Source organism: Helicoverpa armigera, chromosome 20, assembly GCF_030705265.1.
Source record: "Helicoverpa armigera isolate CAAS_96S chromosome 20, ASM3070526v1, whole genome shotgun sequence".
NCBI lineage: Eukaryota > Metazoa > Arthropoda > Insecta > Lepidoptera > Noctuidae > Helicoverpa > Helicoverpa armigera.
In genome coordinates, this window is record NC_087139.1 from 5,371,143 (window position 1) to 5,440,392 (window position 69,250).

The window sequence follows — 69,250 nt, forward strand, 5'->3', positions numbered from 1 at the left end:
TTCCGGTGAGCTTTGATAATGGCGTGCGTAGTAGATCATTATAATGTGCAGTAAAATAAGTATAACGCTAATAAACATTCTGTCTGAATTATTGGGGCTTTCATTTAATCAACATTTCTAATACCGGTCAATTTGATTGTTTGAATAATTATTATCAAATTGCACTCTAATATTGAGCATTATTCATAATGACCGGGCATTATGTATACTGCCCAATTTATCACTTGGTCCATAACAACTATACCAGAGCCTTGGAAGACACAATGTGTCATTCCAATTTTAAAACCGAATAAACCTTTAAACGATGCATCTTCTTATAGACCTATTTCTTTATCATCTTGTTTAGGTAAGCTTTTTGAAAATATGTTAAAGACAAGACTAGATTATTTTGTTGAATCACAAAATTTAATCCCTTCTATTCAGTTTGGCTTCAGAAAAGGTAAAAGTTGCTCTGAAAGCTTTGTTTCTTTATTATCAGATATAGGTCAGGTTAAATTAAGTCACTCCAATGCAATTTGTGTATTTTTAGACATAAAAGGGGCTTTTGACAATGTAAATATAGAGGAACTTATTCAAATATCCCATGATATTGGTATCCCAGGTCATATACTTAAATGGCTTTACAACTTTTTGAACAATAGAACTGTGTTTGTAAAATACAACAATAAATTACATGGCCCTAAGACTGTTAATAAGGGCACAATGCAAGGAGCCACTCTGTCTCCTTTACTTTATAATTTATACACCTCTGAAATATTAAAATTTGTAAATGTACCAGATGTTAAAATATTACAATTTGCAGATGACTTACTTTTGTATAGCATACATCAAAATATAGAAATAGCTAAGGTCAAAATAAATACTGCTTTGAATCAATTGTATTACTATTACCACAATAAACTTAAGTTAGAAATAAGTCCTGGAAAAAGTTCAGTTCTAATTGTTAGTAAAAATCGAAACACTAATTTTAATGTGAAAATTTTGTACAACAATGTAGAAATTCCTATTGTTAAACAACATAAATTCCTAGGGATTATTATTGATGATCAATTAAAGTTTGATGATCATATCAAACATATATGCAGCAAAGCACTGAATGGCATAAACATATTGCGCTATTTAGCAGGTAGTTTTTGGGGATCTGACCCCAAAGTTATGAGTATGTTATACAAAAGTATAGTAAGAAGTCATTTTGATTACAGCAGTTTAGCTTATATGAATGCCAGTACCACCTTACTAAGAAAATTGGATGTAATCCAAAATATGGGACTGAGACTTATTTGTGGAGCCATGCGTTCCACACCAATTAACTCATTGGAAGTTGAGACATGTATACCACCCTTGATGTTACGTAGGTTGATGTTGGCTGAGAGATTTTTCTTGAAGATCATTTCATCAAATAGTCATTTACATAAGAAACTGGTAGTAGATCACAGGGTCTCTCAGTCAATTTCATGTAATATTTCTGCTTCTTCCTTGATAGGTGGAAGTCTACCTGGAATTACAACAATATTTTACTATGTAAATAAGAATTCAAAAGATATTGCTGTTCATGATATTTGGCCTATGTATAAAATTCCTTTTCCTAGTTTAATTAACAATTTTACAGTTCATTTAGATGTAGTGCACAATAAATTTGATTTCTCAATGTTTATTGATAATAAACCAGATAATTATATTATATACACAGATGGCTCTAAAACAGATCATAATGTAAGAGCAGCATTTTATGATCCACAACTGGACTTTACTAAATGTATAAAATTAAATGCAGCATGTAGCGTTTTCACTGCAGAAAGCTATGCTATTTATTGTGCATTACAACATGCAATTTCTGTAAATAATGTACATACAATTCTCATAGTTTCGGATTCTAAGAGTGTACTATCTGCTTTAAACAATGTAAATATGTCTTTTAAGCTTAATTATATATTATATGAAATTAGAGTTAAGACCAAACAGTTACTGGATAAGTTTATTAATGTAGAGTTCGTATGGGTGCCTTCGCACAGTGGCATAACCGGAAATGAAATTGCTGACGCTGCAACACATTGGGAACATTATGATGACCAGACAGAGCTTGTGAAGGTTCCATTTTCAGATTACCACAGCCACATCAAAGAGATCAACCGTAAATTGTGGAATGACTACTGGACACTAACCCTAGAAAATAAAGGCAAGTGGTATGCAGATATCCAAAAAGAATTACGAAGAAAACCATGGTTTAATAATTGTGAATATATTAATAGAAGATTTATAACAACTATAACTCGCATGCGATTAGGACACTGCTTAACGCCAGCTCACTTGAACAGAATAAATATATATAACGATAGCCGATGTAAATACTGTGATGCTGAAGTTGCTGATCTGGATCATATTGTTCTGAAATGTGCAAATTTTAATATCCAACGTTTAATTTTAGTAACTGAAATATGTGAATGTGAAGAAATTCAACAAAGTGTTCCCCGCCAAGTTCAGGAACTACTTGCCAACAAGAAGTTTTATAAGACATTGTATAAATATATATGTAACACGGTAGAAAAAATATAAAAAGGTGTTAAGTTAAGAGTATTGTATTGCAAATAAGTAGATTATTATTTTTAATTTAATTTAAGAAGATTATTTTTTCTTTGTAATTTAGAAATATTTTAAAAATTATCCATGTTTTCGGCTGAAAGACTTGTATCTATGGCCAAGAATAAATTATAAAAAAAAAAAAACTGACTTTGACAAGGTCATGACTCGCGTCAGTCAGAGGTCAGAGAGAGGCATGCACACATAGATTTAAGGTAGAAACACATTATTGAAACGCCACGCCACACAACGTGTCGCCACCCCATGAGCACTGTGCACATTACCAACACGTGATGCCACGACACGCTTGCAATTTTTTAATTCAGTCTATGTGCGGCGGTGAACATGTATAGTCGTGTACTATGGATCTTCTAAATAACGAGTCAGATGAAGATTTTGAAGATGGATTGATGCAAATTTTGGGTACATATATGTTACTGAAACGACTCAAGAATAAGAAACAAACTAGACGTTACTGGGTGCATGAAATAAATGAAAATAAGTTCATACGAGATATATGTATATTTAGTTAACATAGGTATATATATTCAAGTAACAAATAAGTATATTCTATTTTGTAATAAATAATATTCGTAATAAAAATTTCCTGGTGTATCCATTACCCCTGCAATTTCTTACCAAGCATTATTTCGTACAGTATGGTCCCTGTACTGAGCTAAATTAGTATTATATAGAATAGGATATCGTTTCACTAATTCTATTAATTGTTCGTCCCTCATTTCCAAAAGATGCAAATAAAAAAAATTGGTTGCCTGTAAAGTCGGTATACGGGCGAAAGTTTTACGTGACAACGACTTTGAGTGGTAAAATAATTTTAATGTGAATATTCATTCGTATAGTAGGAAGAAGGATGAAATAATAGTAACAATTTAAAACATTTATTTATACAAAGAATTATATTTAAAACATTAATTTATACAAAGAATCTCGCACTGAATTTCATATTAACAAAATTTATACAAATATACATACAATAACTTGCAATACATTTGCGTACAATGAAACAGCATTTACTTTTCACTTTTTATGTCTGTCTCTCTCGCTCTTAGGCGGGCTAACCATGCCCGAGTGGAAGGGACGCGTGCCTCTCACTCGCTCTCATTGTGAGCGCATAACGTGAGCGGAGCGTAACGCAGTTTCTTGAAGTGTCACCCGGCAAACCAATTTATAAGACGTTGTCACGTCAAAATCCGCGCGCAAAATCAAAGAAAGTTCTCGAACAAATGACGCGTGGCGTCGGGTCTGCACTAGAAACACACTGCGAGCGGTGCGTGTTTATCCCACCACCGGCGACACGTTGATCTGGCAGTCAGGGATCGGGTGGCGTGTGCGCGCATGTTGTTGCGTCGGGTGTTTATAATGTGATTCTAGGCATAGAAAATAGTACGAATTGATTCCACTCAACACGCATCACGTTTTGTCGGGTGGCGTGGCGTTTCAATAATGTGTTTCTACCTTTAATCATTAATATACACATGCACATCGCTTTATTTGCGAAAGGGACAGAGATAGTATTTGAAAGAGTAGATACAATTAAGCGCGCGAACTTTTAAATAGTTCGCGTTCGATATTGATTCTTTATTGAGTCAATTGAGCATTTTAGCAAGGCAAGCCGGGCTTTTGAGCTTGTATGATAATACCACCACTGACACCGCGTGAAACGCTTTAAAATTAAGTAGGACGTAACTCATATCATCATATGTTGTTTGTGTCTCTAGTATAGTCATATTATCATTTTGTTCACACCAACCCACAAAAACCGATAACAAAGCATACTGTGTGTACACATTATCAGGGGCCCGATTCTCCTAATTTTACTTAAGCGCCATTCGATTGACGTTCGACTCGATTCGACTGAGATCCAATCCCGACTCGATTACGATTGAAGCGTATGTGGCATTCCGCTATTTTTTCTTTGAAATAAACGTTTTTATCCTTTTCTGTCATTGAATAATGAATCATTTTGTCTGCAAATGATTTACGATTGCAAAATGATTGTACAGCAAACTACCGTATAGACCAAAATCATCAAAATAGCAGACCAATCGCACACCAATCAAATGTCAATCGAATACGATTGGTCTTTTATTAGTAGCAGAATGCCCGATATGGTTAAAACTGCTATTACGATCATATTGCGATTCGATTTTGACATTATTAACTTAGGAGAATCGGGGCCCAGGACTGTTACTGACATTCTTATTATCAGTAGACTGTTTGTTCCATCGAGCTTATAAGTCTATGGTTTGTTCCAAGAATCATCGTCAAAATGGTTGCGTACATGGTGTTTTTAAAACAAGAGTACGGTAGACCGCACATCAGTGGTAACTGTCATGCACCTTAACTCAATAGTAATAAGTGCGATTTTCCTATAAAACTGTTACCACTGACCTGAAGTTGACTGTACCAACCAATATTTATTTATAGCGACGCCAATATGACCGGCTGCGTCGCCTAACATTAATTTCTCAAAGGAATTCCCGGTAGCAAAAGACTAACCAGTGAACTTGTTTATAAACAGATAAGATAGAGATTTCATATCTTCTTCGACTTTCAATCTGCGCAATAGTTGAAATGCGCAGAATTGTTATCGTGCTGACAAATCTTTTATCGTGTCTACGCATTTAAATAACAAATTACTTACAAACACTTTACTTAAAATATTAGATAGCCATTTGTTTTTATTTTCGTATAGAAATGTTTTTCCGTGGAAACCGTTAATCATTCTCGTTAATTGTCTCATTGTATTACCAGAGAGAGGTATTAGATTGAGAGGTATTAGGGTATTTAACATAATCCGATTACTTTAACGGAGTGCCCACTATTTGATGAGCTCAATTATTATTTTTCGTGGAATCAAGTATTATTTGCTCAGCTTTTGTTCCTACATTCCTGTTAAATACTTATTTCCTAGACCCGGGTTTCTGGGAATCTACGTTTTATCCGTATAAACAAAGTATTTTACTGAGAACACAAATGGAACCGCCTTTTTCTAGAATGGTGGTGGTAGATGATATAATGTAAAACAATTTGTAGTAACATAATTTAAAGTTTATTTAACTAAATAATACATCAAACAGTTTTCCTTGACCACGCCGTTGAGGCTGCCGATAAGCTTTCTGTGAATTGTGTGACCTCGATGCGATTGCCATTCCAACGTGGGGACTAATAACATTTTATGTTGTTGCATGGGACATTATCATTTTCTGAAACAAATAAGGAATACTGTATTTTACTATTCTAACGACATGTACTTACTAGTTAACAAAAATTTAATTCTAAACTTGTAATCATTGTAAAACTCTTAGGAACTAATTATAAACATACTTCTTGGTACTACTCATTAGTGCGAAGGGTTTGAAAATAAATTACAGAACCGTAATGTAAAGGGATCATTTAAGCGATTTTAAATGATTAGTTAGGTAATTGATGTTGTTGAGTTGTAGTAATTAGCAAATTACGTGCAATTTAGGCGAGATAGGTAGTTGTAAAAAGATGCAAGCGGCATTCAGGGTTTTAAATCTGATAAAATGCTAATAGTCATCATATGCCATGCATGTATATTTATAAATAACATAAACTCCTATAAATTTTACTTATTATCTGTCGGTTTCTTTTGTTTTCGTAGACGGAGTGACCTTTACGTCACTAAAGTGACCTAACAATGACGACATTGCCTTAAAAAGGGCAGTGTTCTTGACGTCTACGCAAAGTTCATTGATATTAAGGTATGGTAGATCTATCTATATAGTGAAATTTAGTAAATCTTAAAACTGTAACTGTCTTTTCAATAGTCTGGAATTAAACCAGGAATAAATATTAAATACAACCATGGTAATTTATTATTTATATTTTACAGAAATATGCCTGTTGATAAAGTTCGTCAGCTCATTAATGAAATTTCATTAATATATGTAGGTACTTATCACGACAATATAATGAAATGTTGGTTTGATTGCGTTACTTGCTATTGTGAATAATGGTTTGAAATGCATAAACAAATAACTGTTACGCATTCTGCGGTTTCGTTAAGGTAATCAATGTTATGAAAGTGCTGGTGCAATACGGAACGATAGCTAGTTAAGCAAAACATTGTGTCATACGTAGCGCACGTACACACGTTTTGTAATATCATAACATCACGCTTGCAACCGCTCAAGAGTTAAGATAGGATATCAGAATCATTACCGTGAACTTTACCTATGTTTGCAGGCTTTTTAAGGGTTAACAAATAATAAAAGTAACAATATTTTCCAAAATGCAAGAAGACATGCAATAATTAGTTACCATGAAATTATTCAGGAACATTCAAATGTTTCCCATTAGACGATGGATGCAGACAAGCTAGCGTAAATAACTTGCGTGTGAAAGGCGATCATTCATTAAAATTATTAGTCCACAAATAATTATAAAGCATTAGATTGATCAAACGAATCAGTTATTTTTTTAGTGAAAGTAGAATTTACATTGTCCCTTTGGCGTGATTAATTTTTCGACACCAAATATCTGTTTTTCTTCTAAGCAAGTCGATGCACCGCATTGTCAGAGGCAGCATGGATCTTATCTTATCACATATGTCTCCTATCATAAATAAATCATGTAAAAAGCAGGTTAACGAACTCGCATATACTATACTATACAGTGATGGGAATGAGAATTAATGAAAATACGCATTTTACCATATTTTAAGAGTTAAATTGACAAGGTACCTTCAAAGGTTGTAACGCGTTAGTGATCTGCAGGCCGACGCTTCGCGCCAACACTACAGGCATCAGGTCCACAGTATAAATGCGGTGCAACATCTCTATCATGAGCTGGGTAGGCACGTTATGCCTCTGGCGTACACTCTCGTATTTTCCCATCCAATCTGGGTGAGCTGAAATAAAAACTCACAATCAATATTAAAGTATCTAAAATTTTTTAGTTTGGATTCAAAAACTCTGATTCAAAAATAACATACATATAATAACATAATATTGATGATAGATAACTGAGAATAATAATGATCAATTAATCTAGCATTTTCAGAGGTCATGGAGGTGTTTGTAAGTATACTTTAGCCGGGCCACTTTCAAGTTGTGGGTTTTCCTGTAACTTTAGGTGGGTAAGTTACCATAGGGACACATATTTGAAAATAGTTTAATAGTTTATTGCGGTTCCAAAAGACACTACACTTATTGAGATATTTCTACTTCAGTCTTTCTGAATGAACCATACTTATTTCTAGTCCGCTGTACATAGCTTCCGATAGTAAATGTGTGAGATCTTTGACGTCACCAAAACCAAGATTGACACCTTGTCCAGCCAAAGGGTGAACGCGGTGAGCTGCATCGCTGAAAAAAAAAAAACATAATTATTAGTTTAATTCTTAACTGCATTACTTTTACGGCCAGTTTCTTCATCAAAAGTTAAAGTTAAAGTAATGTCTAAAGTCAAAGTTACGGCTAAAGTGACAGCAGAACTAATAGAAACATTGAATTTGACCATTACTTTTACTTTAGACATTACTTTGACTTTTACTTTGGCTTTAACTTTTGATGAAGAAACTGGCTGTTAGAGTAGGTTTCTTGTTAATGTGGGTCTATGGCAGTGGCGCCATCTACAACGCGAAGGTAGAATATAATAGTTCTAGCTTCTGCTTATCATGTACAGTTCTAAAGTAGCAAGATAGATGTCGCTACTATTACAAAGTCAGAATTCCACAAGAGACAAATTATTTTTCGGATTGTAAAGAAATAAAAAGACCTTTCACATCATAGTTAAGAAACTATGATTGCAGCTAAATACAATAAAATCAGCGACAGTCTTTAGCTACCTGGCGTATACCTAGCGGACTGGGTTTATTTGGCACGACCATAGTCACAATTTGTTTAATTTCTAATTCATGTTTATTGCCTTTCTTAGTACTACGTTAACCACATTACCCAATAAGCGCGACTCCAGGTCCAATATACCGCGTGCTATGCCCGAACCCTAGCGGGAAAGCCGCCCGAGAGTTAGGAGCCACATTGGAGATGGAAGGCGGCAGTTGGCGCGCAGTTCCGTCGGGCAGACCCACTCGCTTTAGCCACGAACTCGTCCAAGACGTCACGGTTTCGATCCCAGTGTTGCGGGGGTATTGTTTCCACTGGAATGTGAGATACGTTGCTTAGTATGTTATTGCTGTTTTTGAAAGTGTTATCTCAAGTTGAGGCGTGCAAAAGGATAAGGCTGCGGGATTGTTCGAAAGAGTTACCGCAGCCCTGGTACATGAAAGGCCTGCGAAGGAACATGTTGGGTTTTAGACAGTAGGAGTCTGCTGCTAACCTACAGAGGGAGGGGTCATTCGATGATCAAATGTGTGCAAAAGTATACATATACATACCTACCATGAGAGTACATATTCATACCTACTTAAAAATGAATAACCGATGCTTGAATGGTATTTGATAGTGATATTTTAAAAATAATGTGATGATACAGTCAATTTCCCATGACTGAGCGTGGGAATAGAGTTCTTTATATAATTTTATTGCAATTTTGTTTGTGTTTGCGGTTTGGAAAACCAGATATGGAAATGTTATTTAGTAGTTAATAAAATGTAAAACACCTAAAACAAATTCATTCATGTTTTCCCCCGAATGTTTAAGCGGAGATTTACTAACACACCTACATCAAGTCAGGTACCTACGCAGTATAAACTATATTGATTGCTATGCTATATATCATTAATGGCATAGTAGTCATTATACCTAGGTAATCTAATTACAGAATAAAAATATATTTTACCAGAGCATCATTCAATGCGTCCACAAACTGGTCTTCAGGTAATTTCAGTAGCTCCTTAGCGTCGTCCTGCCAAGTGGACCATACCAACGAGCTTCGTTTGGAGTCTAGAGGAAGAATTGCAACCGGACCCGTGGGCAACCAGCGTTGCCAGGCTGTTGTGTTCTCGCACTCCTGGAATTGATAAAAAGGCTTTTTAATTCTTGTAAGTACATTGTTTACAAGGTATATATTTTGCTAATGTAATAAATACATTGTGGTAAACCACTGAATTTCAATGTAATATGGTAAGAAGGTTTGAAGCTGTGGCAGGTAGAAGGTTATACTATTAGGTAAGTATTAAGTAAGGTAAAGTTAAGGAGTTCCCTAAGATAGTATTTCAACCGCGGGGAAAATCCTGACAGATTGGCTTTTTAAATGTTATTAGGTCACAAAAATAATTTGCAACCGCAAATTATTTATCTAACACTATCCCTGAACCAATGACCCAATGTTTTACTTTAAAAATAAACAGGTACCTAATTATTTTGTTATAAATTTTGATATTGCCTAAAGTGGAAACCACATAATTCTACGGTTTTAGGTGTCCAAAGTATGTGACAGATAGCGACGGGTTTACCCTGATTACATCAGGCGTAAATCCATGTTTGGCCTTAGAGATCACAAATACATAATTACGTAGGTATGTGCGTGAGCTGTGTAAAGAATAGCAATTATATCTACGGTAACTTGTATATCGTTATTTATAGTAAGCGTACTTGTTACTGGACAGCCTTGGTGAAGGCATGTATTTATTTATATAGCTTGATAGTTTATCTTATAAAAATTAACACGTGCAAGTTCTAGCCTTCCAAAATTAAACCATTCCCGAAAAAAAGTACCACGTGCTGCTGCTAAATTGTGTAGTTAGCGAAATAGTTTTCTTTTCATAATGTTTTAGGGAGCTACTAGCGCTATGTGTGAGCTTTTGTTGAACTATTTTTAACGTACCTATTGTCGGCCATTTGATTACAGACGCACCAAGACTTTTAGACTATGCTAGCAAATTGTGTCAGGGTGCAAGTACCGTTGATGTCTACGCTGTCTAGACACAATCGTTCAAATGTCAGTACCTACTTGCTGAGAGCATCCAGACAGAAAATGTAGTAAATATTTAGTTTACCTTGTCATCTGATTCTTGTCAGTCAGCTGCAATAGATTCGAAGCTGATCGAGTTATACTTAGTTTAATAACGAATCCAAGATGCTTTTAGGAGGAATCAATGATGAAATTTGAGAAATGATAAGGCTGGCGTATTATGGAATTCGTGTTGCAATCTGTGTTCAAGACAGGACCAGATCTTTGCGGCCCGCCTATCATTATCATTCGATTATGATATCTGTTTATTGGTACTTACTTCAGATAAATTCAACGTAGCAACGACGCCCATTTGCTCGTAGCTCCATGACAGATATTGCACTCCCATTGCCTTTCGGACTGCTGAATTGGCTCCATCAGCACCAATCTGTAACAGATGAAATAAAATTTGATTAAAACATTACAGGCGTTTCTTTATTTTTTCCTGTATACAAGGACTATTTTCAGCCGACTATCAGCCAAAAAGTAGAGTACCTACGAAGTACGGTACAACATGACGTGACGCGACAATACAATATCAATATTGAGCCGTCTTTGGCCATTTCTCCCCAAGCAAGGCTGTTGAACCTATTTAATACATTCCAATGGAAGTAAATCGGTCAGAACCGTAATAAATATTTTGGTTCTGGCCATTACTGCTTCTATTTTTACCCTTAGGTTATAGACATAATGGGACTATAGACATAATGGGATACTATAAGATGAACACGAATATTATCTAGTGACCTGGGAATTGTCCAATTCATCAAAACTTTAACTCGGCAACCAATGTACTGATGCAGATGACTTGCATTGAAAATAGGAAAGGACAGACTTTATACAAAGATTCGAAGATCCACTTAGATGCTGAAAGTGGATAACAAGAATAGCTTTGCTTTTGTTAAAATATCATAGTAAACAGATGTTGGGACTGCGGTATGATCATTAGTTGTGTTGGTTTATTTGTGTATGGCGTGTAAGCTCGGCTGCACTGGTATAACAGTGCTGTGCGCCGATCTGAGTACCTGTACGGTACTTGCACGATATGATTCGCGATCTCGCGGAAAGTGGTGGCCAGTGAGAAAAGAAAAAGTGCAGTGCAGTTTACAAGTTCAAAAAGCATAAAAAAATACTCATGTCATTGCTATTTTTTTCTAACAAGTTCATTTGAAGGAATAATCATTTCAAATGTATTAGTAGGTACTTCAATCACGCTACGCTAAGTACACTAAGTACGCTACGCTAAGTACGCTAGGCACTCCAGGGTGCCTTAGGCAGGGTACCTCAACAACATAGAAAAGCTTGTAAGAAAACCAAACAAAGATGCTACAAATGCATATTAAGTCAACAGATCCTTCTAGAATTTATCCTAGATAGTAAGGACATTTTCTTGTCTCTGAAAAATCACGTGTAAAATCGACGGAAAAGTTCTAAAACCTCTATCTATCTATCTATTACCTGAAAGTTAGACAATGGAATAACTTGAAACATAGGGGTATATACGGACGCTAGTTGAAAACACTCTTCACGTATATTAGAAGTTTGTCATTTAACATCTGTAAAGTTTCATAACAATATATTCTTTGTTAATCATTTAAGGAAATACTAGCTCAGAGTCAAGTACATAGGTACATTTACTGATACCAAGTATACATACCTACGATTTTTACTGCAGCTATTTCTACAGATATTCACTTACTATGTGTTAAATTAGTAGGTAAGTCACATAAACAGCAACTGATTCAAGCCTTCCTAGGGAAATTTGCAATGTGTGAGCAGCTAAGATTCAGATTATCAGACAGAGATTCAGATTAGAAGTACCTACTTTTCCTTTAATTTACTTTGTATCTCTCCAGTAAATAATTTCTTTCAGTTTCCTAACAGTGAGGTAATTAAGTAGTTAGGTACTTGAAAACTATCCGGATAGATCTCGTTCTAGTCTCAAGTCCGGTTTCGGTATCATAAAATAGGTACCTACACCTACATTATTTTTCCTGTTCGTTAATTTATAACTGCCAGAGAAGAATAATTACTATGCACAGGCATATATTTTCCTATGAGTTACATAATATATTATTTTATCAATGTATGTAACGTTAATCTAATATTCTATAAAAGCTTCTAGAGTGACTCTTCATTCTATTTCAGTTTTATTTGTATGTGCCTGAAAGAATGAACTACAACAAAGAAAAATTGCATGAATGATCATACTTCAAGCGTTTGTACTAAATTCAATTCTGGCTAGAGCTAAAGTTAGCCGAAAAGTTATAACTTTTCCTGAATTTTTGCACGGTCTATTTTGCACACCTATTCAATTCAGCTATCAGAATGTTGTAAACAAATGCGGATAGATATTTATCATGTTTATTTATTTTGCGATCACTACTAAAGTGTGTGTTTACTGTTTTCAAGGTTGGTTAGACATCTCTAACAATGATGAATTAAGATTTTTATAACAGCGCTTTGTCTTTGTATTGAAAAATTGTTTGTTCTCCATCCATCCTCCGAGCCTTTTTCCCAAACTACATATGTTGGGGTCGGGTTGGGGAAAAATTGTTTGATCTATACTAAAAGAAACATTCTAAAAATTGTACAATTTAGACAGAGGATAATGTAGGTGGTGCAATCTAAAAGCAGATGTGTTGTTTCTTTGCATTCACCGAGCTGTTCATCCAAGTCATTGAACTGAGGATGCTTTGTATTTTGTACATGCACCAAAACCTGACCACTTTATAAACAAACATTTCCATAAGAAAGTCACGACTTCGGAGAATACGTTTTCCGTCGAGTAAATCAAATATGTAGTTATTTATCTTTATAAATGTCAAGTTTGAAGCAGACTTTTTCTTTGAAAATATTCCGTATGAACGTGTTGCTCCCAACAATATCCGGTCTTACACAGAAACCGGGACGTGGTGAAAAATCAATTAGGTCAGCGTGATCGATTTAGAATTAAATACGTATTGCGTATTAAGAAATAATGCCGAAGTGGTCCTCACGTGGAGTGCTCACCGGTAGATAGGACTGTGCCACCATGCTGCGCGAAACTATACAAGACAACGCCAAAACGGTAAGTCAAACTTTGTTACCCTAAACCTCCATGAATGTGCAATGTTTGAATTCAGAATTCATGAATGAGTTCTTAACTTTTAAATAACGAAAAAACATAGTAAAAACCGCATTTTCGGCCGTTGATCCAATCATGTCTGACTGAAATCTCAGCAGAGCTTTTAAATGGAATGAAAGAACTAATGTTTAGTCGTACATGCGATGACGTGGCTTTCACAGATTTGAGGTAAAGACAAAAATAGCCAATCACTCTATATTTCATTATATTAACCTTTCACGACTCCAGGAAACCTGAATCAAGCTGGCCGATTGCCGGGTTTCCGATATACATAATAAATAAACTGTTATACATTTATGAAATTAATAAACCAGTCCATAAGTAGACATTTAGTAGCGTACTTGTGAGAAATACTGCTTTGTTTGGTTTATCAGGATATAACTGTAATGTGTAATTTTAGGCACTTTTCTCGTAAAGTCTTGTGTCTTTGATAGTTACTATTAAGTAATCTGTCGTTATGGTAGATCTGTCGATGTATAGCCGCGGTTTTCAGGTGGCTAAAGGCCCGCTAGCTACAAGCATGTAGCAGGAAAAATACGTGTTTATCTAACAAAGGAGATCGCCACGTATCTACGGTATGAAGATCTTGTAAAATGTAAAGAAACAATTTACCCGAACCCCATCAGTCGGACGTATGTCTAAACAGAGATTAAAATAGATTGTAAACCTTGATGTTAACTATTACAAATATATAACTTTGGTATTTTTGTGGTACACGTGAGATATTTGGCCCCGTAAGAAATTAGTAAACGGCTTCTATCTTATATGGGCACCACGTCACGTTAACGGCCTGCTTTAACATTTTTTATCCTTTTACAAGAAAGCGTCTGAAGGAACATCCACCCTTCATTTTAATCAATCCTTTCCCCCAGGACCTCTTTATAATGGTTAGAGCTTTTCCTATTATTGAAAAATCCTATATTTTAACACAAGTAGGTAAGTGTGTGCAAAGAGCAACAATTCCGAAATCAAGTATGCCAGAATCATGCGGTTATGACGTTCTAATATTGGCTGTTTGATTTCATTGTTTGCATGTTCCACTCGCATAGCAGGTGGTTTCGGTCACTTTATGATACGATGAATTTAGCAAAGCTTACATAAAGTATTATAGTTGCGTAGGAACGCATGATGCTAATTGAGCAAAACCTTCAGATTGATATTTACAGAGCTGGGATATAAATTATGTGCACACCTCTAGAAACAGAATGCAATTAATTTCGAAGAAAATGTAAACTTATTTCATATTTAATTCAAAGAAGAAACATATTACATGTCAAAAACAACTGGAAACTGAAGCAGTCTTAATTTTGTGTTGAAAGATGTTGTAACGATGTTACATATCATTTTTTATAGAAATCAAAGGGACATTGGTTCAGTGGATATTAAAGAATCCGGACAGCATTTTAGTAGTTCTTAAAATAATTGCGTAGGCCGGCTGTCGCGACACGCGACAATCATTGGTGACGCTATCAAAACCATGAAAACACTTGCTCGATACAAGTTCAAAACGTTTGAAATGTAATATAAATAAGTGCGTCAAAATGAATAGACATGTTTCCAGAAATGATCGATTTGTATGCATTATCTGGAAAGGCGAATAGGAGGATGATGGAATGTTTTGGCAATAAATCCGATTATTTCTTGTGTTGTGGTTCCATCCATCGGCGGGGATGACAAGAACGGGAGTTGAGTAGCTTTCAGTTTTCAGTAAAGCGCGGGCGATCGCTATGATACGCTCACCCGGACACCGGCCGCGGAGAGCGAATACTCGTAGCGAACATGAAAGAAAGAGGAAAAAGGTTCATAACGATATGTTTAATAAACGTTTTATATAATTGTTTTGTTAAGAATAAAGCGCGTACATCGATTACTAAGACCGAAATAATTTATTAGAACATCTACTTGTAAGTCATAAATAATTTAACATAATATTTGTGCTACACAATGCGGTTATATCCTGTAACGAATGGTTTCATGGTCGGTTAAGCGTGTAGAGATCAAAGGAGTGTGGTGGTGTGAACTGCAAAGTAACGTTTGGTGTTTACAAGGAGTATTGTGTAGGTGTTACGCGAGGGCAGCGCGAGATGGTGCGGCGGCATGAGCCAGGTGCCCGAGGACACGGATGACGATGTGGAAGCGGCCTACATCTCCAGCGACGAATCCGCACATGGGGTCGACCTCGCGGAGCGTCTTCGCGTCAAACCCTCACCGGATATTTGGGAACTAGGTATGTGTTTATTGTTGACATGAATAGTTTCAGACAGAACAGTCACCAGTATTGGTCACTACCAGATACATATGGTGATAATTTTGATTTTTTTAACAGCTGTCGAGTAGCACTGCCTGCTATGTCTGTTAAATAAACTACGTAGTATATTATGTCACAACTTGATTTCATTCAACAATTTGGCACGCCCCGGATAAATTCTTATAATACGTTTTTCAGATGAAATTGATTACAATTTACGACATCTCCCACTTGCCGAAGAAATATCTACAACCATTGAATCTGGACACTATGATGAGACTATAGAAATCGCATCGAACACAGAAAATGGGCTGTTAACAGCTGCATTGTGGGCTTGCTGGCTCGGGCGGAGTTCATTGCTTTCCAGATTGTTAAAGCTGGGACTCGACCCGAATCGAACTGATGAAGCTGGAAGGTAACGCTAAATAATAAGTAAATGAAATATTTTATAGTTGTGTAGCTAATAAATACTCAACACTTTCAGAACATGTCTGCATTTAAGTTGTTTAGTAGGCAGCGATGAGTGTTCCAAACTGTTACTGGAGCACGGAGCAAATCCGAACATGTGGGACACATCGACAGACAAAAAAGCCACACCACTGCATTGCGCTGCGAGCGCGAAGAGCTTGGCGTGCGTCAAGGTAAACAGAATATTTTTAAAGATAAAAGATGACCCATAAAAGTCTAAGTGCTGTAATATTTAATTTATTTCGACAGGTGTTAATTGCTTACGGAGCCGACGTTAATGCCGGTCTCAGCGAGCGGTCTCCCCTACATTATGCGGTACTGAGCGACGCGCCTATAGTCGTCAAGGAGTTATTAGCAGCAGGCGCGTGTCCTGACACACCGCAGGTGCATCCTGTTTTTGATTGTATACGGCGAATTAACCAGATTATAACTCATCATTCAATATAAACACAGTATCGGAAACGCTCCAAAACAATATTAACAAGCCCCAAATCTGTTTACACAGGTATTCACTGAGACACCCTTGCATGTGGCGGCGTCTCTTGGTTCGGCATCATGCACTAAGTTATTATTGGACGCGGGAGCTGACGTTAGAGCAGCATTGGGAGCTGGTAGGGCTACGGCCTTACACCTGGCAGCTGAAGACGGTCACGCAGAGTGCGCAAGACTACTTCTCGAACACGGAGCACGCATTGATTTGCCGAACTTAAGAGGACAAACTCCGTTACATCTAGGTAAAACCCCAAAACATGATTTAACTATTACTTATTGAGTTAGCCATGCTTAGGTTTTACGTGAATTACGTAATTATATTTGATGTAATGTTACAGCCGCATTAGCACAATCACTAGAAGTTGTCGAGTTGCTAGTGATCAAACGTGCAGACGTTCGGGCTCGAGACGGAGACGGACGAACCCCCCTGCACGGAGCCATCGTCAGAGGAGCTCGTGCTTGCGATGTAGCACGGACGCTCCTGTCTGCAGGAGCCGACCCTAATGCACCTGATAATTTCGGATACACTCCTCTGCATATTGCCGCCTTAAATGAGTTCTCCGCCTGCGTATTGTTATTGTTAGGTAATGTATTATGGAAATAGATGAATTTTACAAACAATTAATTACAATGTTTCCAAAATCAACGTTTAAAGTTCAGCAATCTTGTTCCAGTGATTCACACGTGTTGTACCGTAGCACCGCATAAATTCACGTTGTTTATATTACGGCAATATCTCAAAAGTCAAATGCCTGTTATTCTAACCATTGGGAAGAAGTATTTTCTGAACACTTATGAAACTGTTTCCAGACTATGGGGGTGACGTGACTCTGCGTACGAACGGCGGTGTATCGGCGCTGTCGTTTATAGTGAGGCGGGTGCCGGACGTGATACCGCGGTATTTGTGCAAGCTAGACGATGCGGTGCATGTCAGTGAACATGAGTTGGGCGACGTTGATTGCGAGCTCGTCATAGACTTCAGGCCTTTAGTGCCCTGCCTTAGTAGAGGCGAAGCTGAGCTGTTATTAGCTTTTATTGAGGTACCTACCAACTGAATTTTCTATTCGTTTTCGATAAAAGTGTACCATCAAATATTAACAAAAGACTTAAATAATTACAGGTGGGCCGAAAAGACGTCCTGAAACATCCAGTTGCAGAAACGTTTCTTTTCCTAAAATGGCGAAGGATACGAAAGTTTTTCGTTATGAGCTTTATCTATCACGCACTGTTTATTACTTTGTACAGTCTCTATATTCTCCGTACGTATCACATTAGTTCAATCGATATTATAAGTACATATTTCGTACCTTTAAGTAAATTAGTACCTTTTGTATTTCAGAAATATTTTTATGTGAATCAAGAAGTTGTGATGTGCCAACATATCTTCGACCAGTCCAGTACCTAATACTCTTACTGAACACCTGTTTCTTGTCTAAGGAGATATTTCAATCATGCCTGGATTGGTCTGCATACATTAGGCAATGGGAAAATTGGTTGCAATGGTTGATTATTTTAGGAGTATTTTTGTGTACGGTAAGATTACTGAGCAATAAATCATTGATCATTGCAACGCTGAAGCCCGTTAATGCAATAATGTATTTTATTTTCCCAGATACCTAGGTGGGATAATGGTGAGATAAGACATAATACATCAAATTGGCAGCACGATATCGCAGCTATTACTATATTCTTTTGTTGGCTGGAGTTGATGATGATCATCGGCCGGTTTCCAACGTTCGGTTTATATGTGCAAATGTTCACGACGGGTAAGGACTTTATTCAACATGGGAATGCCACATTATGTAGAAATAATGACATGCTTTGAACTTATTTTTTCAGTAACGGTGAACTTCGCAACATTTCTGCTGGCATACAGCTGTTTGCTGATAGCCTTTGGACTGGCGTTCAGCGTGCTATTCAGCAACTATGCCGCGTTCCAGCTCCCCGCATCTCTAGTGAAGACTGTCATGATGATGTCAGGGGAACTGGAGTATGAGGACATATTCTACAGCAACAGTACCACGCAGTCTCATTACCCGGCTACTGCGCATGGAATGTTCCTGATATTCGTGGTCCTTGTCACAGTTATACTGACCAACCTTCTGGTTGGATTGGCTGTTAGCGATATTCAGGTTTGTGACATGCAGTGAAAGATAGGTACTAAATATTTACCTTTCGCATTCATGTCCATTTAATTCAGGTTCGCTATAAAATGCACCAGCGGGCGAATTATCTAAGAGATCTCATAAACTATCTAAATACCTCCACAGTTTCATAAGCGCAAGTTAGGAAATACATATCTGTATTATTTCCTTTCTATTTAATATTCATCGATATCTTTTATAATTTCCAGGCATTGCAAGAGAGCGCAGGTCTAGACAGGCTAGTTCGTCAAACACAACTAGTAGCACACCTCGAAAGCATGCTATTCAGCTCACTCCTGACGTGCGCGCCCAAGCAATTGCTCGGCGTGCTGCGCTGGGGGGCTCTGCTGACCGCCTCTCATACGCGCACGCTCACGATACGACCGAACGACCCCAGGGAGAACAGGGTAAGCTTACTTTGTCACAAGAGCAGAGTTCTACGACTCCTCAACTTAATCCATAAAAATTTCACGCTACTACCTACTCCTTCCTTTGATTTCTCATGGCACTCAAATTAACTTCATAAACACTTCATGTATCATTTCAGATCCCGAAAGATTTAATAGCATCTGTCTACAAAATGGTGGCCAGTCGGAAAAGTACACGGAAAAGCATAAAACACAACAACAACTACGTGTTTAGAATAAGGAAATGTAAGGGAGAAGAGGAGGCTCCAAAGCAAGACCTAGTCAAGAGGAAAAGTAACTTGTTTGACAGATATTCATCGGAGAGCCAACAAGTTGAGAGAAGAAAGCGGACCACATCAGCATCAAATGCGGACAGAATCAGACCACAGTCACTCAATATCAATGCCATACAAGAAATATGTATGGTGGATATAAAAACACAGTTATTAGAATTAACAAAGAGGGTAAACAAGTTAATAGATACAACAGAAACGAGGCTAAATCAGATTGAAAATAAAATCAGTCAGCCACCTTAAATAGATATGGATAAGCTAATTCTTATCTTTTATATTATGCAGTCTGGTGTTGGAGACTATATTATAATGTTATCCATATATCTTTAAGTACTGCTGTTTGAATTTACAGGTGTTGTTATACAAAATTGTTATGCCTATCTTTTTAAGAATTACAATCTCGATTATTTTCATATTGTTTTAAATTATTCTTACCTTAATGACTGATTTTAAAGAACCGATCATCATAAACTATGTGCCTACATATTTGTGAATAGATGTACTCACCAAAAGCTTACAGGAGTAAGTATCTCCATTGGCCATCTGAACAGAGCTCTTTGGCTTAAGATCCTCTTGTTTGGGCAGCTGGTAGCCAGCAATTTTAGCATCATACACTATCTGAATATTGTCCTTCGCAGCAGTAGATAGTTCTTTGTTTATAGCATGCAGCATGACATCATTCTCCACTATGTAGGCCACATCGTCATCTAACAACTCCTCGCTGTTGAAGGCTATCATAACATCTGAACATGCATCCCACACCTATAAGGGTAAAAATGATATTTAAAAATATATGTAAGGGTCTTTAATATATGAAACTGTTGTAGTTGCAACAAATAAAGTTGATAGTGTAAGTTATTCATCATTTTCTTTTCACATTAAGTGAAAAGTAGGTGAAACCGCTGGGTTTGTATGTGTAGTAGCTGGTTTTCTACAGTGAGTTAATTAAATTCAAAGTACCTTGTTTGTTTGGAAGCCATAGGAAATATATTAGTTTTTTATTTTTATTGCAAGAGACAATATTGATAGGGCTGTTTGCTTTTTTATACTTACTTGCATATGTCTGACAGGCTGTAACCTCATAGCCTCAACGTGTCTCCACACGTCTAAGGAGCTCATCAAAGCCTTGGTGTTCTGGTTGAGGGCCACAACTCGGTTGCTGTACTCCGGCTTCAGCTGGAAGCTTTTGTTAGGACTGCCTTCCAATAACAGCACTTTTAAGTTAGAGAGCAACGAATCCTTGGCTGGAAGGTAAATTAGGGCACTTCATTATTCATGACTTAAGGAGGTAGTATTTAGCAGAAGTAAAATAGCTTAATGACATCATCCTCCAAGCCTTTTTCTCAATTATGTTGGGGTTGGCTTCCAGTCTAACCGGATGTAGCTGAGTACAAGTGCTTTACAAGGAGCAACTGCCCTATCTGACCCCCTCAACCCAGTTATTTGAGCAACCCAGTAAAATAGCTTAATGTATTGTAGTGAATAATCAGTGCCTACTATCATAACAACTGGAAAGACATGAGTTCAATGAACTTTTTATAGGTAAACACCACAACATTGGGCTAAAAGATTCTAATAAGACACAATAATAAACCCCAGACTTAGCAGAGGCACTTTTTTAAATGGTGTTAAATAGAACCTGTTTATGTAACATACCTAGAGCACACGCAAGGCTGCAGCCGACCATTCCTCCACCAGCGATGATCACATCGTAGTCCCCCTTAAAATTTGTGGTCGGTTTCGAGAGAGAAGTAACATCTTCGGCAGTACTCAAACAGCGAACACTTGTAGTTCTTATACTGCATTTTGTATGCCAGACTAAAAGCCGCTTTACGTTGTTACTGAACATCTCAGCAGCGGTAAATTTAAGATAGTTAAAATGAATGGAAGGCTTATATCTGCCACTTTAACAAATGCTTCTAAGTGCTAACCATTCAGCGACCTATTTGCGCATTATTTTTGTTAATTACCGAAATATTAAACAGGTAAGTACAGAACAAAAATTACCAATTTTCTTAGGTTAGAGAGAAATATTGAGAGAATTTATTTTTGTTTGTCTTGTCATGTCAAAGTTAAATTAAATGTCAAAAACAGTGCTGCCAACTAATTTTTCGTTTCCCCGCGTTCATGTTGTATATTCACTGAAATACCCCAGATTTTTCAGAATTTCCCAAATAGATATTTTTGTAACATAACATTCAATTATACAATTGCAGGATTGCTTTCAGAGTGGTAGATCTGCAGACATCGAGGAAGTTCTACATTATTCCGAAATACCCGCCTGGCATCTGTTACTTATTTTTCGAACGAAGCAAGCAGGTATTTTTATGTTAATTTGGATTGACAAAGCTTTTTTTTTACATTTCTTCTCATATTTTTTCTTCAATCATCTTCATTCGTGATAAATTCCACGACTTTGTCATTCGCCGCGGTCTTACCGCTCAAAATTTCAGTTTCCCGCAAATCGGGGATTTTCTTCAAAGTTGGCAGCGCTGTCAAAAACAAGTAGCGTGCATTCCAATTTACGCCAAATTGTTTATATATACTTATACTTCGTTGTTTCTTTGATTATCAGTTATTACAACTATCCTTATCGAAAAATTTATTTAGTTGCAATGGTATCATATATAAATTTAAAAAATAATTATTTAAGAATGTTTTGCTTACTATACATACAAGCACTAATTTGTTGAAACGATTCCCATAGCGACTACGGTGACAACAAATACTGCAATAATATTTGTAGCATTAGAAAAATGTTAACTCTACGTTACATAACAATGAAAGAAAACTTTTAACCGGAATGACACATCACAGTAGTGTATTTAATAACTCTTGTCTAAGAGTTCCCGTGGATCCAGTTAGTAAAATGCCGAAGTCGGCTTATGAGCGGAAGGAGAAACCTACTAAACAACAGTGTTCTATTGATTCTTCTTCAACGTGTTCTGTCGCAGCTGCAGACTTAGATGCAGACAAACTGAAGGATTTTTATCGTAGCATTCCGGACTATAATGATATCAACCATTTACCCCCCGAAGAGTTTTATTCAACGTTAAAATCTTTGAGGGACAAAAAGAAAGTTATGCTGGGTCTAGCTATTGAATTTATTGATGATTCCAATGGAAATAGTGACAAAGTTTTAGATAATTCATTAGATAAAGATGAGGAAAGTAGGAAATTGCAGACAACTACTACAAAGATAAGTAAACCTAGACCAAATCGTGTAGCAAGGCGAAAATTTTCTACAGGATCGAAAGATTCAAATAACATGAAAATTAATCGAGAAATATCTACTTCAGTCGCTCCTTCGAAACCTTTATCAAATAATAATTCTCAAACTTGTTTAAAACGATCCATAAGGAAAAACGAGACATGTGATAAGAAAACTATTCACGATGACTTGAAAATAGCGCCAATGAAAAGCAATTTAGAAAAGTCTAGAAGTGAAAGGCCGAAAAGGAATCATTCAGCATGTTCCATATCATGGAATGACGCCAAGTTTGAAAATAAGAATGAAGTAGATCAGAAGTCTGATGATTTTTTTGATGGGAAAAAGTATGACAGCCCTATTAGCAAAGTAGATTTTGACGACGGTGATGAGTTCAAAACACAAAGTATGCCTTCAAGCCCTTTAAGGTCGAAGCGTTCGGGATCTCCCACTCGTCGCGGACGCAGGAAAAGTATTACAATCCCTAAACCATTTAAAATGACTGAGAGGTAAGCTTGAATAAATATGGTAGGTAAGTACCTACCTATGTGTAAAATGTTTTTGGCAACGCGTGGTACCAGTTTATACTTAACTCTACAATTTTGAAGGTCTTTTTTGGTAATCTTAAACAAAACAAACGACAGTTGACCTGCTACAGTGTAGGTCCTACTTACATGTATTACGATTAAAATGATGCGTTCCACCTAGAATCCAATAAAACGAAAGTGAAGTTCTTTAATTGTCTTTATCAGGGTCTTTCTAATTATTTTTGCAGAGACGAAGAAGAGCGCATTGTCAACGAACTTCGATGTCTTCGCAAATCATTTTCCGACGATATGCTTGATCAGAAGCGTGAACGAAAGAAGTTCAGAGCAAAGCCAGTCCCGATAGAGTCCCGTATCCCCCTTTACGACAAAATCTTAGAGGACCAAGCTATGAGGTTGCCATACGACATGAAAACTACCTGTATGCTTCTTATTAGACTTTACTTTTACTTACTTTCATTAATACACATTATATTTATCTTCTTCTTTAGCTATATTCAGCTATGTTCTTACATATTTAGCTATATTCACATCATTATTTTTTTTAATTTCGTTACTTCCATTAACATTGATGTAAATCGGCGAAATAATTTTGGACTTTTGCTGCGCATTTATCATTTATTTATAGCTAAGCGGTAACAATGCCCTTCTGTAATGTTCCTACTTAAGGGTAATGTATGTTATCATATTGTTTTATTAAATAGGTAGTTAGGTATTATTTTTGTAAAAAGCAGCATGACGCAGCTACACCTCTATCGATTATGTACCAAATATCAAGAACACATTTTAGCTAATTCACGTTTTTTTTCTTTGGCTATTTCCGATTTTTTCTTCTTATAAATGTATCTACTTACCTTATTATGTAGGTACAGGTACATTCATACTTTATACGTACCTATAGCTACTCAGGCTTGTTGGCTGATTAATGATTTTCTCATCACAGCCTGTTTTTGCGATGTTGAGTCATCATCATCAATTCATGCTTATTAGATTTAAAATTGGAATGTTCACAGACGAGCCATAACAAAGATAAATAGTGAGGCAGAATTAAGAGCTCAAATGAAACCTTTTAGTTTCACAAAAAGGGAAGAAAAGGGGCTTGGTGGAATGTGCGAACGAGCTACTCATGTTTTACCTAAGAGTAAAAAGAAGAAAAGGTTTAGAGCTCGGCCTGTGCCTAAAAACTTGTTTTCCAATTATTTTTACGACAAAATGAGAGAGGATGACTTTTTCAGGTAACTGACTGATGTAATAAACTTTCTTTGACCCTATTCTACTTATTCTGTTTCCCCTACAATTATATTCTATTTCTAGCTAGGTCCTAAAATGAATATCATTTTAGGTTTCCGCGGGGTATTCGTCATCAACGTGAGTGTTTTGGATTTTCACTGAACTATTTTTATTTTGCTAACATTTAATGTTTTTTCAGATCAATGAATAAGCGCATTAGAGCTGATGAAATGTTGCGTGCTGCAAATTACCCGGGCACTATGGCGGCTCGGGACCGGAGCCGTCTCTCCACTCCTGCGGCTCATAGCGACCTGCCCATAGACCCCTCTCCCGGTGTACCTTCAATATCATCTTCTGATAGACAAAGATGCAGCAGCCCTACTAAAGATAGAAAGAAACGCGAGAAAAGTCACAAAGATGATTTTATCACTACAAGCCCACAGCCTTTTAGATTCAACACGGCTGACAGAGCAGCTAAGAAAGTAGGTTTTCCTGTTATAATTATTCATTTTCAAACTAATTATAATAAATAGTTTGGTTTTCCGTATGCTAAATATGTATGTATGTAGCTAGGTACCGTTATCCTTAATCATCCCAATGTTTCAGTTAAGGAAAATGTGCAATAGGTATAACTACGTGTTCACTCAAATAAACAGATTTATCGAACTTATTTAACATATTTTAGATGCACGATGTTGCTATGAAGATTTATTCTGAGAACAAAAGTACCGAGAGCGGTGGGAGTGCCGCTGGTAATGGTCCCAGTGCTCGTGCATACTCGGCTCTCGATCTGCGAGCTTCAGCATCAGGCAGGTCAAACCTGGCCGCGCTGCTGAGAGCAGAGGCCGTCAGAAGAAGGTTCGAGATGGAAGCCGCGTCACGCTTGGCAGAGCAACGTCGACGCAACGAGATGAGGCTGAGAGATCGCCAGCTTCGATCCAAACCTGCTTGGCATCTTGTAAAAAACAAGTTAGTTTGCAATATCAATAAAATGTAAGAGCAAGCGGAATGCCATTTTATCCCAATTGAAATTCAAATCCCGTTTTATCGCAAAATTCTTTTTGATATTTATTGTTGTTGCACACGGCAACACGGAGACTGTTAAGGGCAATGATCCCTTAAGTTTTTTGAGTAGGTAGGTGTGAATTAGCGAATTCCAAATACCTAGGTAGCTAAGGAGGTACAGTCACAGGTTGGGTTTACCGATGATTGATCGCGTTTCATTTCGTCATGCCAAATAATTGCCCAAAATGATGTATCTAAATGCTTCCTAGAAAAGCGAACAGACCCACGAAAATATAAAGTCCCTAATTATTACGGATCCTTGGGTAGACCATGATGTAGTAGCTAAGATGTATGAACCCAATTTCGCTACATCATCGTGTCTTTACATTATAAGTTTTATTAATGAAAGCACTTGTTTAAACATAGATTCAGTTATGTATGTACATAAGTGCTTTTATTAATAAAACACACAAAATACTTAATTTGGGTTTGTTTGTTGACAACGGTAATATTAATTAATTTCAGTCATGAAGAGGACATCGCAATGAGGCTTCAAACTCGGCGCGATGAAGAGAGGATGAGACGAGAGGAGTTCCTTCACGAGATGGAGTTGATGTACGGAAGAGTTCAGCAGCAGCCGATGCTCTTCGAGAGATACTACGCACCACGTTCGCTATCCGCTCCACTAGATACTTTACAACTCTCACCCAGGAAATCAACGAAGAAGCGCAGTTCGAGGAACAAATCCTACCATTACAACAGCCCAAGTCGATCCCGCAAAGTATCGATTAACGATACAGCCGAGACGTACACAGGAGATGTTGCGGAGTTCCTCAATAGAATCGATATTGATGACAAATACTCCGACTCGGAAATTGTAACCGATAGACCATAGATAGGGGAAAATTTGAAATTTTATTTCACTTGTGCACTGTAGATCTTGTTGAGTTTGTTTCATTAAAACGTTCAATTAATTCACATTACAAATTAAGTATTTATTCAATATTTTTCAAAAATAAATTACCAATGACATGAAACTTTTTTTGTACAAATTATTTACTTAATAACATAAATAGAACGACTACGAATAAGTATAAGTAATATCACTATAGAACGTTAGAATCAGTCTAAATTATCTAGGATCCATTTAAGGAAGTGTGACACGGATGAGTAGACACCCGGCTTTTTGATGCCACAGATTGTTGGGCCGAAGGACACTACTCCAACTAAGTAGTTTTTAGGACCATCAGGTGTGTCAAAAACCTGCAAAGTGAAAAATAAATATTTTAATTTCAAAGTAGGCTATCAAATACCTCGTGGAATCTAATCATTTATATTTAAATATTCGATTATATTATAATTTAAGGAAATGATTGTTTAATCACGCCGAGATTGGCGTGCTTATTTGGCATAAATTGAACTATAATACCTCATTTACGGTATTGCTTCGATGTGTGACCAATTCGTCCAGTCAACCATTTGCCACAGTATCAAGGCTATATTTATTTACATTGTTTTTTTTAATGCCTAATGAGATCGTTATACCATCGTAGAAAAAATTTGGTATTTAAAAACATATGAAATATTTCATAATGAGTGAAAATAAATGCGAATTATGCACCTATGTACCTACTACCTATATTTTTTTAGTTTTTTTCGCCGAGCCGACGAAAAACCAGCCAGTAACTATTTCATAGCACCAAACAATCATAGTACTACATAAGATATGTTACCTTCATGAGTGGGCCTCCTGAATCGCCTCCACACGCGTCCTTATTAAAATCTGCTCCCGCGCAGATCTCTGCCTCTGTTAGTTTGAACCCTTTGCCGAAGGAATCGCACATTGCCGGCGGCACAATTGGTATCTATAAGAATTTTAAATATTATAGTGAAGATACAATAAAATGAAGGCAACCTAATAGGACTTTATAAAATAGTTTTCTATTATCAGCGAATAAGAGACAGTTGGCATTTACGATTTCATCAGGGATTTCATTGCGGATCAAAATGAAGAGAATTAGGAGAGGTCCGATTGAACTCACGCCTTCATTAACTGATCAAGTAATGTATAAACATTTGTCCAAGAGTGTCAAACATCGGTGGTTCTACTCACTCCAACATACTGCAGCACTTTAGCCCGTTCCTCTGTAGTCATGTTGGTCTTCCCCCAACCGGCAACTGTCATCAGGTCACCAACGCGAAGGTTAGCTAATTGCTCAGGAGTGCGTGGCAGGCAGATAGGTGTCACATAGTCTATGAACAGGAAACGAATTTCCATTTAAATTGTGCAATTTTACAAATTATGCACTTTTTCGCCTCTGAAATCGGGGCTATAGGAAGGAAAATTCATGAATTTACTTGATTATAATTGTCTAATTATAAACATGCGGGTTGGCGAACTCAGTTTTTCCTGTTGTGCAAATATTGTTTATTTGGCTGAAACATTTGTCAACTTAACTACCTACACCTAAAACCTACATTGCTTCACCAAGAAGTGCCATACCATTTGTCTAGAGTTTTGAGATCGCTTATAAAGCTCTGTGCCAATGCTTCTTTCAAACGAAGTGGAAAAGCTAAAACTTATCTAGATACCAGAAGAAATACAGATTAATCAAACCGGTAGTAGACTACGTACCTATTTATTTAACCCTAAAAATAAAAAAAGTAAAAAAAAAATGTGGTAAGACTACCTACCATTCAGGGTCACAGGCTTCTCCAACTTGATGATAGCCATGTCATTATGGAAGGCGGGCTTGTTGAACAGGGGGTGGCTGGTGATGTTCTTTATGGCTCGGTCCTGCACTGCGGGGGCGCAAACTGTCAGCTCGCAGTCAGGATCCGTTCGCGTGTCGTGCTCCCCTACGCGGATTGTCGTCCTGATTCAAGAATGAAGATTTAGAAGGTTTGTTATCAAGGTTTTGTCTACATCGAATGTATGTTGCCATCCTTAATAAGTATTTGTAATACTTTAGTACTCTTTGGTATTTTTCCACAAATTGTGATTGATAGAAAAAGCTACTTTTGTTAGCTTTCTTGTAGGTTACTACTACTACTACTCCATCTATCTTTTTTCCCAATTAAATAGGTCTAATTTGAAAATAAATATATACTTTGTTTTAAAATCTTACTAGGTAAAGCCAGACTAATACCAACACAACCAGTTTATTAGTATGTTGGACTAATTAAGGAAAATATGTAAATATGTATTTGGTTTTCAAAAACAAGATTTCGTTAGGTATACTTACAATACGGGGCCATATTCTGACTTCTGTACGCAGTGCGCGGCTGTGACCACGTGGCGGTCAGTCACTAGGGCTCCGCCACACATCCAGTCCATCTCATCATCCTCTAAAATCAACATCGTGTAGTACATTTTGATACAAAAGTGGTAAGTTTGACACTACAGTCGAGGCGGGATTGGCTGTGTAGATAAATCCGCAGGTGTGCCAAATTTTAATGGCGTTTTTACACTTGGTCACTATAATATAATACTATTAATATTTTGTTTAAATAAGTAGCTAGGTACCTATTGGGTGGTCAAATGGACAGTTATTCAAAATAAAATGTACCTAAACACTGGGTGGTATGAAAATTGTAAATATTGGACTTTCCGGGGATTTTCATCGTTTGAGTTAGGTATATTATTGTTAGTGGTCATTCCATCCATGGATGGGTTAATTTGTGTGTCATATGTCGCACATATGTCCATATCTACTGATTAAGGTCAATTTGGTGTTTTAAAAAAAATAAGTTTGAAAGCATATGGATATTATTTGAATCAATAATCTTTTGTTTAATTTAAAATTATTATTTTATTTCGAAACATTTGCGAGACTGCGTGCTTGTAGACGATGTGGTATCAGTTTTCAAGAAAGTGTATTGGAAATAATAAGATATACATTCTAAGCCTTAATGTTAAGTTTGACATAAAATTAATGAAAAACTATAAAGTCCCGGGATAAGACCCGGACCCGGGATAAGACCCGGACCCGGGATAAGATAATTTTAAGGCAACAGATTTGTTGTGGGTAATTTCTTATGTTTGCAAAATATAAGTGAGTGAGAATATCTATCCTCCTGAAGGTAAAAGTTTACCTAATGGCTTAAACCAACTTAAAATATAGGATAAGTACTGTTCCATCACTAGACATACCGCAGTTTCGAACAGTTTTGTCTGTTAGGACAACTTTTTATACGACACTCTTGACTTAAAGATTTGAGATGTAAAAAAATGAAAACGCGGATACGCTGCATGATTCACATGATTTTCGCATGTAGTTTATTTACGCATACTTAACTATAATTGAGTAAACAACTGACCCCAAGTTGCATTAATGAATCTTGAGACACTATGATGTAATAGGTAATGATAATGATGTCAGTTAGCAGAAATAGCCAATGAAAAGATAATTTCTATTATTCATAGTAAAGTGATTTGTCACATTAAACTATGCAATATTCATGTTTTTACATACAAAGTATGTACTTTTGAAATTGGTATTTTCCTGAACAGTGACAAATCTAAAGGAATAAGCAAATGTTTTCCCGTTCATTATCTGTTAATCATTGTTATGTTGCATTTAATAAGTTGACCAGTAGGTTAATGAATTTAGCATTCTGGGTATTCTAGATAACTAATATTTGTATGAACTGTCCCTACAGTTGCAGTTTCCTTTTAAATATGTGTTCGATTTATGGAGAACTCCACTGAATAATCTATGGGATTTTTTGCATTTGTACCTATGTTTGGACTACATAAGTGTCAGAGAAATGTGAATAGTGCAAACATACCAAGATAACCAAGTCTTGCGATCCAAGGGAACTGCCCCAGGCCCGCGCTGACTCCTCCGATGATGCGGTCAGCGGCGCTGTCTCCACAATCCACTGCATCCAGCTTCACCCACACCGGGTGCTTCTCTATATCCTCAACTGTTATGGTCTTGTCTATGTCTTCACCTTTATTATTGAAAAATGGTTTAGATTTGTTCTTTTTTTCTATTTAGGTACTTTTTCTTTATGGACTTTCGGGGTTTTTTAACAACATCCCCTAGAGTAACTTCAGGCAGGAGTCCTTATAGTTAATTGACAGTACCAGGATACCATGAAAATTCTCCTAAATTGTCGGCTTACCTTATAATTACATCTACTTTTTTGTATTACATACCTATACTTACTTTCACAAAGAACGCTAATGGATCTTGTCTTGATGACTAACATTATTTCTTAGGAAATCGAAAGATTTAGTGTTTGTTCATACATATGTGTCATAGAAGAAGATAACGGTAATTACTTATTCACAATGTTTTTTTTATTTTATTTAACCTTACATACATATATACTAGCTATGCATTTAGTTATCTGAAAGTATATGCAAGCAAAAAATCCTCTTAACCTCTTAAGTAGGTATGACCTTTGTTACTATTATTCATAGAAAAGTGCTAAAACTTCGTTCCGTTCCGACATTCATAAAAAGCTTAAATTTGCAAGGACAAAATGTTTCGTTACGACTAATTTGATAAAGTTGGGATTAGAATTAAAGGGTCCTTGACCACCAAAAAAACTCGTAGATTATATCTGCATGTTTTTGCATAAATTGGAAAGTTGCATCGCTTTAAAAGAAAAAGTGTAGACTTTCACGTGCATTTTGGATTACCTAATAATACCTCCTACCTTTAATAATATCTACACGTATCCTTATCTAATTAAAATTAATCCATCGTCTATGAAGTTTTATAAGGGCACTTTTATGAATGTCAATGGGTTTTTTTTAAGTACCACCTTAGTTGCGTAACACAATATGAAATAATGCTGACGCTAATAAATCTGTATTAAACCTTAGTACTATTATACGTTAGTACTTAGTACGTTATACGTATAAAATACATAAATGTTTATTAGTTTATTTTTGTAATAGATAGATAGGCACATAAGTATTTTTGATGACAAATATTATAAATTTAATATACATCTAATAATAAAAATGAATTGCTTTTCTTAGTCTTTCTAAAATATAAAATTTATATTTTAAACGGGTCACGCAACTAAGGTACTTACTGTTTAAAAAGTATTTATGTATATTATCAGGTGGTGTATAGAGATTTGCGTAGCGACCCTATTATTGAGATGGCGGAAAAACCGATTTAGCATTAAAAATATGTATCTTATTCTCTGGAAAGTTTTATTAAATTCTTCCCAAGGCGACTTTTAATTGAAAATTTTTGATTGAAAAGCCTGCAGTTTTGCTATATCTTTACTTCTCTGCTCTGTGTATGAAGTATTTTCGTTGTTAAAATTCGTTTAATGATAAAACCTACAGCAGCTCCCTCAATATGCTCCACAATGGAGCAGATTTCAAGATTTTTCAATGCGCCTTTAATTAGCAGTCGTTTCTAGAATCAGTAAGTCACATTGGATTTTAATGATTAGCAGCACGAATGTTACGGCTAATGTCATAATGATGTGTGAACTCATTAACACACATTCTTTATCAGGTTCCACTACGAATCGGTCGCTATCAAAGCTCTATACTAGTTGTATTTTTGTACCCAACCATGAGAATAAATAAACCACTCTATATTTACCCAAATACTGGGAAATAAAAATGGAAAAACCTCGGAAAATATATTTTCTATTTAGTTTTTGGTTGAGTTAAAAAATACAACCAGCATCCTAATTCCGTAACACACGTCAATTATAATTGCTTTCACTTTGTTTATATATAATACTAAAATCAGTTTATTTACTTTTCAACTTTCTTTTTTCCATTACCAGGTATTTTGTATACCTACCTATTTATTTCTAATGGAACAAGTGACAGCAATTGTGATTTCAATGAAAGGTGCGTTACGGAATCAGGATGCGGTACCCACCTTTGAGTGCCCTTAGGGATGCAAGCCTCAATAAGATATTGTTCCTATATTTTTGCCACTGGAGCCAAGAACCTGTGAATCCAGGGAAAATTCAATTCATAAAATGAACTCAAAGAAAACCATTGTTTACTTATTATACTATTACAAACACGGGCAAAAAGTTATTAGTCACACATAATTTATTCATAAACTAATTAAAATGTAACAAAACACTATAAAGGTTATCTCGCCATTATTTTTTTACGATTTATTTTAATAGAATTCATTCATTGAATATAGGTAGGTGTTATAATACGTAAAATACCAGGAATTTATGCGGTAAAGAATATTAATTAGGTGTCGTCACACACACTGGGGACATACCTGATCCCAAAGATTCTAAAATGATAATAATCAGACGACTTATTAAATGAGTAATAAAAGGAAGGAAATGACTCAATCAGAATGGAAAATTGAGAGTTAAAACAAGACTCAAAGCTACTGGTGTGGGCACTTTTTATTTAAATTTTGGGAAAATGTCCAAAGTATTGTTGAGGTAATATAATTTATTTCGTATTAAAGTTGGTATTAATCACATGATATCGTTATTTTATAAAGAATCATACGCACAGCGTACCTAAAGTTTTAATCGGTAAAATAAAATATCTATTTACCTTGGCAAGCTCATAACCGTGAAATAATTAAAAAATTGAAAACATATTAATATCTAATGTAAAGTAAGGTGCTAACAGCATTAATGGATTAGAAATAAATCGATTAGCTTACCCGTAACGCCGTGATGTAGCAGTATTGTAAACGCTAACATAATCCGCCATTTGATCGAAAACATTATTGGTGTTATCCGTTTATTATTTTCAGTCAAATATGTTTATGAAGTTTGTTGTTTGAACCAACATTCATGACTGGTGGCAGGTCCCAGTGCTCGGTTGGGCCGTGCGTCAAGTGCACCGCAGCGTACAAACGATATTAGTTACGCGCGTGTTCTGCTCTGTTCGCACCTTAGGGTAGCAACCAAACCTTTCTATTGGACGTGTAATCATTATTGAATAGTGTACTGGTGGTCTTGATCTTCTGTTAATCACATATTTTATTGCAACATCTCCGTTATCCTATCCCGCATATGCTAGATAAGGTGCCGAAATCTTCCGCGCACCCGCGCATGGAAGGGCATAGTTTCCGCGATGGATGTTCGCAGTTTTCCACACACAACTCTATGCTTTTATGGTAAACAAAATGTAGGGATGATTATTTGTCATCCTGTGAACAACCATGGTTGTTTTGTTGAGAACACAAGGAAAATGTAAAACAGGTCATAGTTATCATGTCCATTAAAAATATCCTTAGGTATGGCAAAAGGTTATGGACATCTTTACGGTTTGAAAGTATATTTAGTATGTGTAGGGCAAAACTATCAATATACATTTTTAAAATGCTATGGTTCATTAGAAACATTATAATTTGATAAGGAAAGTAAATTAAACGGCTTAGTTTTACTGGTTTGAGAAGTGAGGCAGAAAATCTTATAAAATTAAAAAATATATTTAAATATCAGAATGATTGATGTTGATTTTATCATTATATCAAAACTTTTGAGAGGATTATGTTATATTTATATTAAAGATATCCAATCGAAGGATATCGCACGGACCAATTTGGAAATTATTTCCTATTATATGACGCCAGGTCAGGATCTGATTAACGAAAACTATGAGAAATCCAAGGCAACGTTCGAAAATTGTAGGCCATGCATCGGACGACAACTCGATATTCGTATGTACGTATATATCGGGTGAGTCTATATGACCTATAAACTTTTCAGCTTATCTGATGATGGAGATGACAGGAAATCAAGGGAACTCCACCTTTGTACCTATACCTTTGCATCTACCACGAGTTTGGGCTTATTTCATTCGTATTGACGAGATCTTTACACCGAAATGTTAATGTTATAGGCATATCAGACTTGGCAATGAAGATAATGCTCAGTTTAGGGAACTGCTTTTCGGTCGATAGCAGTTACCTTGTGTTTGATATGGACTTTCCGCCATTATTGGTTATGACTGCCATTGTGAGTAGGTACTAAAAATATTTTAAGATAATATTTAGAAGCCGCGCGGATCGATCGATCATAAGGTTAAGCAACGCTTGGCGCGGTCGGTCCGTGGATGGGTGACCATCTTGTCATAACGAGTTCTTCCGTGTTTCGGATGGCACGATAAACTGTAGGTCCCGGCTACCATTTAAACATCTTTGGTAGTCGTTACGGGTAGTCAGAAGCCAGAAAGTCTGACAACCAGTCTTACCAAGGGGTATTGGGTTGCCCAGGTAACTGGGTTGAGGAGGTCAGATAGGCAGTCGCTCCTTGTAAAACCCTGGTACTCAGCTGCATCCGGTTAGACTGGAAGCCGACCCCAACATAGTTGGGAAAAGGCTAGGCAGATGATGATTTAGAAGATTTTTTTTGAAAACCTGAAAAGCAACTTTTTTGCAAAACGATAGATACCTATTTCAAAAATCACTGAAAGGGAAAAAAAAACTTTTGATATGGCTCTAGACTAGAAGTCGATGGAAAAATAAACATAGTCAACAGACCTGCAGTCATCGACTTCTAGACCCATATCAAAAATTTTATTTTGTAAGTTTCTGTAATTTGTTTATTTTTGTAAGGCAGTTTATTTATTTTTTTATAAAATATTCCCTTTCTTTAACATTGAGGAAAAATATGAATAGAGGAGGATACAATAAATTGTGATTTGTATGAAAGGTTATCTTTTAGGTTTCTCCAACATGAGGTAGGTAATTGCAACATCAGGAAAGCAAACATATCGGGTGTGTCGTTCACAATCACATAAATGAAGTTAATATACCTATGTCGATTGACACAAAGAAAAAAGAAAATTACTTAAAAAAAAGAATTTTTCAAACAAAGTAAATAGAATAAAAATGTGCGAAAATTAGAACACCATATAAAAGTCAGTCATTACAAACAACTGAAATTCTCTCTTGAAAACTGATAGCTGTCAACTGATCAAAACATTCGATACTCCTATCTCTGCTTTACACATGATATTGTAAATTATAAAAACGAAAAATGACTCCTGTGGTTAAACCACTGAATGGATTAGGTTATTTTTTTTACTATTCGCCACAGAATGTACAGTATATGCGACAGGAGTGATTTTGAACGACACACATTGTGTATCTTTTGTAGGTACTGTAGAGATGTAGTATAGAAGTAGATTAGAAGTAGGTTTTATTTAATACATAATTGATACTGGCCGGACAATGATATAAATAGAAATAGAATAGTTTTTATATTGAAGTATGTGACTTCACCCCCGAGTCAGCGAATAAACGCAAAGTTAAAGTTCCTTATAATGTTTTAATTATACAATCCTGAAGATCCCCGGTCCTGGCGCGCCACGCGCTACAGTACCTACTCTTCTTCTTTCTCCTGCCCTGTTCCCAAATTTTACTTGGGGTCGGCGCAATATGTCATTTTCTTCCATTTTCCCCTGTCACTCGTCATACTGACACTCACTCCCTTCCTACTCATATCTATCATCTTTCAGGCAATCCATCCATCTTTTCTTAGGTCTTCCTCTTCCTCTCGATCCATCTACATTCATACTTAGCACACACTTTGTTGCATGCGTATCATCCCTCCTCATTACATGTCCATACCACGACAATCTTCTACTTCTCATCTTTTCTGTAACTGGCGCTACTTTCAGGCTTCTTTTGTAGGTACTATTATACTAAATTATTTAATAGTAGTAGGTAACGCCAAGTAAGTAGTGGTAGTAGTAATCGTAGCTTCGAAATTATGTATTTTTAATAGTTTCTTTTACCGCTGAGTTGGCACTTTGAATTGGTATGTTGACTAAACAGTTGGCCGACAGTTGACCCGATGGTTAGAGTTAAAAAAAAAATCTTGATTCCAATCGAACTGGCTAATTACCTCATCTTTGTAACGTGCGTATTACCATTCATCTTCATATACGCATTTATGAGCCCAAACGGATTAAAGGCCCGACTAAAAGTTTTTAGTGTGCAGGTAGGTACTCTGAGGATTTTGTATTGAGAATCTTTTATAGAAAAAGTTCAGGGTCATGCATTTTATGAGGTCAATTACCATATACCGATGGATCATCAATTTGATGATGATTATTATGTAAGCAACTTCAGTTTATACGGACCAATCAAAAATCGGTAATAATTACTGGAAAAGTTTTTAGTCACACAATTATTCATGTATTTATTCACATAACTAAATAGACAATTCAACTTGTATACCTACATTTATAAACTAGGTATTGGTAAATCTATATTTACATTAAAAACGAAACTTAAAACTAAGAAACGATGTCAAATCCAATAATAAATTACCTTTAAACAAAAAAGATTTCTACATGAAAGTCGAATGCATTCCGACAGATTTTATCTTTCCTTCCTCACGCCATCCGCCATCATTCCACATGCATACGCATTTTCCTTAACCTTTCCCATCTTTTACATCATTGTAACTGGTTTTAACTTTCAAACGTCAGGGCTTTACGTCACTAAAGTACTGTTAGTTATTTATATTTCCTTCCTGCATTTTTTGGGTAATTTGAACAGTCGTCATACAATCCTTGATCTTTACGTCATATCAGAACGGGGCAAAATAACTATAACCATAGATATGAGTAACAGAAGATTCGATAAATACCTAATCATGGTTCATGGTCCATGGCCACATCGGACCAGTTCCTATTTGAGGCCAATTCTGAGAACAACAAAAATGCTTTCTTGGACCGCTAACCGCAATGTAGAACTTGGTATTACGTATTACATATTATAATAGAATTACTATTGACAGTGGCGGCCCTAGGGGTGTGCGAACTGTGCCTTCGCACAGGGCCTCGCGCTTGAGGGGGGCCTCGCGCTACAACCCACACTAATATAAAAAAAAATATAATGAAAAAATATATATCTGGTCCAAGGTCTTTATTTCTAATTCATTCTGCGTTTACTTAAACAAACAATTTAAAAAAATTCCCGCTCGCTACGCTCGCGGCTGTTCACTTGGTAGTGCCTTTCCTTCTGACTTGATTAAGTAAAGTACTTTTATGTCCCAAAATTCAAAAATTTTCGCGCTCGCTACGCTCGCGACTTCACCTTGCACTGTTGTTTGTTATACAACTTTAGGTGCTTTAGTGACCCAAAGGTCAAAAATTTTTGCGCTCGCTACGGTCGCGGGTGCTTTACTTTCCACTTGTTTTATTTTTTTCATCCTTTTTTAGCCGAACCTAGAAGGTAGCGCCGCTTTTAAGTCCTTGAAGCGGGACTGAGAGGGGTGTCACCCCTCTCATTCCGACTGTCACCCCTCTCTTGTATTTTTGTCTTTTCGCTCGCGGTTTTTTATTCATTTCTAATTTATTCTGCGCTTACTTTTTGAGTCCTCAATCTAACAAAAAGCTAGAGCACCGAAGTAGCAAAAACAACTGACGCTCGCTTCAGTCACGGTTTCTTTTTATTTGTGCTTAATTTTGAGTTTTTGAGAGTCCTCAAACAAATAATTAGAAAATTCACTTTACGGTGGATATTTCTAAGCTGTTTAGTCGCTATTTGTAAGCGTTGGACTTTTGTGTCCCAAAACTCAAAAAATTTCGCGCTCGCTGCGCTCGCAGCTGGTTCACTTTATAGTGGTTTTTTTTCGAACTTGTTTCAGTACCTACTGTTGTGGTGAAAAACTCGAAAATTTCGCGCTCGCTGCGCTCGCGCCTTTCACTTTGCATTGTTTTTTTTTTCTTATTTTTTTTGGAATCTTTGCTTTTGCTTAAAACTTGTTTGGGTACTGTTGTGTTCCAAAACTCAAAAATTTCACGCTCGCTACGCTCGCGGCCTAAAAAACCAGTTAGGTTTTTGAAGACATGTTTGGGTTAATTTGTGTCCCAAACTTCTACATGATTTTTTTACTCTGTGACGATATTTTGTCGTTTTTTTTTTGTGCTCAATAGGTAGTTCGCCCCGGGTGCCACCCGATGCTACGCCGTAACTGGTTGGGGTCGGCTTCCAGTCTAACCGGATTCAGCTGAGTACCAGTGCTTTACAAGACGCGACTGCCTTATCTGACCTATTCAACCCAGTTACCTGGGCCCCTTGGTAAGACTGGTGTCAGACTTACTGGCTTCTGACTACCCGTAACGACTGCCAAGGATGATTGATGATTCTTTAAATATAAACTGTAGTAAAAATAAAATTTTATTAATTTGTTTAACTTGAGCATTTCTCCTCAAACATGACGTTTAGCTAAATCAAAACACCAGCCTACTCTCGCAAAACATACTTTTCACGTAGGACAAAGGGCCTCGCATAGACCTGCCGCACGTAGCCTCGCAATGGCTAGGGCCGCCGCTGACTATTGACGTTCTATTAATGGAGCATCCGGCAGTAAACTTCGTTTATTATATTGCTCAATTCAAAGGCTTAAGTTATTCATGATAACGTGAAAAATATCCATACCTGGCATATCTATTAACCAAGTTTAACGGTTTCAAAGAAATCGTTCTAGAATAAGTTAGAATAAGTCTTATTCTAGAAGAGTGCCCTATATCTCAAAAACATATTACTCCAAGTGTATTAGGTTATATCTGTTTGAACTATTTCTCATGAAACTGTTTCAAAATTGATTAGTTAAACTGTGGACCTAGCAAATTGATTACTTGTAGCAGCACCTAACCAACACCTCACCGAATTAATATTTTTATTGTTACATTTTATTTAATAGTTGTTTGGAATAACGTAGGCTTTTGTTCAAAAGAGTTTTATTGTTTTCTTTGTACCTACCTATATAATTTACAAATCTACTTATCAGAGTTCTTTAGGCACGTGAGGCATTAGCTGGTTGGTTGTTTTTTTTCACACACTATGATAAATGTGTTTTTAGAAAGTCTGCTTCTTAGGACGAAATGGTGTATTTCACAAGCTTGCTTATGACACTTGAGGGCTCATATATATCCTGGTGAATACCACTAGGAGGACTTTTATTTGTTTTTTACAATTATCGAAACTAGTTATACGTACCTACCCACTGGGGTAAGTAACCTGCAGCTGTTCAATGACTACCGAAGCGCCATCTCACCGTGTGTAAACGCACATAGCATACAAAGGATCTTTAGCTAAAAGTAGGTATGCGTATCAGAAGATCGCCGTTTTGCGCACATGTTTGCCATCAAAACTAGTATGGTAATGACGGTGCGTCGTTTACCTAGTCGCCGATGACCCGCTACGTCATACTGTCCACCGCGTCGTTTAACGCTAGACCTTTCAAAATAAACTGCAATCTTCGTAACGAGATAAAAAAACAACAACACGAGGAAAATGACACATGTGTGGTCGGAGTTTGTAAACTCGTATAAAACGAACCGGCGCTCATTCTGACCCGGGCTTTATCGGCGGATAACCATACCACACAGACAATTCATTTTATAAATACGCGGTAACACTTTGGAAGGAAAATCGATTTGTTGTAAATATTTTACTTTATAAATTCAAGACCATTTGGTATTTATTTAATAGTGATTGTGTACGTGCCAGTTGACAAGTGTGTTAACGTGTTGAGTTCTAATTTATTGGTTTATGACAGTGATGAGAACCATCTAAAATGTTTAAATTAATGATTACCGTGTCCCTGTTCCTGCAATTAGTGCTGCGAGTGGAATGCTGTAAGTGTAATTTGATTTTCCACCTGACATTTCACTGGAGACGGCGATGGTTCGGAACGATAAATTAATTAATGCATGCTTTATATCCATGGCTAAATGGGCTTAGTTAGGATTCAATTAGGTGCTTACCTATACGCTAAAATTGATTAGTAATTTATTATTTTATGCACAGACTTAAGATGCGAACAAATAAAATAACACTTTACACGTGAAGTGTTATGATCATTATTTAAAGCTGTTTACATAAATTATGTGCAAACATAGGTCGAACACTTCACTTGATCCGCATTTTAAAACATGTTTTTTATGTAAAACATTAAGGATAAAGTGAAAATTAATTTTACATTTCTATAATTGCTGTCGGAAAACGATAAATAACATAATTAGCCTATTAGTAAAAGGTATTAATTTTTAATATGTTTAAAACATGGGTGTGTTATCGATAAACTCAACTAAAACGAGTAAATCTACTTTGCCTATTTTAAAGCGTATTTTATATTTTATGTTGTTAGTCAACATTCAATGTTTACCTAATAAATTCAAGTTTTAAATCTTAAAAATAATCTCCTTTTTTGTAATTATATCTTTACAAAACTCTTTGAACTTGATACGCTCGAGCCAGCACAAAAATAATTTATTTATCACTTATAAATTCTCAGAGGTTTATTATTAAAAAAAATATGCCAAAAACCTAATAAGAATTATAATGTTTTTTTTTGCTTACTCGTTTTTTCCTTAATTAGTGCAAATCTGTAAACAACACTGTTTACTTAGAGTAGTTAGAGTTTAGTTTTTTGATTTAGAAGTCATCCCTCCCTCACTACTTCATCATCCTCCGAGCCTTTTTCCCAATCATGTTGGGGTCCGCTTCCAGTCTAACCGGATTCAGCTGAGTACCAGTGCTTTACAAGAAGCGACTGCCTATCTGACCTCCTCAACCCAGTTACCCGGGCAACCCGATACCCCTTGGTTAGACTGGTGTCAGACTTACTGGCTTCTGACTACCCGTAACGACTGCCAAGGATGTTCAATGACAGCCGGGACCTACAGTTTAACGTGCCATCCGAAACACAGCCAATGGTGTCTATGATATACTTAGAAAGTACATACAAACTTAGAAAAGTTGCATTGGTACTTGCTTGACCTGGGATGGGACCCTCCCTCATAGCCCAAAAAGCCAAATTATTTCCTTTTAGCAGCTACAAATAGAACAGTGTCCTCACAGAGATGAGTTTTTGTATTTGCTGTTAATTTCAACAATGCTTCACGTAGCATTTTAAATCTGAGTAGAAGGAAATCGTAAAAAGAGTACCTACCACCTAATTCATACAGCTATTGCGTAAAAACTGGCATGAATGATGGAAGGAGCAGAGAGTGTTATGGCCAATTCATTGTTAATAACTTCCTGACAGTTCCAATTTCAATTACACTATTATTTTATCTAAACCTAATGACCCTGTAGATACTATTAGATTCCGTGAAAACTTCATGCCTCCAAGAACTTTCTTAGTCGGGTAATCTAATGGAAATCACAAGCTGACTGTAGCTTATTTTTAATTGCAGTTACCGGTCCATCGCCTCCCGGTATGTAATTACAACAAACCCTTGCGTCATTGTACAGGTTTATAACAAAGGAGTTTTGATACCTATGTGTAACGCAAATAAATTATTTACCATTGTTTCTTTTTAATACAGTGTTTTCTGGAGACAACTGCAAAGTGGACAATGAGTCAGGTCGCTGTGTTGCCATAAAAGAATGCCCGCATATCTACGAGGAGGTGAGGAGGGCTGGCAACCCCATGCCTCCCCTCATGAGGAGAAAACTTCAGAAAATTACGTGTGGTTTCGAGTCCAAGGAGCCAATGGTAAAATTTAATTTATCATCTACTTTGCCTAGCTTTTTAGAAAACATTCCTAATATTATTGTGTTTGTGTGTCCGGGCTAGAATATCTTCCCAAGAAACCAAAACTTTTGGAAGTTTTGTTTTTCGAGTTACTCAGATAATTAAGATTTATGTTATTGCTCTCCCGATCTTGTCTCAGTATGAGTATGGTGTCGAAACGACATATTATGCTCTTTTTACACACTTACTTCTCGATCTTTAGTTTTTTGCAGCCATTTCTTCTTTCACACAATCGATTTGTCAAGTTAAACTTAAGTCGGTACAGTTAACGGTTTTGATATAAGTATTGTTTGTAAAATGGATCAATGACACTGCGGCGAAGATCTAGTGATATTTTTAGTAATCACGGTCATAGCGCTACTGCTACACCTACTTTGGGGTTTTCCAAAAATACGGTGTCATTGGTAATTTTGCTGCATGCAGTAAATCGGTTATCTATTTAATGAAATAGGGAAAACAAACAAATACATATATGTAAAAATGTACATAAATATTAGGAATTTATTTATGATATAAATTATTATTTACCTATTTATATTATAATATAACAGCCAGCCCAAGCTATATTTACCTAATAGATAAATTTACCTCGCTGTTATATAGCTTGGGGTTCTTACTAAGGTTAATTATCCAGTAATTAGCTTACAGTCGAAGCTAAGACCTCCAAAAATATTTTGGGACTTGAATGAGTTCTCATAAAATATCAATTCTTTTACAGATTTGTTGCGCGTCATCGGGGTCAATACAAAATCACAACACGGTGGGAACTGATGACGATGTGGAAGCATATACCAGGGCCACACTGGAAAACAAGAATGGACCTGTGAACGTGGACAGTCATCCGAACCTCGGTCTCTTACCCACAAAATGTGGGAATATCGAAAGCGACAGGATTTGGGGCGGGAACAGGACGAGACTGTATGAAATGCCTTGGATGGTGTTACTTTCATATGATTCACGTAAGTTAAGCATATTTAAACTGAAATGGTCTATATTTAAGAGTAATTAAGTGCACGTTAATTATTGTAAACTACAATAGTTAAAATACTGAGAAGTCGAGCAGTTTTAAATGGTAAACAATAAACAAACCCTGATAATTCTTAGTGCCTTGAACTTACAGGTTGATGATTACAATTTATCATGTTAATAACATAATTGCTTTTATGAATAATTTGCAATTTATAATGCAGTAATTGTTCTTTGAAAATATGGGGCCCATTTCGATTTGTGACTGTTTTGTTTCCAGCTCGTGGGGTCAAGTTGAGCTGTGGTGGTTCTTTGATCAGCGAGTGGTATGTCCTGACGGCAGCCCACTGTGTGGTCTTCCTCGACAGGATGAAACTGGAGGCAGTCATCCTTGGGGAGCATGATGTCAGTCATGACCCTGACTGCGAAATGTCGGACGGTATCAAGTACTGCGCACCGCCAGCAAAGGTAAGGATTCGCAAAATTTTAGACGCAGAAATATTTGTGGCCTCGAATAACGTAAAAAGATTTATTAATATATCAGGACGTTTATGTTATACTACTTTTGACCATGCACATTTTCTAACAATAAAAATAGATACTACTGCATCAGAATTAATCCAGGCTAATTTCCTCCGTGGAATTTTAGAGCGCATCTAACAACTGGTTTAAAATAAGCTAATTAGAAGTTAAAATGTGGTCAGGTAGCTGCATAGTTAATGTTATATTATGATAATTAGGAATAAATAATACAAATATTGGTGCCTCTTTTCCTTGTGGTATCTAAATGGAAAATACTAATTTTGTAAATAATGAGGATAATTTTAAATTAAGCTGTGTTTTGCATAACCTAGGTACCTATATAAAATGATAACGCTGTTTATTATATAGCATTATGTAATTAATTAATGATTTCTATTTGTATTATTTAATTCTTAAAGTTAGATTTATTTACTCATAATATAACCTATTTTAATAATTTTAATCATAAGTCTATCTTGGACGCCCATGGCTGATAAAAAGGTGAAGGAAAACATCTTGAAGAAACCTGGACTATAAAGTCTGAAATCACCAACCCGCATTGAGCAAGCGTGGTGATTAATGCTCAATCCTTCTCCGTGTGAGAGGAGGCCTGTGCCAAGCAATGGGACGATGAAAAGGCTGTAACAACATTAACCTATTTGTGTATTATGTTTTCAGCACGTCCCTGTGGCGTCCATAGTGGCTCACCCTGGATACACGCGACAGTCACAGATAGATGACATCGCTCTCATCAGACTGTCTGAACCAGCTGACTTTACTCAAAGTAAGTGTTTTATAAGTCATTTTATTTTATTTATCCATTTATTTCGGGCCTCTAGGCCCATTTGAATATATAATACTATATCTACTTCACTTTGTTATTCTTGGTTCAATCATCATAGCGTAACTGACGTGCCCGGAATAAAATATTGGAAATAGCAAATTTTCATGCCCGTTTGCCAACGGTTGCCAACAATCTCTTAATGTAAGTGCAATTTAGGATAAGGGCTCTCCCAATTTTGACATAAATAACTATGTATAAGGGACACCTAAACTTTGGTGAAAACGAAATTCTTATTAAGTGTTCCGTAAATGCTCTTAGGGGATCCCTAAATTTAGGTATTTGTTGGTGAAAATGGGCCAGTGTTTAGGAAATGAGGAAAAGTGCAATTTAATTTTAGGTTATCATTTTATTTTACTAACAATTTCACAATAAGATAACCCCTAGCTTAATATGGCTCCTACAAGTGTAATCTAACTGTAAACAAAAATGTACCTATTGATTACCGAACAATTGCATCAATATGGGTATGATCGATCGATCATAAGGTTAAGCAACGCTTGGCGCGGTCGGTCCGTGGATGGGTGACCATCTTGTCATAACGAGTTCTTCCGTGTTTCGGATGGCACGATAAACTGTAGGTCCCGGCTACCATTTAAAACTTCTTTGGTAGTCGTTACGGGTAGTCAGAAGCCAGAAAGTCTGACAACCAGTCTTACCAAGGGGTATTGGGTTGCCCAGGTAACTGGGTTGAGGAGGTCAGATAGGCAGTCGCTCCTTGTAAAACCCTGGTACTCAGCTGCATCCGGTTAGACTGGAAGCCGACCCCAACATAGTTGGGAAAAGGCTAGGCAGATGATGATTAAGGAAAATTTAAAATAAATATGAAGCCGGGGTTGCCATGGGGTTGCTGACTTCATGATACCACGTAACATCAAATTAAACGTGGTGATCGATGCTCATTCCTTCATCCCCATTGCTAGCTCTGTGATCTTAGCCCTAAGAACTGGGGCCCGATTCTCCTAAGTTAATAATAATGTCAAAATTGAATAGAAATTAATCGCAATAGCAGTTTAAACCATAACGGGCATTCTGCTACTTGTATAAGACCAATCGTATTCCAACGACATTCGATTGGTTTGCGATTGCCGCGATTGGTCTGCTATTTTGGTGATTTTTGACTATACGGTAGTTTGCTCTACAATCATATTGCAATCGTAATTCATTTGCAGACAAAATGATTCACTATTAAATGACAGAAAAGGATAAAAAACATTTATTTCCAAGAAAAAATAGCGGAATGCCACATACGCTTAATAAAAAAAAAAAAAATATATTTCAGGGAATCATTGTGACAATCATAGACCTTAATTAAATTTTTTAATAGTTACGAAAATTGACACATATAACAATATAACATATAACAATTTTGCCATTTATATTATAATAAATAAAACAATAAAAAATTACCAATAAAATAAAATATAGAAATGTAGAATTAATTAAGTAAAATAAAAATAAAATTAAAATCAAAATTAAATACATTAATTAATAAAGATGGACAATTAATTCATTAAATAAGATTAAAATTACATTACTACAAAGTTATAATTACATGTCACCATAAAATGAAAGTCAAAAAATTAATGTGAATCGTATGTCGCTTAAGTAAAATTAGGAGAATCAGGCCACTGATTGTATTACAATTTGTTTGTTTTTACAGATAGTATGAAGCCCTTATGTCTCCCGATGACTCCGGAACTGCAAGCGGAGTCTCTGGTAGGACACAATGCGGTGGTGGCCGGTTGGGGTGTGGCAGAAGATGGCATCCAGTCCTCCGTGCTCCTCAGTGTCGATCTGCCTGTGTTGAGCCACAGCGATTGCATGGCTGCGTACCGTGGGTATGTGACAAACTTTGCATTAACATTAACATAATAAATTAATAGGTACCTAGTTTAAAAATAATAGCTACGATACGATTTTCCACCTCATATCTTCCCTGCTCCCTGGTCGAAACCGTGATCGCCATTATTATTATGTATCAGAAGTAAATAGCAGCTGCCAATTTTCATGACGATACGATTCTTTTAAGATAATTAAATTGGATTAAACATAGATTCCATTATGTACTTTATACTTACATACCCATAGGTTGACCTAATAGAAGCGTGTTAAAATGTTCACATGGTTAGACGTAACTTTTAACATACGCCAAAATATCAGTTGCCCATCGTGGTCATCAAGGAATTCCTCAAGGAAGAATCCTCGGTATTACTCGCTTTAACCAAAAAATAAAAATAATTAAATCTAATAATCACTTTTTCTTTTGTTTTTGATAGATTTATGTTAATTGTATATTTTTCTTCTTTTACAGAGCTCTTAAATTAAAAAATACTCAAATATGCGCCGGTGGAGTTAAAGACAAGGATTCTTGTGCTGGAGACTCTGGTGGGCCTCTGATGTACCCTGGGCAATTCGGCAAACTTGGGGTGCGGTACATTCAGCGAGGGCTGGTCTCCTACGGCCCCAAGCGATGTGGGATCGGAGGCTTCCCAGGAGTTTACACCAATGTCGCTTACTACATGGACTGGATCCTAGACAACATGCAAAGCTGAGCACTACGCATGAGGGCAGGAACAACTCAACCGAAACTATTTAACTTGAGAGGATTACGGACTGTCGTGTAACATGAATTGAACAACGTTCGAGGGGCAGGCACATCCACCGTGAAAAAATAGAATAATCATATTAATTTATTATTTAAAGTGTTCACATATTGAGAGTACTTAGGTATGTCAAATCTTTGGCTGTTGCGGACATCTTAGATTTTAATGACTTTGAACTGTGTTCAAGTGGCGTATGAAGAAGCAAAACACGTTTTAGAATTAATTTAAATCCCAATTATGGTTGGTGACCTTAACGATATTATGTTCTGACGATTATTGCTAGTCACGGCATTTTAATGTATCAGTGTGCAGTAAATTTTATAGTTCTTCTCATTTAATTACTTTGTATCTAATTGCTTATTAGGTTAAGTTTCTCGACTTGACTAAACTAGTCTTGTAGTTTTTATTTTATATTAAATTAAACACTGATGCGTACACAGTAAATACTCTATATGACTTTTTTCTTTAGTTTTTATACTTACCTACATTTCTCAGGTTGTGCTACAAAAGATGAAGCCTTGTGCATTCTTATCACTAGTGAACTAATCACACAAAAAATTAATAGCCCGGTCAAAATAGACATAAAAGTAGTGGTCAAATAACAAAAATTCCCACAAAGCTGATTTTTCGTGGAGAGCTAGATTTGATCATTATAAATAAAATACTAAAAGTCCCCATCTATCCCATGTGTGCGTCAAAAGTTATTCGAGGTCAAATGTCAAAATTTTTGGTTTTTTGTGTTTTTTTCGAAAATGGTAAGTTTTATCAAAAAAAAAAAAAAACATCAGACCAAAATTGTAGATTTTCAAATTTTCTACAAAAATGGCATTAACAGTTTTCTCCTAAATGTTACCATTTCTGAGATATCGCGATTCAAAAAGTCACACTACACATGATATGCACATATGAGCCACGTACATATATACGAGGGCTGCCTTTTAAGTTGTGTCGTTTGAAATAAGTGTAGACAATCTAATAGGTTAATAACATTTATTATTTATCAAAGAATTCTCCGCGATATTTAATGCACTTTTGCATGCATTTAAACCAGTTCTTGAAACGTTTATTCCATTCTGAAGTGGGGGTACTCAAATTGGCCGATTTGTGTGAGTCAACAGCTTTTACAGGTGTGCTGAAACGTTGACCACGAAGCAAAAATCGCTATACCCACGGATCTATGTCACGGTATGTTACATGTTGGTCTGCGAGAATTAACTGCCGCATAGCCGATATTATATTGGGTCATGGCGGACTTTTAGAATTTTATTTATAATGATCAAATCTAGCTCTCCACCAAAAATCAGCTTTCTGCATTGACATATATTCTAGCGATAGACAAGAACATCCATACAAATAATTTACCCGCTTATGTCGCCTGTTGACATCTCGTTGACGTATTGTGACATGTAGTCATCCTCATTGCTGAAGTGTCGCTCGTATTTTGCCTACATTTTTCATTACTCAAAAAGTTTATATCTAAGTGAATTCAAAATCATGTTATATATCAAAAAGTTTATTTATATCTAATTGAATGCAAAATCATGTAATATATTAAAACCAGGAACTTATTTTTAGAGTTTTTAATATTAATTACGATGTTTTTTTTCTTAAGAGGGCTATCACAAATTTTCGCGAATTTAATTATTTTTTCTTGAAAGTAAGAACATACCATGACAAAGTGAAGTCTGTTTTCATTGATATTTTACCTACTGCCAGTTTTATGGCACATCTGTTTCTGCACGATTTTCTTAATCCATAATTTAAGATGGCGGGCGGGAACAAATTAATGCATATTTGTAAAATTGAATTATAAATGAAAAGTATGATATGCAAGCGTTGTAATAGCATGAACAGCGTGTAATTTTACTAACTTGACTCTCGAATAGTTTATATGTGTAAGTTTATACTTTGATATGTATTTTCTATTTTATAATTGTCGTTTCATAGACATCCATCTGACGCAGGCGTCTAAATCGCTCTGATTTGCCATTTTGGGCACTGCATAGTCTGCACTGCAGTTCAGTGTGGTAAGCTTTTTGTTCGGAACGTTCTATCTAGTACGTAGTACATATATATCGATGGCTTTCTGGGAATTATTGTTATTTCAAATGTCTATTTTGACCGGGCTATAAGCAAACAATCAGTTTTGAAGGTCGAGTTGAAGTTGTATGCCAATATGACAACCTATTTACCGGATTGTTTAAATATCGTTCTGTTTGCTAATACCTAATCGAGTTGGTTACATTTTCAGTATTGCGTTTTCGTTATACATTTTTACTTATCATATAAGCAAGTCATTTTATATTTATTTTCGGATTACCAGCTTTTTCTTAGTAACCGTAATTATTTTGGAAGTATTTACAAAAGAATTTCCTTACTTAGGATGTTGTAATGCAATAATGGAAGCTATATTTAAACTGTAAGTTCAGTTTTCAATTAATTTGTTTGTAGGTAATCATGCTGCTCCTGTGTCTAAAATAGACCTTATTTTAGCTATTAAAGAATAAATAAATGTCTCACAAATTACAGACATGTATTAGAAAGAAAGAAAGAAAGAAAAACCATTTATTATCGCAAACGGAGCAAAAGCAATAAAACAAATAAAACTAATGAAAGAACAAACAAAAATTATTAGACATTTGGAACAGCACCTACATATGTTTATACTTATGTACGTTAAAATGACGTTAAATTAAACAATCAAATGAAAACCTGATAGCATAAACACTTCGTGGATAAACCTACTCAGTATTGTCAGTCTGATTCCTTTGACAAAATGTCAGAAAAACGTCACAACATTTCTCAAAGGACGGCAATTTCGGCTCCGTAAACATGTAAACTGTATTCACTACATAAGGGTAGGATATCAAAAGTGATGTAATGTGTGCATGCAGTCGCCCGTTATGTCCCAGGAACCGGAACGATGACAGTGATGATGAAGAAGATCTACCCAGCAACCAACAACGTCGGTATTCGAGTTCGGAGCGGTCTAGGGGTCAAGCCAAGGGGGCTTCCGGTAGAGCTGGGGCTCATACCAGGGCCTCAGACGAGTATGGGACCTATGCCAGGGCCCCGGGCGAGTATGGGACCTATGCCAGGGCCCCGGGCGAGTATGGGAGTCCTACCAGGACCTCGGACGAGTTTGGGACTTATGCCGGGGTCCCGGGCGGGTATGGAACCCATGGCAGGGTCTCGGGCGAGTATGAGACCGATGCCAGGGCCTTTGGTGAGTCTGAGGGTCCTGACAACACGGTGCAGCGCCCAAGACGGCCGTATCACAACCCCAGCGTTTTTGACCCTCCTCTTTCAGTTAGTATTACTTTTTAGATTTTTAAACCTCGTAAGAACTAGAATAGGACAAAGCGAGTTTGACAGAAAATTTTATCATTGCACACATCGTCAAAAGTATTTTGGACAACAAAGTCAATCCGTAGTCAGTTTTAGTTGCAACAAAGATTGTGCCCCCGATTCTTACCTCAAAATCAATAAAAAGAAACAGACTAGGCAAACTTTGCTTTTTGCTGTTCAACTATTCCAAATCCAGCAATATGAAAATACTTATTATTTTACAAACCACTCATCATCTGTCTAGCCTGTTTCCAACTCCATTATATTGGGTTCGGCTTCCAGTCTAAACGGGATGCAGCTGAGCACCAGTATTTTAATAAAGTACACGGAGCGACTGCTTATTTGACCTCTTTAAGCCAGGTATCTGGGTAAACCAATACCCCGTGGTAGACTGGAAAGCTACTAAAGGCTACTACCGAATAAATCGTGTACCAGAATGAACAGAAATTTCAGAAAAGAACAGATTCAAGATTACAATTTTATTTTGTCCTTGTAGTGGGGAGACATCTTCAGATCAATGCAAATAAAGATTTGTACGAAAATTTGCGAAGCGCTCGTATTCTGGAAGAGACTCCGCGGCGACAGATTTCGATGGGAGCTTTTCAAGAGTGTCCTATGGTTTACCATTGGCTTAAAATTGTTTAACGACATAACACGTCATGCCAAAGAAATAAGTGCCAATGCCGGTAAAAATGGAAAATCTGGTGGTGGTTCTCTTTTTAACTTTTTTGGCTCAGATTCAGATGATACTAAGAAGGATGGTAGTAATAGAGATGGCAATAGGAGAGATGGTAAGTACGGTGGTATTACGACAGATGTTAAGGGGAGAAAATGCCGCAGCAATGAGGATGATTAAAAATTCTTGTTCATTGTATCAAATATATATTTATACAAACATATAAACGCCTGTTGTTTATTGAACGCCTATCTGGCTAGCAACGTGTTGCTATTAATGAATTAATGAAACGCATTTAACTATATCAGTTGTTTCACTCGTGTTCCGTGAGAAGTATTCCGCGCAGCTGGATATACAAAATAACCTATAGCCTTCCTCGATAAATTGGCTATTTGACACTGAAAGCACTTTTCAAATAAGTTCAGCACCTAGTTCCTGTAATTAGCTTTATAATATCGTAGTATGGAATTGATCAATGTAATAGTGCAGAATTTTATATAGTTTGCCGTATCAAGACAGTCTAGGCTTGCATGCAAGCTAAATGTGGTCGATAACTATATAAAGAAAGAGCTCTTCTTGCGATACCGATAGGTACCCATTTCATAAGATATTTTTGTGTTATCAAGATGTCTGAATTATGTTGCAATAACAGTGGAAAAAAGGACATGCGTGGGTACCGTCAAAATATGATCTATTCTTATTGCTACGCCGTAGTGGCGCATAGAAGTTAAAAAGTAGTGCCTACGGAACCTGGCATTCTTAAGGCCAAGTTCACGAGAACAGAAATATAAATTTTACTAAAACAACAGTTTATTGTGACTGGTTACGTTTATTTCCCAAAGTATATGTAAAACTAAAGTTTATGTTGTCGTGAACTTAGGCCTAAGTAGTACATGCTTATAGTTTTTTTGCCGTAAGAAGAGTTCCTTGACAGTTCTTGTTTGACAAATTTAGTGATGTGACCTAACGAAATTTAATCGATATTCATACTCATTTGACAATTCATTATACATTATTGTATATATTATTATTATTCAAATTATTATCATTTGAAGTTATTTTGCAATTCATAAATTTAATGTAAAATGAAGTGACAGGGAACTCTTCTTATGGCAAAAAAACTATAATTATGATCCTGAACACTTATTCGACCTACTGATTTGTTCTCGCTAGGCCAAAGGTCCAAACATGGCCTACATATCTTTTGAAAAATATTACTTTGTACCTACATACATACCTATGTATCATATAAATATATGCTACTTGCATGACACATGAGTATTGATTAGTAAATATAAAGGTTAGGCTTAATAGGTCGAGCTCGAGGCTGATGATTTCAGAGGTACTAGCCTCGGGATTTCCCTATTTTACTTATTTTAGTTTTATGATATATATACACATGGCATGTACAGGAAACTCCCAGACTCAGGGCCCTATGTATGCTCGCAATAAATAACAACTTCTATGCCACAAATTCACGCTCCATGTGTCTATTTTATTTGTCTGTCTTTCTTGCTGTATATCATGGTGGAGTCAGAATTTCTCATTTGTCTTCTTCTTTGAATATTTCATCTCTGTACTTACACTAAAGCTTAATTGGCTGAACGCACTTTCGCATTTCAAAAACTAATACCTACTAATACTGGACCTGAACTATTTAACCTAATTTTTTATATGTATTACTCGGGAAGAGTGTAGCTTTCCATCAGTGAAAGAATTTTTCAAATCGGTTCAAAAATTTCGGAGCCTGTTGGGTACAAACAGACAAAAAACTGTTTTCTCTTTATTATATTAGTATATATACTTACGTGATTTACTTTGAATGGCCAAAAGCCTGCACATCTATATGAACCAAACTGCGTTAAAAACTTACCGCTACAAGGAAGTTTCGATTGAATGAATCGATTTCCGGTTTGTTTACACGTAGGTTTTTAGTCGTATAAAGAATTTACCATAGTTTTCTAATTGTACTTCCAAATAATGGAGTACCGAAACTACTATTACTACTAATTTGCATCTATACCGACAGGTATCTTAGGAAAACATTTGATGGATGATATAGGAACCTACTTAAAATCCGTCCACATATCATGGTAAAAAAAGCTTTTTCAAATACGAGATCGCACCTTTCGTAACGATCATTATCAGCCACAAACAACACAATAGTAGGTAACCAATTAATCACTATCAACCTATAGTTGGCAACACAAAACTTTAATTAATTATACATATTTTAATCGTCGTCTATCTATCATTTAAAAACAGCCAGAGCAACATTCCAATTTGCAAAAAAATCTACACATTTTGTATTTCCCAATCAGTAAAAACCATCCACTAGAGGTGCAAGTCCTTATACAATTTTGCTAAAGGAAAACTTGTTTATTTCTCTACGCTGGGGAATCCCTTAAAACTCGTCAATAGTTTCGTATTGTTAATTCATAGTACTCTTTTATCACCCTATATGTAAATCCTGAACTCATGAACTACATAGGTCGTCTGTCAATATTATTTTGATTTAAAAAAAAATCTTTTGTTTATTTTCGAAAGCTTTTTAATCCTGTCGACTAATTAAGTTTCAGTATGTTGTGTATCAGAACATCGAATTAAGAACCTTTTTATTTACCTCTGCCATTAGAAAATTACCCATTTACAAATTCTAATTCAATTTATTACTATCATAAAATCATAATTTCGAACAATCATTATTGCTCAAGTTTATTGCTGCTAGTCTTACAAAATTCGTATTATGATTTACACGTGTCAAATGCTTTTTATTAGTCGTTGTTTTCATTTGACTCATAAAAATGTAACGTATTCTGTTGTGAGGGGCCTAGAGGACCAGGCGTCACTGTAGGAGGGTTCAGGGTCGAAACGTGGCAAGTACAGCTTTAATTAAAACAAGCAATTTTTTTTTTACAAATAACATGGCAACAGTTCTATTTTCAATATTTATGCCAAAAAACTTAAACTTAACACGATTCATGTTTGTGATGTCCAAAAAGACAAATTAAGTTAATGTTTCAACCCCTTGCCTTTTTTTAAACGTTTCGAAAAGGTAAGATTCTATTATCTATCTGTCGTCCTATATTTAGGTAAATACTACCAACCACCGGCATTAATCTTAATGACCGATTGCAAAAAAGAGATTTCCCATTTGAGAGAATTGAGCCACAAAACAATTATTATAAATTCATTTTCTTTTGGCTTAAAATCGATTTACACTAGTGGCCCTTGTTCTAGTCATCTATTCTTTTAGTTATTTTGAAGAAACTGCACATTATTTATGGAGAATCTTGAACCAACAATATTAGGACATGCCAGTGGTTGTTGAGCTTGCTCTATTCTTATTTTACATGAGGATGGAAAAACTAGATTTTCCCACGGGTTATGGATTAACGCGTTCTCTGCGGCATTGTCTTTTTTATTCTTTCTGTTCCTGTGATACCAGGTGGTGTACACCTGATTAAAACACTATCACTGTGACGACATAAATCATGTTAAACCTACTATCCGCTTATTTTTTGAAAGCTTTCTTACCCATATTGTAAGCGAGATATACCTACACCTGTTCTGTTGAATCTGGTTTTGCCCACAACAAGTGGAAACAGTGTGGACGAATCATTTTTGTTACACTCGTGAGCGAAACTTAACGCTCTTTTACGAAGCAATTGATTTTAAAATTACATGAAGCAATTACATTTTAAACAAGGTAGCCATTATTTGTGCAAAATGAAGTTATATGCAAAACATATTGCACACACTCGTATACGGCATAACAATCCGACTAGGTACGTATAATTACATACACGTGCTCAAACACACAGCTTAAATGTCATACTTGTTTAAGATCATACCACTTTTTACGAGGATTCAGACACGCCAGGTTACAATGCAGCAAAATAAATGGTGTCCAAAAATGAGATAAGAAATGTTTAAAACATATAAATGATATAAAAGCCGCAGCTTGAATGAGGAAAATCCAATGTAAAGACGAGTGTTGTCTATAATAATAAAACACGCGTCATCACAACATGATCACAGCATTTTCAAAAAATATTTATTGTTGATAACCTTAAGTGTGTAGCGGCTAGTCAGGGCCGGTTAACTGAACTATCAGTCGCGCACCGGCCGTCCTCTGGACAACTATATTGTTGACAGACTCGTTTCGAATTAATGTATAATATCTTGTTGTAACACCACTAGTGCCAAATGATGAAGAGCCTGTGCGAGGGATCGGTTGTCATCGTATGCGTCCTCGTCGCCTCATTGTCCAGCGCTGGCGGCCGTGAGTACTTCATCTTTTATTTGTCCATAATTAAAGCTTGAGTGAGATAAAAAAATGTGTTTTTAAACTCCAGTGACCTCAGTGCATAAGTTAACCTCCGTAATCTGTGGTTTACGCATCGTTTTCTCAACTGACTGCGTATAAACATAATCTGGTTGGTACATTTTTATTTACTTGGCTTCATTAAGATGGTATTATAATTACGTATTTACTAATTGACATATAACGAAGAGGATCTTATACTCACATTACGTGTGTACAACATTAGCAGTATTATTAGTTGCAAACTAAAGGTGACTAGTTTTTAGGATCTTTTTACATATATTGACTAAAGAAACCTTTTAACATATATTTAAATTGCACATTTGCACATATATCTGCAACCAAATGCTTGTTTTGGTCGGTATTAATATTGAGTATGATATAGTTAGGCTATACCTACTTAGGTACATAGGTATGTGCTTTGTGGACATTGTATAAAACATTGGTTTAATACCAAAACTATCGGTGGAAAACAAACAATGTTTATGTATAGGTACATAATATTAGAGGACCGGTAGTTATAAATATCAAGGACTGCTAACCGCAAATTCACACTTCAAAGTGCTTGTAGCCTCTTCTCAAGCACCTTGGTAGATATATGTATAAAAATACATATAAATTCGGTTTTTTTCTTAATCTGTGAACAATTATGGCACAACCTTTTATGTAAAACACAAAAAATAGCATTGTTTTTTTTCAATTAGGTACTTAGTGAATATGTAGATACTTTGCCTACTTTGTATATAGTGTTCGTATACACTCGTGTTATGACATATAACTTATGTTTTACTTTTAAGTTTCACCTAAATTCGTTTCGTATTGTAGGTGTGAAAGGGTAACATCTGCCGTTATCATCATCACCCTCCTGCCCTTATACCAATTTTTATTTGGGGTCGGCGCAGCATATTTCTTCCATACTCTTCTGACTGCCGCCGTCATCTCACAAGTAACGTTCTCTGGTCGTACCCTAATATTCAAAAGGGTATCCACACTTATCCATAGAAAATTCTCATTTACGCTCAACATTATTTGAAAATAGTTGTTGTAGTGTATAAGTGTGTAGTAGTAATTGTGGTTTTCTATGCTTTCTGTAAGGAACTTATGTCATAGCATATCCCATAATCACATAACGAGACGATGACAATTTATCTTGCTGAAGCTGCAGAATTCCTTGAAAGAGATAATATCGAACACAAATGGCTCCATCAAAGATATGGGGGGGTTTCAGTCAGTAAGACATTCCTTCAGCTCTGCTCTGTAGTTGTCGGGTACTTTGATGACTTCCCAAGATTTTCCATAGTTTTACAAGTTTCATAGTAGGTAGTTACCTTATTTTCAATTTATAAGCTATCGTATCAAACATCCTTAGTCATAAACTTTCGCGATTACCGTGTATTACCATGACCGTTAATGCAGGAAATTAAATAGGATGTAAAAGATATGCCACGATTATTTACAGTACACTTAACAAGAAGGTATAAGGCTTATTGGCAATACATAGTCATAAACGCAAAACTAAATTACTAACTTGAACACAACACAAAATGTTTAATCGCCATCAGAGCCTAATCTTAACTGTATTTTAATAACTTTGTCTATTAATTGCAGTTACCGTGATCATCAAACTTGTGTTAGCTACGCATAATTAGTGGATATAGGATGATACAGCTACCTATAATAAAGGACAAAACCGCAAGCTAGTTATTACTTTGGAAGGTATCATTATGGCCACTCATTCTTACAAGACATGTTAAGCTAACGGTACTAAACAGCTATGTTTAACTTGACCAATCTCCTTTCTTTCGCACACACATTATTAAAAACATACCCAAAATGAACAAAACAGGTCACCTGTTCGCCAAAGCAATAACTAATAACGTGATACCAAAAAGAAATCCGGTTATTCATACTGCAATTTGCTGTGAATCTGTATTACGAAACCTGTGATTTTATTTAATAACGACGGTATGATAGCTATTATAACAAAAACGTGTTTCTGGCATCCAATGTCAAAGACAGTCAATAACTTTTTAGAAGTGTCTATCATTTCAATAGGTTAAAACAGTTCAATGGAGGGTTTCGGAACACTTTTGCAGGTGGTTTATCCAAGTGAATGGATGAACCAGCGATGCAAGTACTCAGGAACAAGCCATAGGAGTTGTGGTTAGTTAAAATAATCGTATCAAAATACCTCTTTACCTCAAAAAGAAAATCTAACCTCCCCACTCAGAGACATTTAATGATTACTTAAGTCACTCCTTAGTGACGGAATGTCATACAAATCCTTCACTAAGGAATGGCTTACTAGTAACTATTAAATGTCTCTGAGTGAGGACGTAAGCCAATTGGTTTCTGGCGGGCTTTTGTACGAAACGCAATCAAAAGCTCCAAAGTCTGTCGGAAAGTCTCAGGGTTATCGTAAAGCCGTGGAAGGTACCTACTTACTCATAACTGAGTACTAGAGGTCAGATAGGCGGTCATTCTATGCAAAATCCTGGTATTACCAATAGATAACTGAGAACGACACACTAGACTTGGTACCTAGTTTTATCACAGAAAAATGAGGGTTCTTTTTGTGTGGGATATATCTTAGCTTGCCTCATCCCTGTAATTAAGCTATCTCGAGAGTCTAGAATTCCAGACAATAGTTTAGTCTTTTTCTGTATAATTAAGGTCTGACAGATTCAATTTCAGACTACGTATTGAATTTCAGATATATCAATGACTAGTGACCTAAAAATGTGACATTTTTCCTCGACTCAAACTTTTCTACCATTACACGGAAAACCACAATATATTCCTTAAATTCAGTATTTTTTTAATTGAGAGGAGGTGCCACATTCTAACAGTAAATAAGTTAAATAAGCTATTACTTTTACACGACTATTTAAATTATTCCGAATAATGCATTTTATGCTTCATGCACATTTTCTATATATGCACATATTCGTAATTAGGAGAACATTGATTTATTTACTGTTTTAATGAGTTGCGATAAGATTGTGAAAAAGGCATTCTGAAGTTTTCTCTAATAGGTAGTTTGTGGAAAATAAAATCAAGGTAGCCGAGTTGAGGTCTTATGAGCAATCGTTTCATGTAAAACATTGGTAGGTACTTAGCTACATCCAATTAGATCGGTCGCCCACCCAAAACTGTTTGGGAAAAAGATAAGCAAGTCACGCGGTAACTATAAGCTATACTTCTCAAGTTTTTAGGGTTCTCATATAGGATGTAATGTGTAATGGCGAGATATAGAATGCTTAAAGAAAATACGAAGTATCTTGGCATTAGGTCAAATGTTCTTTAAACAGTGCTTAGATAATAAAATATTTACGTATTTTTGTTAAATAGGTACTTAACGTGTTTCGATTTCGGGAAAACCCAATATCTATTATGAATATCTCTTGGACCTACCTGACCTCTTCAACGCAGTTACCCGGACAACCCCACGACAAGACTGGGACTCAAACTTCAGTAGTAGACTTTAGGTAGTCAGACTTTCTGGTTTCTGACTCCGTAACGGTTGTTAAAGATGTTCAAACAAAAGCCGGGACCCACCAATTGAAGACTCAAACACAAACATTGGGTAGGCCCCAATGTGTTACCTAATGGTTAGAGCTGGAATTAGAATTACCTACTACTTATATGTTAGTTTTGTACATGAGAATAATGAATGAGACTCCACGTGGCATATTTTCGTTCACCTCATTGTGGCGACACATGTAACTTACATTTAGGTACTACCTAATATTACTAAGCTGAAGTTTTTTTTTGTATGTTGTAATCTCATACATAATCGGAAAGAAGGTGAGACTATAGATACCTTCTTATCTGGAGGCCTGAACTACTAACTACCCATGGGACGTGGGTAAAACCGCTGGCTGCAGTTAGTCCTAACATAAAATAAAATCATAGTTGAATGAAGGTTGAAATAAATGACACGGTACATTTATTATTGAATAAATATGAACAATGCGTCCAATAAACATTTCTTATAAATATGATATTGCCACTGGAGCGTATAATTAACTTACAATGGACTAACAAAGTGGGGAAGTCCGTGAAAGTTGCATCACACATAAAATGGTCTTTTAGCAATTTATTTAATCTCAATAACTTTAATTTATCTGTATTAGATTATATTCACTACTTTACATTAGTTCTGATTTCGTAAACAATGAAAATACTGCTACACCCAATTTAATGATTTTACCATAACTAAGCTAAGAAGGAGCTAATCATCAATTAGGGTAATAGCTATATCATTAGTTTTATTAAACAGGCTTACGCTCCACCGAAACAAATATCTTAAAACTATTGAGATCAGTTAATGAGAAAAAAATATCATCATCAGCCTATCGCAGTCCACTGCTGGACATAGGCCTCTCCAAGTGCACGCCACTGAGATCGATTTTCGGCTTCTCGCATCCAGCTCCTGCCAGCCGCCTTGCGCAAGTCATCACTCCACCGTGCCTGAGGACGTCCTACACCACGTTTGCCGAGGCGTGGTCTCCACTCTAGAACTCGTTTACCCCAACGGTTATCGGTTCTTCGGCTAATATGGCCAGCCCACAGAAAAAAATATATAGGCATTAAATTAAGATTAAATAATATTAAAAAAATAAATTAAAATGTTATAGAGCGATGTAATGGCGGCACGAACTGCATCCCCCTGAGCGACTGCACCGGCCTGTATACCCTGTTGCAGAAGGGCAACACGCCCGCGCTGACGCAACTCCTGCGCAGCCTGCACTGCGGCTTCCAAGATGGGAATATACCGATGGTAAGGATAAAAGAATTATAAAGGCAATTGCAAGAAAAGCGTTACTCGTACCTACAATACATATTTTAGTCCGCATGTTATAAACTATATAAGTAGTAGTTTGCTTGTTTCGATATATTTTTTCAAAGATCTATTGCCGAAGTACTCAGAAACTTCTTTGAGCTGGACTATGTCTATCTTACTCTTATTCACTGTCCTTTAATGCAGACACCGAAAGACCTATCTTGGCATCTCAAAATTTAACCTACTTATATTACCCTTACTAATATTTATTGCAATTTTATATTAATTTAACTAACACACAATTCTTCTTGAAAGACACTTTTTCTTCATATCTTCTTTATCTTCCTTGTCCTAGATATGCTGTCCTCTAGAGTTCCTAAATGGTCCGCAGACAACAGAATCAAGTACCGCACAAACCACTGAGTTAAGGATGCGTGATGCCGCCAGACTGCTGCCGAACTCCCGAATATGCGGGATTCAGAACAATGATAGAATAGTTGGAGGCACGCAAGCTGACATCGATGAACATCCCTGGATGGCCCTCATCAGATACGACAAACGTAAGTACCAGACAGATCATAGGTATGTGCCTAATTCCAAGAGTTAAATGCCTTATGTTGCTTAAATAAGACCCCTCGTCTGCGAAAAAGGGTTCGGCTAAACTTGAGACACTAAAAAGGAAGAAAAGGAAGTTTTTTCAAAATCTTCATTGTCTACACTCGCATTGCGCTTCACTGTTATATCCATGATTGCACTAAGTAAGTTAGTTAATGTTCTGGTAATTGCTTACAGCTGTCGGATCGGGCTTCTACTGCGGCGGAGTTCTCATTTCTGCCAGATACGTCCTCACCGCGGGGCACTGCGTCAAGGGCTCAGATTTACCGCCAAACTGGAGGCTGTACGTTTGTATATAACTTTTTTATAAATAAGTATAAAAAAATAACTTATGAAGAATGCTAACTATAGGTACCTACATGGGGAAAAGTGTGCCGTTTTGCAGACTTTCTTGAGTATACCTTAGCTCTGATAAATAAGCAGTAGGCATAGGTAGTTGTATGTTAGGTAAGAGGTTCCGATAGCCAAAGATCTGGAAAAATTTTGAATGCGAAAGTAAATGCATATTTTTGATCATTGATGAGAAGCTACAGTTTTTGACATGCCTTAGTTAGGTGTTTATTAGTCAATACTTCGTTTGTTCTGTGTTTATAACCCGTGTCTGGGTCCGGGCGTCTACCTCAAACTTTCCGCAACCGGTAATTCAGTCATATTAAATGCGTCATACATACAACTACACAAGTAGGTACGCCTGTAATGACTGAGGTCAAGCTATTGATACGGATTCGGTGAAATTGCATAGGTGATTCAATACTGCTCTTGGAATAATAATCAGCACATTAAATTGTGCCTACTGAAACTTATATTCTAGTTATTTTACGGCTATTATTTGAAAATGTTTCCAATTAAGATCACATTTCAAATCGAGACGAAACAAATTTTATGCTTGAACCGCAGCGGAATGTAAAGAAAATGTTACATAGTTGCTTTACATTATTACTCGATTAAGACGGCCGATGTTATATTAATGAAAACACGTCAATGTTTAATGACTGGTAAATAAACTAAGGAAGTTGCCTTCCTGGAAGGTCTCGTGCAAAGATATTGATGGAATAAATTGAAATAATATTATAGGTTTCATTTCAAAGATTCCTTAACATTTCCCGACTATTACCAACAAAACGGATTATCTTTAGAGCTTTCTTTTGGTATATCAGTACATAAAACTTATTAGTTTAACTCCAAAACAATATTAAGATAAATAAAAAAAACTACACAAACCAATCTTACCAAATCTCCTAAACTGTTTTCAGGTCACAAGTCCGTCTGGGTGAATGGAATACGTCGAGCGAAGTGGACTGTTTCCACGACGACTGCAGCGGGCCCGTGCAGGACATTCCTGTGGAGGAGATCATTGCGCAAGAGGGCTACCAGGCTGATGACCCGAACCAGCACAATGACATTGCTCTACTGCGGCTTGCGTACAACGCGCGGTTCAATGGTAGGCATCTTACCTGACATAGCAACTGACAATGCGTAGGATCCTGACGGGGTTAGAGTTGAAACCCATCGGATTTTATTGTTTTGCTAGGGCAGATTTCTCACGTAATAATAATTTGTCGATAAAATCGAATTGACTCCCATTAATTGCAGTATAAAAGTTTAGGCGTATGGTATGGTATTTGGTGGGTGCAGCATACCATTTTTAACAAGGTCAAGTCTTGCGACAAGTGTACTAGTAGAATAGAAGACGGGGTGAATTGTAAGAACTGCTTATAGTTTGTGCGATTTTAGCAGTAGGTATTGTGAGTACCCAGTTGGGTTCTTTTGACAAGACCCTTTTTTTCCGACGTCAAAAATCATCAAATGACCCCTCCCGCTGTGGGTTAGCAGCGGCGAGGGAGTGTCAGACTCTTACTGACTAAAAACGGTCGTGTTCCGTCATAGGCCTTTTATGTACCAGGGCCGCGGTATCTCTTTCGAACAATCCGCAGCCCCTTTGACAAGACCCGCAAGGAGGAACTCTGCAAAAATCCTGCAACAAAAACGATATTATCATGAACTCAAATAATAAGTACCTACATCGGTTGTCATTTCAGACTTCGTGAAGCCGATATGTCTGCCGCTGACCAACGAGCTTAAGAACAGTTTCTTCGACGGTTACGACATGGAAGTGGCTGGTTGGGGGAAGACAGAAACACGTAAGTACTTGTAATTCTAAGTTTCCCAAAAATCATGAACTTGACTAACCTTGCACAATTTACATTTGCACCAGCACCAATTCATCTGGTTTGTCGGTTAACAATTGCTTTCAGTTGAGGACGAGCTTAGCTGGTCGCAGCCATCTAGGCCTGGGTTGGCAGGTGGGCCATTGTCACGGTATTCGGGCAATAGCTTGTATTCCAAACCCGCGCTTATTGATACGTTGTGCCAAGAAAATACTTAAATGAAGCCTTAGATATTTCAATTAACTTTGGGAACGTATTAAATCCGGGTTGGTTATAAAAAATGTAACTACTTAAGTACTTATTTAATTAATTTACCTCTAACTGGTTCCAACTTAGTTTACCGACGTACCTACCTACCATGTACTTAGGTATTATCTGTATTTACTTATATGAGGTTCTGTAAGGGCACTATGGCTTTCATATCCGTTCAGTTGCCTTTGTTTTTCTGGTGAAAACGTATCGCTTCTATATTTAGATTAAACAATCAAACTTAGATGACTTCTTACTTGAATTTCTGCATTTTTTTATCTAAGGTGTGTTTTGAAACCTAGCTGCCGACAGCAATTACCGATCGCATTTGCAGTGACTGCATGAAATCGATCGATATCTGAGGGCGACTGCTGGTGCTGCTGCCGCTTCGATCCAAAACGGTTTCAAGTAAATACATAGGTACAAACAAACCAGTAGCGCAGCTGACTGTGGCCGATTTGACAGTCGCACAAGTGCGGTCGGCAGTTAGCATTCAAAACGTACCTATCTGCCTATCTTACGAATGTCTTTTTTATATATTTCTATTTTTAGATGGGTAATAATTCTGTTCAATGCACTCATTCATGCATCAACATTGACTTATTGTTTTTCAGATTGTTTAATCGTTTATTATGAAAGCTCTTGACGGCTATCCGTTTCATTTATATAGTGGCAGCAGCTATAGTACATATGCTACATAGACCCTACACTCTATTAGTATATTTATGGCAAGCACTTTGCAGCTTTGCCAGTATTTTTTTGTAATTTATATTTGATTCGATTAAACGCTGCCACTCATTAAATGAAACATGCTTCGTTCTGCTTACTAATAGCGCAATAAAACTGTATTGTTCACAATATAAAATATTAATAATAAATATTTCAGGCACCGAGTCGGACGTGAAGTTAAAAGTTCGCGTCCCCATAGTAAACATAAACCGCTGCGCCAACGTGTACGAGCGAGTGTCTCGGCAGATAGACACCACGCAGATCTGCGCGGGCGGCGTCGCGGGGCAGGACTCGTGCCGGGGAGACTCGGGCGGACCTCTCATGGGGCAAGCAGCCACCGCCAATAACTGGATGGTTCTAGGAGTCGTGTCGTACGGGCCCTCGCCCTGCGGCACCCAGGGCTGGCCCGGAGTCTACACCCGCGTCGGCGCCTATGTCGACTGGATACTCTCCAAGTTACGTCCTTAGGTAACTCAATATACAATTTGTTCGACTGAGATTTTAAATCAATATAAAAGCGGAAAGGCATTAATTTCGTGCAGTGTCACTTGAGATTAAGTCATAAGTGTTAATGCCTTTAGACCTTATTATTATCTGTGAGATAAAATATATTTCGACTTTAGCTATACATTGTTTTGCATTGTAAGAGTTTAGTCACAAATGAGTGCCATCCATGACAGTACATCTTGCCACTGTATTCTGTAGGTATTTAAGAGTGTGTATTGTGTCCTTACAATAAACTGAAGAATTCCTACTGCTTGGAATAAATAAAACAATGTTATGACTATAATAAAATTTGTATTAAGTAAATAATTTTGTATAAATGGCCTCCTTCTAGTCACGCCCGGCTCCCGCCAGCACCGCTCTATCACTCACACTTCAGACCAACATGAAACAATACCACTACGGAAATATATTACTTTTTGTGAACATAGGAGAAAATATACTTTTCTTACAAATGAAATATAGCTACTCATTAAAATCTTGGCACGTATTATTATGTTTGTACTTCCTTCATTACCTAGGAGTATCCCAAGATCTTTCATATTTGGTTTTGATAAAATTTTGTTGAGGTAGTACAGGGCATGTTGATGAACTAAAAGCTTGTCAAATCGTGGCTTGCCCCTGTTACCTAAACGCGAATATAGATACTAGTTAGTAATACAAATATCTAATCAAATTAGAGTGTTAGAAGTTATTCATAGGTAGCATCTACCGAATCAAAGCTATCTTAATAGCCGGATAAATACCCTAATCAGTGAATTACATTACATATTAATGAAATTTAGAAATTGTTCACAGAATCGAATTTGGCAGAAACAAGTTACATTAATATATAATTTGCTAGAGCTTCATGTAAATGATATACAATTTGTATATTACATAATATTCGAATCAGACATTTTATGTTTGTGACGCCCAACAACATAGCTTACAACTAATTATATTCTTACATAATATAATTATAAATACAAAAATAGGAGACAAACATCTGCACATAGGCATAATGAGATGAAAGTCATTTATAATAGAAAACATGAGATTCCATATCAGGATATAAAGCTTTTATATAACAGCTCAATAATTTAATGAGTTAGTAAATCTAGTTGAAAGTCAATAAATATTTCGCACATGGAATGATGTTAACGGAATGTTTACAATACTGTTAATACAGTCACATTAAATTCTATCAGATTTCACAATTTTACACAGCTTTTTAGCAAGAACATGAGACAGTAAAAATCCAATTGCAAAAAATGCAATACGTTCAATGCTTTTTTATGACATAAAATCTATAGGTACTATGATTGGCAATTTTCATTCTTTTAGAAAAAATAATACTAAAAATATAAATATAAAAAAAACACCATCTGTTTAAGATGCAGCTGCACATTCAACAGCGACATTCTCCGGGAGCACTGGCTCCACGGGTGCTTCCTCAACAACGGCTTCTCCATTTTCTCCAGCTACAATGTTATTTTCTTCAGTCTTTATTTCTTCTTCAGGAATGGGTGAATGTACTTCACCCGTACCGTTCTGGTCTCCGTTCACTTGTGGACCATTTGTAAGAAGGTCCTGAAGCTTTTGACCAAATTCAGGATCAGTTTCCGAGACACTCTTGATAAGCCTGTCTTGGTCTTCAACAGACCAGAACGGGAACCACGTATTGAACAGTTTTATCTGAAAATATTGTTGCTTACATTAGTTTGGGTTTATAAATATCTCAATGTCCTTAGGAAACAATGGTAATATTTGCTATTCAAATGTAAACAATAATGTTGTTGACAATGGTTAACCAATCTCTTTACTATTTACCTACATAATACAATGGACCTTGCAAAAACAGGTGAACATCTGGGGAAATTCTGTATCATCAAGTATCATGTTTTTTTTGTTGTATTACAACAACTATCAGCAGGATAACCAAAGCAGGAGATGAAAGGGGTGTCCTCAAAAGTGACGCCAATACAAATGAATGCAAGAATTTTTGTAAGTGGAAAAATAGTTTAAAGAAAGTTGTTAAGACACATTGTAATATTTTTAAGTATTACAAATAATGCAATTTTGTAGTATATATTTTTATAAGCAAATAAAAGATGATCTATACTTATAACATTTATGATAATTGCTATGGCATTAGCCTCCTTCAAGCCATCAATTAATGCCTCAGCCATAAATGAACTAAATAGAAATTCTTGAAGTTTGAGTCATTGAGATGTATTGTCTAACAAGACATGAGTCATGCTAGTAACATTTGAAGTAATGTTTAGTTTTCTGCTAAATCAACAAAAAAAGTCAAACAGCCACATGAACGGATATGTGCTTCATCAACCAAGGTATTTTCCTAAAAGACATGAATCTGGTCTCCACAAAGTGGTAAATTATAGTGTTGGCGTCGTCTGGTGGACTGGGAAATATATACTTCTATGTAGTTCATTCTGACACTACAAGACTTGTAGATTTTTTTTAAATTGTTGTAAGGAACGTTTTGGGCATGTTTATGTAGGAATACACATAAAACAAGACCTACTATTATAGATGAGTATTTACTCAAGAATATTAATGCAAACTGTACATACCCGACATTGGAAAAGGCTGACAGGCTTATCGTCACATGTTATTGTGGCCATCAAGGCAGCAAGCTGCTGAGGTTTGTCAGCACGGGCAGCAGCCAACACTGGCAGGAAGTCTTCTCGCTGCAGCTCACTGAACTCTCCGAACCACTGCAGCATGTAGCGCATCTGCGCTTCAGAAGTTAAACCAGGAGCCGACATCCTTCTTGTAAACGGACGATATACAACAGCTATAAAATTAAAACACAACTGACAATGTTAGTCGAACAAATAGGACCTTATCATAAAAGAGACAGTATTGGCACAACAATACTATTTATTTTCCTCTTCTTGAAACAGTCATTGAACTAAGGAAATAGCTGATAACGTTATGTTAATATGCTTCGCACACGAAACCTGTCTACGTCTTGAAACTTTTCAATGAAGAAGTTTTTGAACTTACTTTCAGGTGCAGATAAGCAAACGGTAGAATTCAATAAGAAATCCATTGCGACACACGTTCACACTTCGAGAAATGCAGCGACAACAATGTCTCGTCTCGTTACAATACGACAGGGGAAACGTGAACTGTTAGATGCTTTCTAATAGCGCTCGCCTACTCGACTGCAGTGCAACTGAGACACACGCTTCCAGCAAGGCCACATAACAATTTCACCTCTCAACTTCTTATCCTCTCACTTTTTTAACTGTTCATCTTTATTAATGATACTTATTAACATATTCAAATCTATAAGTCAGTAGATGTAACAGAAGTGCTGATTTACGTAAATGTTTTTACCTGTTACTGAATAAATCCAAGTTGTAGTACCTCGAGCAGTCGATTTGTTCGTCTAGTGTTATTGTTAGCTATATCTTGACTCTGTGTTCAGTTTACAATAAAAAAAACGTAGTTACAATATAAACACGAACAGGTAGATCTTAAATTACTTTCCTCTACAAAGTAAATCGTCGGACGTCGAAATTGACACAACTCAACACAACAACTGTCAAAAGTGATATTTCACTTGACCTTGGCGACTTGACAGGTGGTACAAAGACAACAGAACAGCGCGTTTGATAATCTCTCAAGCGTAAAAGGGACAGGCATAAAAGGCCTATAAGTCCTTGCATAACAACAACTCAGTGACGCATTGTCTACAAATTCAGCATTAGGTACTGGATATTCCCTGCGGCTACTGTGCGGAATCGCTGCGATTACCGTCCGGCACATGTTCAATTGTTTTCAAACGCGCGGTGCCGGTGCGGCAACCGCTCGACAAGGCTCACCGTTGTGGTACTCAGGGTTTTGTCCAAACTCCAGACATTTTCAAAATGAAGCATTGTGACTTCCGAACAATCCCAAACCTACAGAGTATTTAATAGTTACCCAACACTTTGGACCCAAGGGTCCAAGTTAGCTTGTTTCTTATTGCGGCGTGGAATATGATTACATGGTTTTCATACCAGTGGATTCTCTGCTCGGTTTTTCCGAGAGACATCGTTCCGTTCATACACGCGGAGTTTCTTGTATCTGTTATGGACCATGTGATTAATTCGGGCATTATTTATAATGCTCGAGCATTATGCATAATGTCTAGCTTTAGCGAGCCAAGTGATTAATAACTATCTTAACTTCATTATTTATCACATTGTACGGGCATTATTATATTGCTACATGATAGTTGGGCAATTTGATAATAAAGCTATATTTTATGCGGTGCGAGGGTGGCAGTTGTTCTAATAAATAAATCCTGTTACTTGCTAGGTACATATTTTATGATTATTGTTTTAAATTATATGTTCTATTTTAATGGAAAATTACAAGTCTAGCCACAAAATTATTAATTGGACAATTGTCATCTGATTTACTTACTCGGCCTCGTTTTTCTTGATCTCATTTTTCTTGGCTCGTTTTTTTATGGTCGAATTTAATTTGGATTCAAAATATTGTATTAAAAATTGAAGTTAGTGACGAAAACGAATCGCTGCAAAACCGACTCCACGTAGTCTTGTCTGCCCTACCCCTAGAGTGCAATTCAAAACCGCGAAGGCGCGGAGGTGCGAGGCGGCCTGCGAGCTGAGGCGCAGGTAGTTTTAACGCTCGCCGCCGCGGCTGAGGCTGGCCGGCCTTGCCGGCCAGCAAGCCGAAGCTGCGGTGGTGAGCGTGAAAACCATCTGCGACGATAAGCTCGCATGGGACCGCCGGAGCCCCGCAGCGCCGGAGCCGTGACAGAAG

General features: G+C 36.5%; 8 protein-coding genes and 1 long non-coding RNA gene across 20 annotated transcripts; 5 read left to right on the plus strand and 4 right to left on the minus strand.

The window, feature by feature from the left end:
- Window positions 1–504: 504 nt before the first annotated feature.
- Window positions 505–2,717, minus strand: LOC135118292 (uncharacterized). Of its 2 annotated transcripts, none has more exons than XR_010277492.1 (2): window positions 2,350–2,717; window positions 505–2,163 (listed from the first exon to the last, which is right to left on the minus strand). It is a non-coding gene; the product is annotated as an uncharacterized LOC135118292 (long non-coding RNA). The 2 variants fall into 2 exon arrangements; XR_010277491.1 differs by having other exon boundaries at window positions 2,308–2,717.
- Window positions 2,718–5,627: 2,910 nt separating this feature from the next.
- Window positions 5,628–21,710, minus strand: LOC110379099 (ubiquinone biosynthesis monooxygenase COQ6, mitochondrial). Its single transcript, XM_021338618.3, has 9 exons — window positions 21,315–21,710; window positions 20,712–20,902; window positions 20,166–20,420; window positions 10,760–10,867; window positions 9,367–9,537; window positions 8,523–8,725; window positions 7,816–7,931; window positions 7,308–7,474; window positions 5,628–5,804 (listed from the first exon to the last, which is right to left on the minus strand). Exons 1-9 carry the CDS (start codon window positions 21,505–21,507, stop codon window positions 5,775–5,777), a joined length of 1,434 nt encoding a protein of 477 aa, XP_021194293.3. The 5' UTR covers window positions 21,508–21,710; the 3' UTR covers window positions 5,628–5,774.
- LOC110379098 (transient receptor potential channel pyrexia) lies at window positions 11,419–20,071 on the plus strand. 5 transcript variants are annotated; one of them, XM_064039825.1, is made up of 15 exons: window positions 11,419–11,675; window positions 13,382–13,549; window positions 15,668–15,833; window positions 16,053–16,269; window positions 16,339–16,495; window positions 16,572–16,706; window positions 16,828–17,056; window positions 17,153–17,398; window positions 17,625–17,854; window positions 17,935–18,073; window positions 18,154–18,347; window positions 18,427–18,580; window positions 18,654–18,946; window positions 19,168–19,365; window positions 19,506–20,071. In XM_064039825.1, exons 2-15 carry the CDS (start codon window positions 13,514–13,516, stop codon window positions 19,899–19,901), a joined length of 2,790 nt encoding a protein of 929 aa, XP_063895895.1. In that variant the 5' UTR covers window positions 11,419–11,675; window positions 13,382–13,513; the 3' UTR covers window positions 19,902–20,071. The 5 variants fall into 5 exon arrangements, with proteins under 5 accessions (XP_063895895.1, XP_063895896.1, XP_063895894.1 ...); XM_064039826.1 differs by lacking the exon at window positions 11,419–11,675 and adding an exon at window positions 11,767–11,783; XM_064039824.1 differs by lacking the exon at window positions 11,419–11,675 and having other exon boundaries at window positions 13,164–13,549.
- Window positions 21,711–21,770: 60 nt separating the features above from the next.
- LOC110379101 (protein FAM161B) lies at window positions 21,771–26,618 on the plus strand. Its single transcript, XM_021338619.3, has 6 exons — window positions 21,771–23,375; window positions 23,642–23,806; window positions 24,425–24,646; window positions 24,841–25,123; window positions 25,327–25,610; window positions 26,172–26,618. Exons 1-6 carry the CDS (start codon window positions 22,462–22,464, stop codon window positions 26,539–26,541), a joined length of 2,238 nt encoding a protein of 745 aa, XP_021194294.3. The 5' UTR covers window positions 21,771–22,461; the 3' UTR covers window positions 26,542–26,618.
- A 2-nt stretch (window positions 26,619–26,620) lies between these two features.
- Window positions 26,621–33,629, minus strand: LOC110379103 (CLIP domain-containing serine protease HP8). Of its 2 annotated transcripts, XM_021338621.3 has the most exons (8): window positions 33,281–33,629; window positions 32,516–32,587; window positions 30,438–30,602; window positions 28,892–28,994; window positions 28,341–28,522; window positions 27,760–27,899; window positions 27,380–27,511; window positions 26,621–26,909 (listed from the first exon to the last, which is right to left on the minus strand). In XM_021338621.3, the coding sequence occupies exons 1-8, from the start codon at window positions 33,342–33,344 to the stop codon at window positions 26,769–26,771; spliced, it is 999 nt and encodes a 332-aa protein (XP_021194296.3). In that variant the 5' UTR covers window positions 33,345–33,629; the 3' UTR covers window positions 26,621–26,768. The 2 variants fall into 2 exon arrangements, with proteins under 2 accessions (XP_021194296.3, XP_021194298.3); XM_021338623.3 differs by lacking the exon at window positions 32,516–32,587 and having other exon boundaries at window positions 33,281–33,620.
- A 6,162-nt stretch (window positions 33,630–39,791) lies between these two features.
- On the plus strand, window positions 39,792–47,512 carry LOC110379102 (CLIP domain-containing serine protease HP8). The gene is made up of 7 exons (XM_021338620.3): window positions 39,792–40,224; window positions 41,920–42,089; window positions 42,847–43,087; window positions 43,375–43,562; window positions 44,295–44,400; window positions 46,121–46,298; window positions 46,772–47,512. The coding sequence occupies exons 1-7, from the start codon at window positions 40,164–40,166 to the stop codon at window positions 47,010–47,012; spliced, it is 1,185 nt and encodes a 394-aa protein (XP_021194295.1). The 5' UTR covers window positions 39,792–40,163; the 3' UTR covers window positions 47,013–47,512.
- A 1,802-nt stretch (window positions 47,513–49,314) lies between these two features.
- Window positions 49,315–51,376, plus strand: LOC110379104 (uncharacterized). 2 transcript variants are annotated; one of them, XM_064039829.1, is made up of 3 exons: window positions 49,315–49,482; window positions 49,593–50,372; window positions 50,908–51,376. In XM_064039829.1, exons 2-3 carry the CDS (start codon window positions 49,944–49,946, stop codon window positions 51,265–51,267), a joined length of 789 nt encoding a protein of 262 aa, XP_063895899.1. In that variant the 5' UTR covers window positions 49,315–49,482; window positions 49,593–49,943; the 3' UTR covers window positions 51,268–51,376. The 2 variants fall into 2 exon arrangements, with proteins under 2 accessions (XP_063895899.1, XP_021194300.3); XM_021338625.3 differs by having other exon boundaries at window positions 49,976–50,372.
- Window positions 51,377–55,143: 3,767 nt separating this feature from the next.
- LOC110379091 (CLIP domain-containing serine protease HP8) lies at window positions 55,144–64,955 on the plus strand. 4 transcript variants are annotated; one of them, XM_021338597.3, is made up of 9 exons: window positions 55,154–55,372; window positions 60,055–60,197; window positions 60,556–60,760; window positions 60,993–61,098; window positions 62,069–62,256; window positions 62,855–62,956; window positions 63,071–63,118; window positions 64,119–64,429; window positions 64,800–64,955. In XM_021338597.3, the coding sequence occupies exons 1-8, from the start codon at window positions 55,297–55,299 to the stop codon at window positions 64,427–64,429; spliced, it is 1,179 nt and encodes a 392-aa protein (XP_021194272.1). In that variant the 5' UTR covers window positions 55,154–55,296; the 3' UTR covers window positions 64,800–64,955. The 4 variants fall into 4 exon arrangements, with proteins under 4 accessions (XP_021194273.1, XP_021194272.1, XP_021194274.1 ...); XM_021338598.3 differs by lacking the exon at window positions 64,800–64,955 and having other exon boundaries at window positions 55,144–55,372; window positions 60,592–60,760; window positions 64,119–64,774; XM_021338600.3 differs by lacking the exons at window positions 55,154–55,372; window positions 64,800–64,955 and adding an exon at window positions 55,508–55,526 and having other exon boundaries at window positions 64,119–64,774.
- LOC110379092 (uncharacterized protein C14orf119) lies at window positions 64,740–68,039 on the minus strand. Of its 2 annotated transcripts, none has more exons than XM_021338602.3 (3): window positions 67,814–68,039; window positions 67,042–67,265; window positions 64,740–66,142 (listed from the first exon to the last, which is right to left on the minus strand). In XM_021338602.3, the coding sequence occupies exons 2-3, from the start codon at window positions 67,234–67,236 to the stop codon at window positions 65,837–65,839; spliced, it is 501 nt and encodes a 166-aa protein (XP_021194277.3). In that variant the 5' UTR covers window positions 67,237–67,265; window positions 67,814–68,039; the 3' UTR covers window positions 64,740–65,836. The 2 variants fall into 2 exon arrangements, with proteins under 2 accessions (XP_021194277.3, XP_021194276.3); XM_021338601.3 differs by lacking the exon at window positions 67,814–68,039 and adding an exon at window positions 67,478–67,670.
- Between the last annotated feature and the right edge of the window lie 1,211 nt (window positions 68,040–69,250).

Excerpts from the sequence above, each read along its gene's own strand:
- LOC110379098 (XM_021338612.3), top strand. The coding sequence starts at position 15,334 with ATGATACGCTCACCCGGACACCGGCCGCGGAGAGCGAATACTCGTAGC. Across the intron at positions 17,057-17,152 it reads ACAAACTCCGTTACATCTAG|CCGCATTAGCACAATCACTA; the intron begins GTAAAACCCCAA and ends GTAATGTTACAG. Across the intron at positions 17,855-17,934 it reads TGTTATTAGCTTTTATTGAG|GTGGGCCGAAAAGACGTCCT; the intron begins GTACCTACCAAC and ends AAATAATTACAG.
- LOC110379099 (XM_021338618.3), bottom strand. The coding sequence starts at position 21,507 with ATGTTCAGTAACAACGTAAAGCGGCTTTTAGTCTGGCATACAAAATGC. Across the intron at positions 9,538-10,759 it reads CTACGTTGAATTTATCTGAA|GAGTGCGAGAACACAACAGC; the intron begins GTAAGTACCAAT and ends TATCAATTCCAG. Across the intron at positions 7,932-8,522 it reads CCTGGAGTCGCGCTTATTGG|CGATGCAGCTCACCGCGTTC; the intron begins GTAATGTGGTTA and ends TTTTTTTTTCAG.
- LOC110379101 (XM_021338619.3), top strand. The coding sequence starts at position 22,462 with ATGACACATCACAGTAGTGTATTTAATAACTCTTGTCTAAGAGTTCCC. Across the intron at positions 23,807-24,424 it reads TTAGAGGACCAAGCTATGAG|ACGAGCCATAACAAAGATAA; the intron begins GTTGCCATACGA and ends GAATGTTCACAG. Across the intron at positions 24,647-24,840 it reads AGAGAGGATGACTTTTTCAG|ATCAATGAATAAGCGCATTA; the intron begins GTAACTGACTGA and ends ATGTTTTTTCAG.
- LOC110379103 (XM_021338621.3), bottom strand. The coding sequence starts at position 33,344 with ATGTTTTCGATCAAATGGCGGATTATGTTAGCGTTTACAATACTGCTA. Across the intron at positions 28,523-28,891 it reads TCAGAATATGGCCCCGTATT|GACGACAATCCGCGTAGGGG; the intron begins GTAAGTATACCT and ends TTCTTGAATCAG. Across the intron at positions 26,910-27,379 it reads CAGGAGGCCCACTCATGAAG|GTTTTTGACACACCTGATGG; the intron begins GTAACATATCTT and ends TTCACTTTGCAG.
- LOC110379102 (XM_021338620.3), top strand. The coding sequence starts at position 40,164 with ATGTTTAAATTAATGATTACCGTGTCCCTGTTCCTGCAATTAGTGCTG. Across the intron at positions 42,090-42,846 it reads TCGAGTCCAAGGAGCCAATG|ATTTGTTGCGCGTCATCGGG; the intron begins GTAAAATTTAAT and ends ATTCTTTTACAG. Across the intron at positions 43,088-43,374 it reads GTTACTTTCATATGATTCAC|CTCGTGGGGTCAAGTTGAGC; the intron begins GTAAGTTAAGCA and ends TTTTGTTTCCAG.
- LOC110379104 (XM_064039829.1), top strand. The coding sequence starts at position 49,944 with ATGTGTGCATGCAGTCGCCCGTTATGTCCCAGGAACCGGAACGATGAC. Across the intron at positions 50,373-50,907 it reads TTTTTGACCCTCCTCTTTCA|TGGGGAGACATCTTCAGATC; the intron begins GTTAGTATTACT and ends TTGTCCTTGTAG.
- LOC110379091 (XM_021338597.3), top strand. The coding sequence starts at position 55,297 with ATGATGAAGAGCCTGTGCGAGGGATCGGTTGTCATCGTATGCGTCCTC. Across the intron at positions 55,373-60,054 it reads ATTGTCCAGCGCTGGCGGCC|AGCGATGTAATGGCGGCACG; the intron begins GTGAGTACTTCA and ends AAAATGTTATAG. Across the intron at positions 61,099-62,068 it reads TTACCGCCAAACTGGAGGCT|GTCACAAGTCCGTCTGGGTG; the intron begins GTACGTTTGTAT and ends AACTGTTTTCAG.
- LOC110379092 (XM_021338601.3), bottom strand. The coding sequence starts at position 67,523 with ATGGATTTCTTATTGAATTCTACCGTTTGCTTATCTGCACCTGAAA. Across the intron at positions 67,266-67,477 it reads TTGCTTATCTGCACCTGAAA|CTGTTGTATATCGTCCGTTT; the intron begins GTAAGTTCAAAA and ends TTAATTTTATAG. Across the intron at positions 66,143-67,041 it reads TCAGCCTTTTCCAATGTCGG|ATAAAACTGTTCAATACGTG; the intron begins GTATGTACAGTT and ends CAATATTTTCAG.